General features: G+C 51.0%; 3 protein-coding genes across 7 annotated transcripts; 1 reads left to right on the top strand and 2 right to left on the bottom strand.

The window, feature by feature from the left end:
• Window positions 1-1,597: 1,597 nt before the first annotated feature.
• On the bottom strand, window positions 1,598-15,829 carry ZNF512 (zinc finger protein 512). Of its 3 annotated transcripts, XM_044421078.1 has the most exons (14): window positions 15,473-15,826; window positions 14,692-14,787; window positions 14,288-14,371; window positions 13,946-14,070; window positions 12,892-12,978; window positions 11,426-11,524; window positions 10,969-11,136; window positions 8,736-8,948; window positions 7,811-7,912; window positions 7,365-7,427; window positions 7,045-7,143; window positions 6,582-6,856; window positions 4,580-4,754; window positions 1,598-3,789 (listed from the first exon to the last, which is right to left on the bottom strand). In XM_044421078.1, exons 1-13 carry the CDS (start codon window positions 15,519-15,521, stop codon window positions 4,613-4,615), a joined length of 1,602 nt encoding a protein of 533 aa, XP_044277013.1. In that variant the 5' UTR covers window positions 15,522-15,826; the 3' UTR covers window positions 1,598-3,789; window positions 4,580-4,612. The 3 variants fall into 3 exon arrangements, with proteins under 3 accessions (XP_044277013.1, XP_044277012.1, XP_044277011.1); XM_044421077.1 differs by having other exon boundaries at window positions 1,598-4,754; window positions 15,473-15,825; XM_044421076.1 differs by lacking the exons at window positions 1,598-3,789; window positions 4,580-4,754 and adding an exon at window positions 5,152-5,767 and having other exon boundaries at window positions 15,473-15,829.
• A 173-nt stretch (window positions 15,830-16,002) lies between these two features.
• GPN1 (GPN-loop GTPase 1) lies at window positions 16,003-32,706 on the top strand. 2 transcript variants are annotated; one of them, XM_044421074.1, is made up of 14 exons: window positions 16,004-16,258; window positions 16,399-16,492; window positions 17,264-17,303; window positions 18,691-18,757; window positions 19,031-19,068; window positions 22,082-22,160; window positions 22,258-22,352; window positions 23,480-23,525; window positions 29,098-29,244; window positions 29,894-29,976; window positions 30,462-30,501; window positions 30,735-30,828; window positions 31,258-31,377; window positions 31,960-32,706. In XM_044421074.1, the coding sequence occupies exons 1-14, from the start codon at window positions 16,163-16,165 to the stop codon at window positions 32,043-32,045; spliced, it is 1,125 nt and encodes a 374-aa protein (XP_044277009.1). In that variant the 5' UTR covers window positions 16,004-16,162; the 3' UTR covers window positions 32,046-32,706. The 2 variants fall into 2 exon arrangements, with proteins under 2 accessions (XP_044277010.1, XP_044277009.1); XM_044421075.1 differs by lacking the exon at window positions 16,399-16,492 and having other exon boundaries at window positions 16,003-16,258.
• Window positions 32,707-33,620: 914 nt separating this feature from the next.
• Window positions 33,621-46,515, bottom strand: LOC123018735 (flavin-containing monooxygenase FMO GS-OX-like 2). Of its 2 annotated transcripts, none has more exons than XM_044421073.1 (6): window positions 46,450-46,515; window positions 44,624-44,848; window positions 43,839-43,977; window positions 42,459-42,604; window positions 42,139-42,191; window positions 33,621-35,256 (listed from the first exon to the last, which is right to left on the bottom strand). In XM_044421073.1, exons 2-6 carry the CDS (start codon window positions 44,833-44,835, stop codon window positions 34,511-34,513), a joined length of 1,296 nt encoding a protein of 431 aa, XP_044277008.1. In that variant the 5' UTR covers window positions 44,836-44,848; window positions 46,450-46,515; the 3' UTR covers window positions 33,621-34,510. The 2 variants fall into 2 exon arrangements, with proteins under 2 accessions (XP_044277008.1, XP_044277007.1); XM_044421072.1 differs by lacking the exon at window positions 46,450-46,515 and adding an exon at window positions 45,437-45,450.
• Between the last annotated feature and the right edge of the window lie 10,078 nt (window positions 46,516-56,593).

Raw genomic sequence — 56,593 nt, 5'->3', positions numbered from 1 at the left:
GCGGCCGCCGCTCGCTGCCTGCGGGAGCACAGCCAGGCCGCCCGGCAGCAGGGCCAGGCGCTGCGGCAGGAGCTGCGCGGCCTTGTGCAGCGCGCGGCGCAGCTGCGGGCGCACCGGCAGCGGCTGCAGGAGCGGCTGCGGCGGCTGCACCGGGAGCACGCCCTCCTGCGCGACCTGGCCGGCCTGCGCCAGCGCCGCTGAGCGGCAGCGGGCGGGAGGGCGCCGCGGGGGCACTGGCGCCCTGCTCGCTCCGGCGGACGGGAGCCGCGCCGCTCCCCCTCGCGCTTCCCGGCCGGCCAACGCAGGCGGGTGCTGGCCGCGCCGGGCCTCTGCGGGGCGTTTGCGCGCGGCCGTCGTGCGTGCGCAGCCAGTCACCTGCGGGCGCGTTCCTGCGGGCCGCGCTGGCGCTCGGCTTCCGACGATGAGGCTCCTTTGGGAGCTCCAGCCGTGCTTCAAGGTGCTGAGACGCAACAGGAATTCGCTGCGGGAAGTGCAGCTCCAGGACAGACGGAGCGCCGCCGCCTCGGCCCGCATGGCGGAATCGCGGCCCGAGGGAGGCGGCGTCGGCCTGCGGCGGCTCGCTGATGCAGAACTGGAGCGGCGGACCCGGGCGCTGGCGCTCATCCTTCGAGGGAAGCCTCAGCAGAAGCCCGGCGGTGCAGCCGGGGCTGCGGTGGGCGTCGGGAAAGGAGCGATAGAAGGGGTTCAGGCACCCCACTTTGTGTACGCTCTGAGACCCACATGCAGCAATAAAGACCGACGAGCAAAGAAATGCTGGCTTGGGGGAGAAGCTCGGCTCATGGCTCCCGGCACTGACTCAGCAGAGTCCCCAGAGCGTAGCAGCGCCGAGGGCTCCTTGAGCTGTCTGTGGGGCCCTGGAGGGTTTCATCTAGGGATGGCAGCACATTTCTGCCTTCTGCATAAAATGAGCGACTCCCTCACCGCGCCAGAAACGCTTCTCCACATGCTTCATGAGACTACTTTAAAAATGCCTGCAGTGCCTGGAAGCAGCTGCCTCTGCTACCTTCCACCCCAGACTTTCCCGGGCAGGAGAAGGGAGTGGCCAGATCGACATTTGACATTTGAAGCACCACTGATTTCCCATCGGGTTCTGGACTGCAGTTCCCCAGTAGCAGCAGCAGCAGCTGCGGTGTTCTGTCGCCACCGCCTCTGCCTTCTCTCCTTGGCCCCTTTGTGAGGGAAGGCGGCTCATAGTTCTTCACTTAAAAATGTTAGGCCAGTCTTCGTCCTTCACCAGGGCTGGATTCAAGAGCATGTCCAGAATGAGTCACACAAAACAGCATAATAATAAAACAATAGAACAGAAGCATAACCTTAGTAACATTGAATGACTGCAAAGAGAGACAAGTTTGTATTAATACATCTGGGCAAATAACATTTTAACCCTGTGCCATAAGGACAGCATTGATGATGCCACAAATGTGCCTTTGCTACTGTTGTCAGACGCAGTTTACTTCCTCAAGGAAGGGAAGTACACAGAGAAGAGCTTCCCTGGAGGACCAGAAGACATGGGGGGTGGGCACAAAGGATACTGGGAAAGTGGGGTCCCACAGGTTTCTGCACCAGAATCATAGAATGGTATTTGTTTGTTTGTTTATTTCTATACCATCCTTTAGCAGACACTCTCATAATGGTGTACAAACATTTAAAATGGTGTAAAACACGGAACGATAAGGCTATCCATAATAATTCAAATATAATTACAAGTAATAATAATATAACACCACACATAAACAACTAATCTGCAACAGCCAATTGTGGCATGAATAAAAACTGAACCTTTTATTCAACCAAATAAAAGAATTAAAATGACAGGAAAATAAATGGGTTTAACCTGCTGCTGAAATGTATACAAGGTTGGCATTAGGTGTGCCTTCCTGGGAAGCTGGTTCCACCGCCAGGACACCACAGCCAAAAAGGCTCTTTTCCTTGTGGTCACCTCCCTTTCTTCTTTTAAAGGTGACTCCCAGAGAAGGACCTCCATAAATTATCTTAGGGTCTGGGCAGGTGTATTCAGGAGTTGAACGGTAGAGTTGAAAGAGGCCTGTAAGGCCACTGAGCTTAACTCAAAAGCTTTTCAGCCCATGCATAAATGACCTGGAAGTAGGAGTAAGCAGTGAACAGGCCAAGTTTACTGACACAAAACCATCTAGTGTGGTTAAAACCAAAAGGGAATGTGAGGAACTGCAAAGGGATCCCTCCAGACTGAGAGAATGGGCTCAAATGGCAAATGTGTTCAGTGTAAACAATTGTAGAAACACAGAAACAGGGCGAGTCAGGAGGGGCCTCCCGGGCCATCTAGCCTGACCCCTGGCTCCAGCCAGCTCCGCTCATGACATGCCCACCATGTGCATGTCTAAAGTAAAGTAACGCACATTGGGGGGAAGATCCCAATTTCAGGCATAGGCCGATAGAGCCTGAGCAGCAGTGACTGAAAAAGAAAGGGATCTCGAGGTGGTGGGCGACAGCGCCATGAAATTGTTGGCCCAGTGCAGAGCTGCTGTGAAATAGCAAACTTGGTGCAATTAGGAATGAAATAGAAAACAGACTGTAATGTAATTAGGAATGAAACAGAAAACAGAACTGCCAAGATTGCAGTCTCCCTTATGCAGATCTGCACTCAGAGAGTTGTGTACGGTTCCAGTTGCTGTACCTGAAAAAGAACAGCGAGTGGAAAAGTGCTGAAAGGGGCAATTGAGTATTTAGCTTAGTGTTCGTGTTATAAATTATGCTACTAGCCAAAGCTCTCTGGGCAGTTTTCAACACTGAGTCACCCACCCAAATTTCAACCAGGCCCAGCCTTGCTTCACTGCCGGGATCAGGCACTTCAGGCGGTACAGAAGCTTAATAAAATGGAGAGTGACATGAAGGAGGTATTTAAAATTATGAAGAAAGGGGAGGAGATATTATTCTCCATGTCCCATAATAATAGAACCCGGGGCCACCCCATGACATTAATTGGTGGGAGGTTTAGAACAGATAAATGCAAGTACTTCTGCTACGTGCAACATAATTAAACGGTGGCAGTCACTGCTACAGGAAGTGGCGAAGGCCACTAATCGGGATGGCTTTAAAAAGGGATGGTCAGGTGTGGAGGGAGGCTCTCAGTGGCTACTAGCCTTGCTGCCTGTGGGCTACCTCCATTCCCAGAGGCTACACGCCTACACCTTCAGCCACTGAGGAGCTGGGGCAGGTGGCTTGGGAGATCCTGCAGACAATGGGTCTGCCACTGTGTGAACGGAGTGCTGGGCTGGCCCGATCCCACAGGGCTGTACTTGCATTTTTAGGGAAGGCTTGAAAGGGAGAAAGGGGTCCTTGCCCCTTCCCAGGCTTGCTGCATATCCAAGGTCACTGCCTCATGGAGGAAGCACCTCGCCCGCCTGTCCATAAAGCTGCAGTGCTGCCACATAGGAGGACAACAGCTCCACAGGCAAGTCCTGTCACCTGCCCCATTTCCCCTTTGAAATACAATCCACAACTTGCAGGGGGTGAGGAGTGCATGGGGGATTTTAAAATGAGAAGCTTCATTCAGACATGCTGACGTCCTTCGTGGCTGAAAGCATGTATTTTGTATTCAAGTATCTGCCGTCATGTACAACCAAATTAGACACTAGACCTCTGGGCAGAGGCGGAGGAGTGGTCTCCTGAAGCATGCAGAGGCCTTCGGCCCCCGAGGGCTGCGAGAGCCTGTTCCGTGCACTGCAGCCAATCTTTCGGCGAGGGCTCTTCCGCAGCGGCCGCTGCCAGCAACAGATGAGGAAGTCCCTGCTGGGATTTTTACAGCCATCAAATGATGCAACATGACACAGGCCTCAGGGTGGAGCCGCAGCCTTATTCTGATTTGCAGCAGCGCAGACCAGGCCGCTGACTCCCTCACCCTCCCAAGTAGATCCCACCGCTGGTGCAGCAGTTTCTCACACAAGTGAAATGCAAGGAGCCATTTGCTGTAAGGCTTATCTGTGTGCCTCTGCCGCCTGGGAGGTACTGGGAATCCCACGCATTTTGGGGGACAAGCTTGCCTGCTCAGCCCCTCATCTGTGCAGGGAGGTGTCACTTGCAACACTCCAGCTTGGAAGGGCCCTCCAGCTGCGCTTCTTAGCAGGCTTAAATGATGGGGTGCCAGATTATACTCTTGGTAGAGGGGTGGAAACACACTGGATAGCCAAGCAGGAAGGAAGGGAAACTATTAGTGGGGAATCTTCGGGATGGTGGCAGGTGACGAGTGGGGTCCTCCAGGGCTGTCAATCTGTTCATCGATGACCTGGAGGAACACTTGACTAAACTGTGGTGAAAGCCAGGTGTAAGCAGTTTGTAGTGATTGGGCACAGCAGGAGGAGGTGGGTGCAGGACGTGTTGTTCTGTCTGTGAAATGGTGTTGCTCAAAGAGCTGTAGCCGGATATCTGGATGGGCTGCAGAGCTCGCTGAAGACTCGACAACGGCCACAAACAGGCACAGCAAACCCCTTGTAAGCAGTGCTTGCCTTGCATGCAGTTAAGCTTTAAAGCTTCTAGGACAAGCTCAGTTCTCATGGAAGCAGCAAAGATAAAAGCAGCTCACGTGCAATTACTGCTCTTGGTTGCTTGTATGTTTTCACACTTGTAAAGCACCCAGAAAGCCCTTTGGGTCATTGGGCAGTATATAAGCGCAATAAATAAAAAATAATACAGGACCGAGGATGAAACTGAGGGAACTGAGTCTTTTCAGCCTGGAGGAGATTCGACTCCAAGGGGACCTATGGACGATATACAGGTACATGAGGGGGTGTCACACGGAGGTGGGTCGAGACCTGTTTTCCCCAATGGTGGTGGACAGGACATATTCCGGGGAGCAAAGCTCTGGAAACCAGGTTTCAAGGTGGATGCCAGGAAGCACTTCCTGACAGTCAGAACCCTGAGGGCATGGAATGGGCTTCCATGGGAGGTGGATGAGGTCCCATCAGTGAGGTGTTCAAGGAGAGGCTGGACGTGCACATGGTGGGCATGTCGTGAGTGGAGCTGACTGGAACTAGGGGTCAGGCTAGATGCCCCGGGAGTCCCCTTCCAACTCGCTGTGCTTCCATGTGGACAGAGAACAGAGTAGGACTTCATAGTCATTTCTCACAATGGAAGGACACGACGTTTCAGAGGGCATTCATTCCAAAGACTGCTGCTTTTATGACCCGTGACAAAAACTGCGAGTCCCCGGTCTACCCAAAGGGTCTGAATTACAGCTGTTGCTTCTTCACCTGTTCTTCAGTTATCTTCGGGTAAGCAGAGGGGTGGCCAGGGTTGCTGACAACACGAGGGATATTCCCAGGTGAATGACAGCGTGGTAGAGTTGGAAGGGGCCGGGGGGCCACTGGGTCCAACCACCTGCTCAGGTGCAAGACTCCAAGTTCAACCATCCCTCTCAGGTGGCCATCATGCTGTGCCTTGAATGCCTCTAGTGAGGGGGAGCGCATGGCTTCCCCAAGCCACTGGTTCCACTGCTGCACTGTTCTGACAGTCAGGAAATGCTTCCTGCTGTTCGGCCAGATCCTGGCTTTCTGTAACACTATCCTGTATTTTGTACTTGGGGTGATTGAGCACGGATCCTGGCCCTCTTCTTTGTGACAGCATTTCAAGAACTGGAAGAGTGCTATCGTATCTCCCCTCCACCCTCTTTTTGAGGATAAACATGCCCAGTTCCTTCAATCTCTCCTTCTGGGGTTCTGCTTCCAGTTCTTTGATTGCCCCATTATCATGGACACCAACATGTTGACAATGGCTAAGAATAAAACAAATGGGAATATATTGAGTTCACCAGGAGACTGCTTTGTCTGCACCTCATTATTGCAACACACGATGGACACATTTCCGCTACAGAAAGACGTGTGACGGGCGATGGGAGCCTCGTCATTGCCGGGTGGGTGGATGCTTCAGCTGCGTGGTGCAGGAGGATCTTCCTTGGTGGGAGCCTGCCCAGCCACGTGCCGCTGCCGCCACCCTCTTCTAAAGCCTGCGGGGCTTCCACGTGAAGCCCAACCCATGTCAAGACACAATGGCGGGGGGGAGGCACCTCCTCTTCTCTCGCTCCACTTCCCCACTGCCTGTGACCCAAGGGAGACCTGACCACAGCTGCTGCTCCGCCCTGCAGGGAGGCGTGGAGGGGCTGCTCCTAAAGAAACGCCCACCTCCGCTGCCTCGTACAAGGACCTCAGCGGGCGAGCTGCAGGTGGAGAGCCAGGGAGCCCGCCAGTGCGAGCCCCTGTGCCCCACGGAGCTCAGCAGCCCTCACATCGGAGCAACTGTGCACGGGGTCACAGGCCGGGCCACTTACAGAGTGGTCCAATGCACGCCTGCTCAGAAGCGAGGCTGCCATCCAGATCAGTGGGAACAGAGCTCCCCCTGGATCAGAGAATGGAGGCACCGACACCTGGGGAGCAGGGAGGCACTGGCCGCGTGGGAGCGAAGGGCCGGCTTCAGAGCCCCCTTCCCTCTGCCAAACACCCTTCCTGGACCCCCCAGAAGGAAGTTACACCCTGCCCCATGGGAATGGGGAGGTGGCGGCGGCTACACAGGGCTGCTACTTCTTCACTCGCCTGTGACCGAGCTTCAGAGTGGGGGCCCCCTCCTCTTCACTGCTCCTGCTTTCGCAGTCTGGCGGCTGGGGCCGGGCCACCTTGGCTGCCTGCCTCCGGCTGTGCTCCAGCCCCAGCCTGGGCGCCTTCTTCGGAGAGACCAGCCTTGGCCTCCTCTTGCGGCTCCGGCTGGAGAGGCGTTTCTTGCGCTGCCGTTTGGGCTCTGCTTCCACCTGCTGCAGCTTCACCAGCTTCTCAAAGCTCTTGGTGCTATGCACGCTAACATCAAACCAGTCCTGAGGGAAAGTGATGCAGCACCACTGTGAGAGCACGAGGGGGCACCCCAGCACAGGCCGTCCCAGCAACTGCCATGGCCTGCGCCTCAGGCAAAAAGGCCGGCGCTCGGCCCTGCCCCCCCCCCCCCGCACAGCAGGACAGGAAGGCGCACTGGGAAAGTGCGCCTTCCCCCGGGCCCGCTCCTTACCTCTGCATGTACGGTGTTGATGTGGTACTTGACCCCACTCTCGGACACAAACTCCTTCGCACAAAGCAGGCACTGGTACTTCCCAGCCACAAACTCACCCTGCAGCCCAGGGAGGAGAGGGGAAAGGAGTCAACAGAATCGGCATGTGTTCTTGATGACAACAAACTGCTCTGCCTGGAGTCTCGCCCTTTGCAGGGACAGCTTTTAAGTCCAGAAATGCCAGTGGCGGCAGCAAAGCTAGGCCTGCCTCCTCCAGCCCTGCTTGGTGAAAGCAGGAAGCCAAAGGCCCACCAAGACTCCCCCCTCAGAGCAGTACCTACCGCAGTGCAACTGCCTAGGTGTGACTTGAGGCCCGAGATGCTGCTGTAGACACCCTCACAGCCCTGGAGAGGCAGAAAAGGGAACGGTGACTAGCGGGTGAGCAGCTGGTCCTGCAGAGGGTTGAAGCAGGAGCACCTGCACCTGCCAGGGACTCTCCTTTCTCCCTGCAGAAGAAGCTGAAGCAAAGGTATGGCACCTCCGGAACAGTTTTGAGTGAGGGCAAAGTTGGGCTGGAACTGTGAGAAAGAGACCACAGCAGGTCCACCCCCAAGCCCCTTTCAAAGCTTCCGTGAAGACCCTGCACCCTAATTTGGGAAAGGGAGAAAGCTGCTCAGCAACTGTAGGGAACCCCAAAAGGGAAAGCTGGCTCTGAGTGCAGGCCAGGCACAGCCCGCCCCCACCCCCACCCTTTAGGGTCTGGCATCCCCAGGCCTTCTAGGATTACCTGGTTGGGGCAGTGAACTCGTCTGCACATCTTTATCTCCGACTTCCACCTGCACAGCACCTCGGGGCTGACAGTGGGCTGCCTGGGCCGAGTGTACTTCAGCTGAGAAAGGAGAGCAGAACCGCACGGTGAAGCCGCGGCCAACAGCCACACGTGATCTCGGGGGAACAGTCCTTCCTCAGCACTGGCTGGCCTGCCCAGTCACAAGGACACGCTCCAAGCCCAACGAATGTAGCAGCTGGTTCAGAATGAGCCCTCAGATTCCTCCATGTAAAGAGAAGGCTCCAGGGGGTGGCCGGATTCCAGGAAAGGCTCTTTAGCCCACCCAGGAGAGAGCAGAGGTGCTGCTCTTTTTAACATTTTACTGCTTTAATTGGTCTGTGATTCATGTCGGCTGATTTTTTTGTACATTTCCTTGACTTGCTTGCCCAGGAAAGAGGTACTGAAACATTTCACATTCATAAAAAACCAGATGGAGACCATCTGGGCAGCTCTTGAAAAGAGGACAAATGAATGGGTTCCACCCTGACTGCACAAAGCAGGGAGCACTTGGTGGCAGGGAGGGTCTGCGTGCAGGATGCTACGTCAGACCTAGAGAAGAGGGGCAGGGGCGTCCTCCCCCCGCAGAGAATAGCAAATTCACTGCTCTGAAAGTGGCAGGAATGGCAGCTGCCTCTGAGCATCAAAAGCTACTACGGCCATGCAGCGGGCAAAGCAGGTAGCCAGGGAAGGAGTGCAGCTCCTCTCCACTGGCCGGAAGCCACAGCGTTCCCACGGAGCCATCCAGCTATGTTCCGCCTATGGCCTGGCGCTCTGCTTTCCAGCAGCCACAACATCTGGGTTCGTGAGAGCACTGCTTACAACCCAAGCAGGTGCAGGATGCATCCCTTTCTAAACGCGCCCGCAAGTCATCCCCTCCTCGCACCTTCCGGTCGTCAGGAACAAGATCCTGCAGGACCTTCCTTTTGGGCCACTCCTTGACCAGCTCTTCATTGGCCAACTCATGCAGGTGGTAAGCAGCCACCTTGGCAGACCTCCGCTGAATTCGGCCTCCTTCCGCTGCTGCATCACCACGTGGCTCTGTGTTCGCGTCCTTTACATGAGTTGGCAGCCGGTCTTCTTCGTGAAGGAAGGTGGCCTGAAGGAAGGGGCAACAGAGACATTTTCCAGACACTGCCTGCCTGTGCCGATCTCACAGAAATAGGGAAACTGTCCTTAGGCAGCAAAGGTCTTACCAGAGCCCTTTGCAGCCAGCACAGGTAGGAAGAAGTGCCGTGGCTGAATGTTCTCCCTGCCTTCATTGGTTCGATCTTGGGGCATGGAGAGCGTGTGCGTGAGAGAGAGAGAGCGAGAGAGAGAGAGAGAATGGGAGAGAACAGGAGGGATGGATGGGTGCAGGGGATGTTCACCTCCTGGCCAGAACACTGGCTCAGTAATCAAAGCAACCCAATTAATTCACTCCAATCATCCTTTAAACTTGTAAATCAGCTGAAGCCAAAAGGAGGCACAGTAAAGGGAATGAAATGCCAGAAGATCCTGCAGAAATTCAGTGCTCTTGTGGCCGTGCTGCAGCAGAGCACCCAGGCAGACCCAGCTGCAGAGCCGGGGCACTCAGCCTCTGCCTGCCACTGCTGGCATGCAGCCCAGCTTTCCAGGTGAACAGAGCCGGCAAAATAAAAGGAACTGTGATGCAGGGAGATGGGAGCTATCCCGTGCGGAGCATGCATGTCACACGAACACCAGTCTGGCAGCTGGAGCTGGACAGAAATCACGGGCGCATGCTTGCTGTCATGAGTTCCTGTCTCTCCCTGGCAGCCAAGGCCACACACTTAAGAGAGGCAGAGAGGCCGGAAGACTGAGCATCCCAGCCCCAGAGTGACTGCTCTCATGGAAATTGCTGATCTTGGAGAAAGTGGGGGTCATTCTGGCGAATCACAGAGTAGTAAATTTGGAAGGGGCCAGAGGGCCCAACCCCCTGCTCAGTGCAGGACTCCCAGCTGAACCATCCCTCTCAGGTGGCCGTCCAGCTGCACCTCGAATGCCCCGGTGAGAGAGAACCCACAACCACCCGAGATCACTGCTCCCATTGCCATAGCCAGGAGGTGCCTCCTGATGCTCAGCTGAGGTCTGGCTTCCTGCCACTTGAGCCCATTATGCCATGCGCTGTGCTCTGGGATGACCGAGAAGAGATCCTGGCTTTCCTTTTTGTGACAGCCCTTCCAGTACTTGTAGGGTGCCCACCTATCTCCCCTCAGTCTTCTCCTCTCTAGGCTAAACATGTCCAGTTATTTCACTCTCTCCTTGAAGGGCTGCTTCCAGTCCCAGATCACCCTTGTCGCCTTCCTCTGAACTCCTTCCAGCTTTATCCTTGGAAGGAGAAGTGGCTGATCAAATGTTTGATGGCATTTGATGGAAAAGCAGATCTAGTCCGCAGCTACTGTGAAAAACACAAGATCCTTACTTAGCGTATTTTCTTCCTTTGGGAGCCAGGGAGACCCTTTTCATTTGCCAGACATTTTAATAGATAATTGTAACTTTCAATATTGTTTTTATCATTACAAAGTTGCCGCAAGCCACCTTTATTTGGTTGCTGCAGGATGCTGCTGCTGCTGCTGCATTGGCTTTGATGTCTTATTGTTTTATTGTCTGCATGCTTTTTAACTTTGTAAACCACCCAGAAAGCCTCTGGCTATGAGGCAGTACAGAAATGAAATAAATAAATAAAATCATAAATAACTAGAAAAGGAACTGAGAATAAAATGCTAATATTGTAACAGCTTATACAAAAATATAGGAAGGCCTCATTTCAAACACTGTGTATGGTTTGGCTTTCTTCATCTAAAAAGGGATATTTTATCATCAGAGAATGACCAGTGTAATTAAGCAGCTGCAGCAAAGCCCCTATGGGGACAAGGTACAAGACCCAGGCAAATTCTGTTTAAGGAAATCAAAGAAGGGGAGCCATAACTGAGAGGTGCCCCAAAGGATGCCTGGCGTGGAGAACACAGCAGAAGCACCATGCCTGCTGCCACGGACATCGTCCTGCTCGTGGGGACGCCACTGGAACACCTGGCTGGGCTGCTTGAGAATGGAAGGCGGGCGAGGCCAGCACCCTTCGGGGAGGTGCAGCGGCAGGGCTGTTGGTGCGCCTTGCTTACCTGTCCGTGTTCAGATTTCAAGTGGTACACAAGGCCCGCCTTGGACTGGTACGCTTTACTGCAGTGGGGGCACTTCAGGGCCATCTTCTCCAGCTCAGCGGCTGCTTTCCCACACTTCTGCGTGTGGTAGAGATAACCCACAACGCTGGTGAAGTTGCCTGCACAGCCCTGGAAAGCACAGGTTCACGGTTGAGCCCAAGGAAAAGGAGAGGCCCCCAACCCAACCCTTGGCGATCTGGGGGGCAGCTACCTGCTCAGCGGCATGATGCTCTTTGTGCGGAGAAAGCCAGGGATGCATCCACAAGGGAAGCCGGATAAGGAAGGAGCCAGCAGGCAGGCAGCCAGCGTGCAAGGAAAATGGCTCCAGTCTCCCTTACTAGATATGCGGGTTCCCCGCACCCCCACCCCCACCCCAGCAGCTGAGCACCCAGCGCCTCAGCAGCTGATGACAGCTTACCTCCCTCGTGCACTTGAGCTTTCCCATGCGCTTCAGCACTTTCCGCAAGCGCTCTCGCTCATTTGGCTCGCCCAGCTGGCCTGCCTCCTTTCCAACTGGCTGCATAGAGGGAGGGAGGGGAAGGGCTCAATCAGAGGCGTCTCAGCTCAAGAAGACATGCAAGTCACGGACCCAAGGGTCTATTCATCAGGACAAGACAAACAGAGGCACATCAGGACAGCCAGCAGACTACTGGAAGATGACATGGCTGGAAGGAAGCCTGTGCCTTCTTCCAGCTTCCTAAAAGGGCAGCACCCATCAGCAGCAGCTTTGATTTTCACTGCAGGATATCCGGAGCCAATGATGCTAAAACAAGAGGTGTCTCCCTAGAGGCTCTCAGACCAGTCAAAGCTGGGGGACAGACAGACAAACCGAGGCTTTCAGATGTCTGGTCTTGCCACAAAGGGACTAATGGGGATATTGTGAACGCCATGAAGGGCAATAAAGATTTTATATGAGGTTGAATTATTGCCTCAGCCTCATATAAATTGTGCATTGCTACACAAAATACAACAAATAGTTAATAAGAAGTTTACATTTCTTATACACAGTTTCCCATTTCCTCATTTGCACAAATTAACCGGAAACCGCAAAAAAATAAGTATGAATCCTTCCACAACAGCCCTTTTTACAACAGGCATGTCGGGAAAATTATGACTATTCCAGTAAGGTTTTGGCACATCATCTTAAGTGCTGAAACACCATAAAGCTGAAAACAACAGGCTATACATCTCTACCACAGAAATACACTTGCAAGTTTTAAAGTTTTACTCTAATTTGTACAGCACAGGCAGCAAAGCAGCAGAGCAAAATAAGAATGTTTTCCTCATGTTAATGTTCCATGCATAGTTCTCACAAAGACAGGTTTTTATGGCTCGTTATATAGAGAGCAAATTAAGAAAGAAATTTCCAGCCTGAACAATGGAAAATCAGCAGGTCCAGATGGATTTCAATAAACTTAATACATTTTTTAGCCTCTTAGTTCCAAAGCTTTGGCTTTATAATCACAGAACACTTTCTTCATAGTTAAACAATGTTTATATTGTGGTGATTCTGAAACCTGGCAAGGATCACACTTACAGCACTAATGATTAACCTGTTTTGTAAGTTAATGCAGATATAAAGAATTACATATGGTTACAGCCAATAGATTGCAACATTGTTTGATCAGACCTAACCCCAACCCCAACCCGCAGGGGTCGAGGATGGGTTTGTCACTTTCAAATTTGTGTGCTCTCTCTGAAAGTATCTATCTTTTCAATTGTTTTGTTGAAATGTATAAGAACAGATATTAAAGAGTCCTGGAAGCCACCAGGACTACCTAGTCCAGTCGACTGCAGGGCTAAAAGCAGATTCTAACAGATGTTACAGTTGCAAGCAGTCTAACCAGCTAAGGCCTTCTGCAAAGGGTGCCGCATCCAGCCTACCAAGCTGTTGTGGTCTGCCATGACGTGGTACTTGATTCCTGCCAGAGACCGCAGCTGTTTTCCACAGTGGTGACATGTGAACTTCTCCTAGGAAGACAAGGCAGGGACATATCTGCATGGTTTAGGCTGTCAGAACTTTTCAAAGTTGTCTTTTCTACTCGGTCTTTCTTCTTAATGACTCTCTATGTGTGGGCTTCCTCCTGTCCTCTCAGAGTTCCTCTCTCACCCAAAGACTTGCGTATGCATAACAGAAACTCCTTGGAAATTGACTTGCTAAAGTCTTAATCCAATTGTCAAGAAACAGTACACAGCCTGACAATATGGTTTAAGCAGCTTCATACAAATGTAAAAAAAGAGAAGGATTCTCAGGAGAGAGAGCAGGGAGACACAGTGGTATATAAGAGCAGCTCTTTTGGCTAAGACCAAGGTCCTTTTGCTCCAGTATTCTGTTCACATATGGACCAGGAACAGTTATTGGGATTGTTCACCTTCGAAGAAAGGCAAGCAAGGGGAGCTGTGACAGGAATGCACAGAAGATGCACGATGCACCGTGTGCCTAGGGATACGTTTTTCTCCATCTCTTACCATACTTGAACCCAAAGGAGTCATCCCATGAAACAGATTCGTGAGAAATTCAGGATAAAAGGATTTCAGGGCAGAATTAAACTATGGAATTTATTTCCACAAGAGGTAGCAATGGCCACCAATTTGGGCAATTTTAATAGGGGGCACGACAAACTCACTTTGGAGAAGACAAGCAATAGCTACTTGTCCTCATATACTATCTCCTGTATCAAATACAGTGCACTTATGTACGTTAATTGCTGAGGATTCTGGGGTGCTGTCCTACGATATTGTGCTTGTGGATTTTGTCCAGGGAGCCAGTTGGCCACTGTGTGCATGGAATTATTGGACCCAGCCAGATCCAGCATGGATCATTTCCCGTTCTTAAGCGATTTGGTGAGATCAAGTAAGACTCTTGTGAAGTCATCTTGGGCTGAGTTAAACCACTCTGAGGGTCCAGTGGAAAGAGAGTGGGCTTCCGCCTTCTCACCTGCCGGCAGTTTGCCATGTGCTTTTTCAGTCCTTCCACTGTCTTCCGTGCAACAGCTCTGCAAACTGGGCAGGTGATACGGCCCTTGTCCAGGATCTCCATATGCCACTGCTCTTCCAAGCTTCCTGCCAAAGAAGACAGCAACGACACAACAGCGAGTGATCCCTGGCGGAGACAATACTGGGTGCTTCTTGTCAACAACAGCAACACGATGAAAAAGGGGCAGCCGAATGGTACCTACCTTAAGGGCAAAGTTTTGGGGATTTGTGTTTGTGACAGAATAAGAGGATCATGAAAGTGCACAAAATTATGCACACTTTACAAATCAACTTGTGGACCTACCTGCTTCATATGAAGATGGATTTTTCTTTCTACAACAGCTTTTAGACTTAAGATGAGACAGTTTTTCTGTTTGCTGCCGTTTCCCTAAGAGAAAGACAAACAGCTGTAAAAGCTTGCTTCTGCAACCTGAAACCTTGCACTCCATTAGTAAACAGTCTATAAGGGACACCAACAGGAACCAAAAATGAAGGGAAACCACCCTCAGATGGGACCAAGAAAAGAAGAACTGTTTACAGAGGTACAGTGCTATGTAGGAATGAGGGAGCTTATAGGACAGAATACAACAAAGCAGATATAGCTACATTCTCCCCTTATTAAAGACTTTACTGTGTGTTTGGGTAAAGGGTCTCCAGGCCTGAGCACCAAGGACACATGTGAACCATGGAATCAAAAAATGTGCTCACCAGTACATTTCTGCTTCTTCCTAGGAAGCTCCTTGGAGTCTTCACCATCCTCTTGTTCCTGAAGTCTGTGCTTTGCCTTAGAGAGGGAGTCTCCAGCTGAGGACAGAGCAGGAAGAAAGCAGTTCTGGGAAACCACAGTGCAGCGGGAAAGACAGATGCAGAAACCAACACCACCCCATAGGAGCAGTCCCTGAGAATAAAATTAGTGCAGGAAGCACATACATTTTACAATGGCTTGTCCAGCTCCCTTGGGAAAGAATTCATGCTTTCCACCTTTCTAAAAAAATAGCAAAAGTAAGAACTCAAATTGGTTTGACCAACATGAAAGTTTACCTTGGCACTTAAATAATCATGGCAGAAAAGAGATATTTGTTGGGAAAATTTAAGGAAATGTTTTTACTCCAAACTTCAAAATTAGTTGAATCCATATTGGAACATGTATCTCTGCAAATAACTTCAGACAAAGGTTTCTGGTCCATAGAGAACTAATAGGGTCTTTGCCTCCCAGAATATCATTTAACTCTGTAGTTTGATTACAACATTAAGCAGGAGAACACCTCTTCCACAGAAGGAAGACTGATGGAACACGCCAGTGATCACATGGGGGTCATGATATTCTTGCACATGAGTTGGCCCTTTCGGTAGGAAGCTGCAGCTTTCTCAAGTTTTAGGCAATGAGATCGCATATTCCAATAGTGTACACCGAAGTCTTTCTCCATAAAAGGAGCCAGCCTCTTTCAGGGGCCCAGCCTGTACCTTTGCCCATGGGCCCACCCTGTACCTTTCTCCACCTCTGCAGTTTTGCTTGGGGTAGGCTTGATTCCCCTCATCTCCAGTCAGCAGGTTGGGCTGCAAACGGCTGCGCGGTGCCCGAGGTCTGGAGATTAGTTTGCTAGGGCCTCGGAGGAGGAGGAAGAGTGGCCGAGGAATCGCTCGCCTTTAGCTCTGGCCTCGGGAGGCGTGGAGCTGCTGCAGCATCCATCGGCCGGGCCCCGCGGAAGAGGCGAGCGAGACGGGGCCGCATCCAGAGCAAGGCGGGCGGCGCACTGCGGAGTGCCTTGCTTCGGAGCAGCTCCGCTCCGGGCTCCAGCCCAGCCCTCCCTCCGGGCCCCACGGCCCGTCTGGCTCCGGCTGCCCCCCGCCGGGCGGGCGCCAGGAGAGCACCGGAAGCGCAGGGAGCGCCCAGCGCCCGGCCCGCCCGCGAGCTCCCCTCTGCCGCCCCCTCCCGGCCGCCCAGGGCCAGGGCGGCGCCCGCAGAGCCGTCACTTCCGCCGCCGCAGCCAGCGCCCCCTCCCACCCCGGGCATTTCCGGGCAGGAGGCGGCGGGGTCTCCCGCAGCGCCAGGCTGCTCTAGGCCGCGACACCTCCGTAGCTGCCGGCGGAAGTTAGGTCGGCCGGTCCGTGCCTCCCCGAGAAAGAGAAAGCCGCCTCCACGCCGGAAGCGGAAGCAAGGGAGCCAAACGTCGGAAAGATGGCGGCGAGCGGCGAGGCCCGTGCCGGCCCGGGGTCGACCGTGTGCGTCCTGGTGCTGGGCATGGCCGGCTCCGGCAAGACCGCCCTCGTGCAGGTAAGCGGCGGCGCTGGGGCGCTGGGCTGCCCCGGGCGCGCCCGAAGGGCTCGGTGCCGCCCGGCGCCGGACGCTGCGCGAGCCCGCTCTCGAGGGGCGCCCCCCGGTGCTCGCGCTGACGCACCCCGCTTCCCCTGCAGAGGCTCGCCGCGCACCTGCATGGGCGGCACGCTGCTCCGTACATCATCAACCTGGACCCGGCTGTGCACGAGCTGCCTTTCCCGGCCAACATTGGTGAGTTGGGTCCGACCGCTGCCAGACGGAGGCTCCTTTGCCCCAGCCTCCCGCAGCTGGAACAGATACGGCGAAGTTGCCATGCCTTTGCTCAGGAAAAGGACTACTGACGGAAAAGAACTTGGCTCCTCCGGTGCTGGAGCAGGGGGCTGGAGATGGCGTATTCCTCCTTCGTTTGTAGGCAAGGAAGGGCCCTGCGTTTCTTGATACTGTAATGTGTTTTCTTTTTTATCTTTGTTTTATTTTACCGTTTATTGCTTAGGCTGCCCTGAAAGCTTTGGTTGCAAAGTGACACATACATGGAATGAATAATAATAAGAGATTAGTTTGATTGCGTTGCCGAAGTGTCTTTTCCAGTAGTAGAAAAAGAGGGATGAGGTGGCCCCATTCCATATTCCAATGGCTTGACCCTTTCTTGGTGGTTTCCAGGGGTTTGATTGGGACTCCCCTTGTTGAGCTTGAGGGGGTGTTGGTAAATGTTAGACTTTTTCTTTTTGAGTTCAGATGATATGAAAGTAGTTAAATGTATTTGTGAAATAGAAGGGAAGGTTGAGGAGATATTCGCAGAAATGCATAAAGAAGCATATGGAAAGACCAAGGGAATGGAATGTGGCATCGAACTGGCAGTTTTTGCTAAGAGAAGTGACCTATTTATTATAATGTCTCTACATCTGTTCTGAGCCAGGCTGTTATATGATAGCTGTGATAGTGGTGCTGGATGACTGGATGGGGATAAACAGTAACTTCTTTTTTCATTTTTTGTTTTTCAAGATATTCGGGACACGGTGAAGTACAAAGAAGTCATGAAGCAGTATCCTTGGTTCAGTGGGCTGTTTTTGAAGAACTATATTGACCATACAAGGCCATCATGGGTGGTGGGGTGGGATTGTGGAGTGGCTGGGAATAGAGGAGCAAACGCATTTGTGGGATAAATTACAAATGACATTAGAAAGGGCTCTGACTCATGGCTGACTATCCTGTTTCTTTCCTGTTGTTTAAAGTTTAGGAGGAAGTTGTTATCATTGGCACAAAGGACACTTTTCTTTTATCTCTAGTCAGAAACTCTAGCCAGTACCAACTGCTTTTGGTTCCTGATTGCCAGGCATGTGCTAGATGCTACTCTAAATGGTATCCTGTTAACCAAGAGTTTCTGATCACTGTCAGGTCTGAAGAAAGTGTCTATCTCTTTTTAAAAGTTATATTAACTACTTTATTGCCAGAAACATAATCTGATGAGTCTGTTGGGCTTTTCTACTGTCTAGACAAAAACATCCTTGGATAAGAAATGTTCTGTTTTGTCCTGGTGCTCACCTGGGCTTTCTTTAGCCACAAGAGAGTGCAGCGTGATGGTCTGGACATGAAGTGGCAGCAGAGCATCAGAAGAGCCCCACTGGGAAAGACCAAAAGGCTGTTTTAATCTAGCATCCTGTTTCTCACGGTGGCAAGGCAGATAGAGTGGAACATAAGGGCATTGGCTCTATCCTGCCGTTGTTCCACATCAGTTCCTACTGAGAGGCACAATGGAAGTAACGTACAGCTATCGTGACATAACTAGTGATATAAACCTATGTCTACTCCCCTTTTAAAGCCTTCCAAAGTGGTAGCCTTCACCACATTCTGTGAAAGCAGACTCAGCATTTGCACCGTGTGTTGTGTGAACAGCTGCTGCTTTTTGTCTGTCTGGCATCTTTTGCAAGTCAGTGTTATTGGATATTTTTCAGTTCTAATATTATGGTTAAAGGAGAAAAACTGTCCACTTTCTCCACACTGTGAATCATTATATAGAATTCTAACATCTTTCTCTTTATAGTTGTTTTTCTAAATTAAATATTTTGAAATGCTGTGACCATTTTTAGAAGAGTTGCTTCAGGCTGATGACACTTTTTTGTGGAGCCCAAATAATTTATACTGGTAACTTCTGCACACTGCATGGCAGTACAAGTGCAGCCCAACAAGTGCAGCTTTTGTTGCAGCATTTGAGCCTTTGCTGGAACCAGTTGTTGAGATAAACGTCTTAGTGAATACACAGTATTTCAATGCTAGCCGTCTGGCTATTTTGAGTGGACTGCTCCTGTTCTAAAGAGAAACTTTTCAAGTAGTTCTTAAATATGGCTTCCTGCTCTTATGGGAAAGGGCTGGGAAGAAATACTCAGGCACTACTGAAAGATCTATTCCAACCTTTCCTGAACACACTCCAGGTATGGGCTAGGCCCAAATGGTAGCATTGTGACCTCCCTCAATCTTTTTGCCACAAGATTTGATCAGGTACATGATTGCTTAGTTGAATTCCCTGCACTTTGCTATGTGTCGTTTGGCTTTGTAGCTGCTGAATATTCTTTGATTGTCTAGGGATGTGTGCTTGGTGTGTGCTCATCCTATTGCTGTTGCAGGTTTCTATGTTTTTCCACTGAAAAGTTTAAATGTACCAGCATAATTCTGTAGAGCTGTGGATCCCTGGCTTTGTTAAAACAGATGCTTTGCGAACTCCAGCTATCATTTCTAATATTAAACCATCTTTTTCTCTCTCATTCTTGTCAGGTGATGAAGTTTATTGAAAAACGACAGACTGCATCCCAGTGAGTTGTTGAGAAAGTTTGATACTATTCTAGGGTGGGGATGGAAGATGGGAGCATTCAGGTGCTAGGATTGTGCATATATACTTCACTTTGTACTGAGCTACCTTATTTCAGTGATGCATATCAAACATGAAACACAAACTAAATGATAGGAAAAAATAGCTGATAATACCTCCCAAATTGAAAGTTGAGGACAAAATAAGAGTTTCTGTTCAAATCCCTAACAGGCCAATGGGATCAGGGAACAAAGGAAGTTTCAGGGCATGGCATTTCAGAGCCTTGCCCAGCAAAGGAACTGTCCTGTATTCCGGCCAAATGAACCTCAAGATACTGATAGGTGAGGCTATTGGCGGGCCAGTGGGCCTGTCCCAGTGATATCAGGGACTGGGCAGGGGTGCATGTATTCCAGGTACCCTGTTTTAAGCCTTTGAAGCCTGGCCTTAAGACTTTAAAGCAGTAAAGTAAATTGGACTAAGAAGCAGACCATCAGATGCTAAATATGATATAAGAATGTTTCGTTCCTTTCATAGAGCATCTGCAAAGACTGAATGATGCCATCCCCATTCCAAAATCATGCTGAAAACCAGAATGACATTGAGATAGATGATTGTCATGTTCCAGAAACCCTGGAGTTGAGCCACCACCATGGACTCAAGCATCTTTCCTGCAGTGGGATTTTGGAGACCTTAGGGTCTTCTCTTGGGTGGACTGATGAATTACTGGGATAGAGCAGATTCTCAAGCAGCCACCTCCTGAGGCAGGCACAGTACTCTTTGGCAGTCTTAGTCAGTGTCTGATGACATGGGTTTTCCAGAAAAAGTCGAGAAGTAGCATTTTTCAATGCCCTTACTAATGTTATCTGATTTAGCATATTAGTTTCACGAAGCCGGGAAAGAACTTCCTGATAATTAGAATAGCACAACAATGGAACCAATTCCCTAAGGAGACTGTGGGCTCTTCTACACTTGAGACATTCAAGATGCAGCTGGGATCCTTTGACTTGGAGTCCTATACTGATCAAAGGCTTGGACCCAATGGCTCTCTGGTCTCTTCCAACTCTAATATTCTACGCTTTACTCATTTTTATTCCCCAATATACATTATACTTGAGTAAGCACATAAACAAACAGAAACAGAGCGAGTCAGGAGGGACCTCCTGGGCCATCTAGTCTGACCCCCGGCACCAGCCGGCTTCACTCACGACATGCCCACCATGTGCACGTCCAGCCTATCCTTGAACACCCGCACCGATGGGACCTCAACGACCTCTCGTGGAAGCCCATTCATACCTTTGGGGTTCTAACTGTCAGGAAGCACTTCCTGGCATCCAAATTGAACCTTGATAAAATATTTCCTATTGAGTTACCCGAACTAAAATTTAATGTCATTTTTAAGTGCAGCATAAATAAATCAGACATACTCCAATGGCTACAACATATTTGAGTTAAATTTTTTGTTTAGGGAGAAAATAAATGTACTATATGATATTGCATACATGATGTATTTAATCATATTGAAAGCTTATTATGGAAATCGTTTCATCAGAACAGGCACTAGCATATATTTTCTTATGATGTTAGCTTGTGTTAAAAAAGCTACTCTTGACATAACATGTTTTTAGGATATATAGCCAAGGAAAGCCGACAATGTCTATATCAAAGCTGAATTTTCTTTTGTTAGAGGTAATTGCAGCACCTTCAGCAAGTGCCATGTGAGGATTCTGGAGTGAGGGTGGGAATCTGTCAGACTTTCTCCCAGCTTGGTTGCCTGAACTCAGCCCTGCTTTCTCTCTGCTCTGGGCTTGACTTGCATCTGGCAGAAGGCAAGTCCCGCTGCTGCATACGTAGAATCGTAGAACGGTAGAGTTGGAAGGGGCCAGAAAGGTTATTAGGGCCAAGCCCCTGCCGCCGCAGGTCACCATCCCACTCGGATGACTGTCCGGTTAGTGAGGCCAGCTTGTGTGCACGCCATCCATGTGCCTGCTGTGCAAGCAGAGTTCTGCTTCCACACGCGTGACTTTGTCTGCTTTGCACAAGGGCATTTCCGCACAAGGAAAAGGCTGCCTGGGATTCCTGAGCATTTGCGGGCTTGACTTCAGCCTGGCTTACTTCCTAGCCAGGAACGGGCATAGGAAAGAAATCCTGTGAGTGCAGGAAAGCCAGGTCCCTGCTGAATCTTTGCATCGCTCCCTTCAGCTTCACTGTCACACCGCACTGTTAATTGGTTCCAAGTCAGCTTGAGAATATCCAGTGGGGTCAGACTAGATGGCCCCTTCTGACTCGCTCTGTTTCTGTTTTAAAGGGTAGATGATGGTCTGAGCACAAGCTGAGGAAATTGGGCAGGAGGGCGCTGCTGCCCTCGGGTCATCTTGCGGAATTGCATGGGCAATTGATTGAGCACTGCGTGGAGAGACTGCTGGCTAGATGGACATTTGGTCCCGTTTTCTCCCGTGAAACAAGTCATTGCGGCCTTTGTTGTGACTTTCCTTCACCTTTGTGTTGAACGGTGTTAACAATAGAGGCAAATACACTGTATATAAGAATGCTGCTTCCGACTTAGCCAGGACCCCAGTGCACCATGTGCAGGAAAGGTGGTCACATCTTGTTTTCAGTTCTCCTGTAGGTAACTGAGCCCTAGGCATTGTCAGTACTTGCTTTACAATAATAACTTATAGATGTTCATAAACTTACTGAGCTTGATGCATTACTGCACAACAGCCCAGCCACCTGTGGATAAGCACCGACCTATATGGAATGGGAAGTTTTCCAAGGAAAAACATAGCATTGGCCAATTTTCCATCCTATATCTATGTCAGTGACTGGATTGATGAGGGAAGAGGCTGGGCAAGAACTTGCTTTCTTCTAAGGAGAGACAGCCATGATGGGACCCAGCTTCGTGTTCTGCAGGCTGTGGCCCACATTTAATTTTGGAGGCTCAGCATGTGGCGGGGTTGTGCAACGCCTGTCATCACTGTTTGTTGTGTGTGGGACAGAGCAAGTCCTTTCTCTTGCAGATACGTACTGATTGACACCCCAGGACAAATTGAGGTTTTCACCTGGTCTGCCTCAGGTACCATCATCACTGAAGCTCTGGTGAGTGCCGTCTGCGCAGCCTGCTTCTATAGGGAAGGGCACCTGGGGGAGGATAGCCCAGGTTTCCTCATGCTTATTCTGGGATGCGCCCATTTAGGCATCCTGCTACCCATCTGTGGTGGTTTATGTGATGGACACATCTCGCAGCACCAGCCCTGTCACCTTCATGTCCAACATGCTGTATGCCTGCAGGTAAGAGACCTCTGCTTGCCTGTTTGTTTTTCCTCTCTCCCTGTCTTTCTGAGAAGCTATTGCTTTCTTTCAGTCATTTTTAATTACGTAGAGTAGCTGAATTCTCAACGTGGCATTCATTTGTTACCCATTTTATTAGCTATATTATGGCTCTCCAAAAACCTGTCTCTGGTAGCTTATTAAAATGAACTTCCCTATTGTATGACAATTAAAACTAAAATGTAACATTGGCAGGAATATAAATCCACATAAAACTCCAATAAATCTAGAGGATTTATAGAAAATAAGCACAAAAAATATAAGCATCCTGAGTTAAAAGCCTTGGCAAATGAGATATTCCAGTGCCAGGCTTACAGAATTGTCTGATCATGATTTCATCCCAGCAGACAGGAGAAAACCAGAAAAGACCCTGACAGGTAAATAGAAGGTATAGGCAAGCTTATAGAGGATTGTCAAAACCTACATAGCCAAAATAAGCACCTTGCTCTTGGAATGTACAAGAAGCCAGACAGAAGTCCTTTCCGCACAGACGAACCGTTCCGAGCCACCCACGGTCCTCGGGTGCATTTGGTGCCCTGCAATCAGTCCCGGTGCTGGGGCAGTCCTTGGGAGTCCATCTGGTCCCTCCTCAAGCTTGGACCAAAGCGCTCATCTTCCCTGAGTATGGGTCTTGCTGGTAGGGGCTGCTGGAACTGGAGGGTACCAGGTTGGGGATGGCTGAGCAAGTCCTGCCTGAGCTCAGTGCAGGCTCTGCACGGCAGGCTGTCGCGCTGGCAGCTGGCCACCCAGCCTCTGCCTCATGACTTCTGGGGAAGGGGCGCCCACCACACCCAAAGCAGGCCACTGTTCCACTGCTAAAGGGCTCTTGCTTAGGGCCTTTCTTCTGATGGCTGGCTGAAATCTGCTTTCCTACAACTTCGGCCAGCATCTGCCTGGCAGAAACTGCGCATGGTTGTGCACCAACTTCTGCGCTACAGCCTCTCATATATTTGAAGACTGCAATTATGCTGCGGGAGCTAATGGCCATTGTGGGATGGTGGCATCTGGATGTTCATGTCATTTGCTGACTTCGGGAGATGTAGGTTTTCCTGTGTGAGGCTTTCCTTACCCTTCTCTCTTCTTTTTAGTATCCTGTACAAAACAAAGCTTCCATTTATTGTGGCCATGAACAAGGTGAGTTGATCTCTGATCCCGGTGTGTTTACCCTTTTCCAAGTTCCATTTTTAATTCCAAGTGAAAACGCGTTTCCAGGTTGTGTGTTTCAGTCTCCTTTTCCTGCGTCCTCTGTCTGTGTTTTCCTATGCTCACCATTTTTCTTCTTGCTTGTTAAAAAGCCGTCTACAAAATCAGAGGGGGGAGGGTCATCTGAGCTGCCATTGGACACCTGGTGGGTTCACCTGGAAAACAAACTGAGGTGCTGACAGAGAGTGCTGGCATAGGAGTGGTGCTCATTGGCCTTTGCCACTGCAGCAGCGGAAGGCGGCAAGCAAAGATGCAGGGAGCTCTGTGCAGAGGAGGATGTGGCCTGGGCCCCGGGCCCATTGAAGGCTGTGCGGAAAGAGGCCTCAGCAAGAGGAGGAGGAGACGTCACAAGACCGTGCTTGGGCACTTGGCTGGGTGCTGGCAGATGCACTTCCAGTGTGTACACTGAGACAATTACTTTGGCCCACTGCACCTTGGTGATCGCTCTTGGATCATGCTTGCCTTCCTGTGCTGGGGCTTCAGGGCCTTTCCATTTGTTTTCCAGACTCGTTGCATTGGCTGTGAGTGCCGCACTTTGCTCTGCTCTGTTTCCCTGCAAAATAGCAGCGGCCACGTCCGTTGCTGTGCTTCCTTCTTTGTCCCACGAGTCCTTGGCTCAGTTCTTAGCTCTGGTCTTTGCCTCCCTCCTGGCACTTCCAAAATTAGTTCCGGGAGAGGCTGAAGCCTCCTCTCTGACTTGAACCAGGAGATCCTTTCAAATTAAAGAACTTGCCACAAATAAGTGCCAACAAGAAACTTTATTTCTTGCATGGTTTATTTATTTATTTAAAGTTTTTATATGCCGTCCCCTTGCTACATAGCCTTGCGACGGCTCACAATCCATTAACACCATTTAAACCGTTAATACCATTTGGATGTAGGAGCAAGACAACAATTGGTTTTGGCAACTTTCCTTATCCCAGCTGGTTAATTTGTTTAATTCCTGGTAACACAAAGAGATTTACATTTGCTTTCGGGAGTTGTTACTCACATTATCAACAAGCAAACTTCCTGATAATCTTTCCTGTCTTTTGGGACATAGAATCACAAAGCTAGTGGAGGCGACAGTATTCCAGCTGAGCTATTCAAAATCTTAAAGGACGATGCAGTAAAAGTGCTACACTCAATATGCCATCAAATCTGGAAAACTCAACAGTGGCCACAGGATTGGAAAAGGTCAGTTTGCATTCCGATCCCAAAGAAGGGCAATGCCAAAGAATGTTCAAACTACTGCACCATTGCACTCATTTCACATGCTCAAAATCCTACAAGCTAGGCTCCAGCAGTATGTGGACCGAGAACTACCAGAAGTACAGGCAGGATTTCAAAGAGGGAGAGGAACTAGAGATCAAATTGCCAACTTATGCTGGATCATGGAGAAAGCTAGGAAGTTCCAGAAAAACATCTGCTTCATTGACTATGCTAAAGCCTTTGATTGTGTGGATCACAACAAATTGTGGCAAGTTCTTAAAGAGATGGGAGTACCAGACCATCTTATTTGTCTCTTGAGAAACCTGTTTGCGGGTCAAGAAGCAACAGTGAGAACTGGACATGGAACCACTGATTGGTTCAAAATTGAGAAAGGAGTTTGGCAAGGCTGTACACTGTCGCCTTGCCTATTTAACTTATATACAGAGCACATCGTGAGAAAGGCGGGGCTAGATGAATCACCAGTTGGAAGTAAAATTGCCTGGAGAAATATCAACAACCTCAGATTCAAAGATGATACCACTCTCATGGCAGAAAGTGAAGAGGAACTAAAGAGCCTCTTGATGCGGGTGAAGGAGGAGAATGCAAAAGTTGGTTTGAAACTCAACATTAAGAAAACTAAGATCATGGCATCCGGTCCTCTCACTTCCTGACAAATAGATGGGGAAGAAATGGAAGTAGTGACAGATTTTATTTTCCTGGGCTCCAAGATCACCGCAGATGGGGACTGCAGCCAAGAAATTAAAAGACGCTCCTGTGGAGGAAAGCTATAGCAAATCTAGACAGCATACTAAAAAGCAGAGACATCACCCTGCCAACAAAAGTGCATATAGTCAAGGTTATGGTTTTCCCAGTTGCAATATATGGCTGTGAAAGTTGGACCATAAGGAAGCGCCGAAGAATTGAGGCCTTTGAATTGTGGTGCTGGAGGAGACTCCTGCGAGTCCCCTGGACCGCAAGGTGATCAAACCGGTCAGTCCTAGAGGAGATCAACCCTGACTGCTCTTTAGAAGGCCAGCTACTGAAGCTGAAGCTCAAATACTTTGGCCACCTAATGAGAAGGAAGGAGTCCCTGGAGAAGAGCCTAATGCTGGGAACAATAGATGGCAAAAGGAGAAGGGGACAGCAGAGGATGAGGTGGCTGGATGGAGTTACTGGGGCAGTGGGGCTGAGCTTAGGTGGCCTCCGGGGGATGGAGGACAGGAAGGCCTGGAGGAATGTTGTCCATGGGGTCATGATGGGTCGGATACGACTTTGCCACTAACAACAAGAAGGCCATCATGTCCAACCCCTTGTTGCAGGACACTAAGTTAGAGCATTCAGCAAGGGAGAGCCCACAGCTTCCCAGTTAATAGCGTCCATTGTTGTATGGCTCTGGCAGTGAGGAAATTCTTCTTGGTGTCTAGTCTGAATCTGGTTATTTTAACTTGAATCCATTATTCAGTGTCCTGCACTCTGGAATGAATGAGAAGAGATCTTGCCCTTCCCCTTTGTGGCAGCCTTTCAGGTGCTTGCAGAGTTCTCACCTCAGTCGTCTTCTGAGGCTGAACATGCCCAGTTCTCAGTCTTTCCTCTTAGGGCTCTGCCTCCAGGCCCTGAATCATCCTTGCCGCCCTCCTCTGCACCCTTTCTAGCTTTTCTTTATCTCTAGGTGCCCAGAGCTGAACGCAGCACTCCAGGTGAGGCCTGACTAGTGCCGAGTGCAGGGGAGCTCGTACTTCACATGTTTTGGAAGCAATGTTTCTGTTAATGCATCCCAAAATAGTGTTTGCCCTTTTTGCAGCTGGATCACATGGTTGACTCACACACAGCTTGTGATCTACAGCAGCCCCAAGAGCCTTCTTTTTCAGTATTGTTGAGTCAACTATTTCCATCTGATTTGATTCCTTGTTCCTAAGAAGAGGTCTTGGCATTTGTCCCTATTGGATTTCATTCTGCTGCTCTCTGCCCAGCATTCTAACCTATCGAGATCAGTCTGTATCATATCTCTGTCTTCCAGGGTATTTGCTGTTCCACCCTGCTTTGTTGTTGTCATCTGCAAATTCAATTATCTTTCCTCACACTTCTTCTAAATCATTACTAAAAATGTACTGGCCCCAGGACACAACCCTGGACCCCCCGGCTTGTCGCCTCTCCCCAGTTTGAGAATATGCCTTTAATAAGTACTCTTTGCGTCCAATTTTGCAGCCAGTTGTGGATCCACCTAATGGTTGTACTTTCTAGCCTGCCTTTTGCTATTTTGGTAATGTAGCTGCCTGTTCCCCAAATTAAAGCCTGGGTCTCTGGCTCCTAAAAATGTAAGTCTTAGAATCATAGACGAGTAGAGCTGGAAAGGGCCAGGAAGGCCCTTGGGACCAAGCCCCTGCTGGTGGAGGACACCAATTGCTAGGCCTAGGTGAACAGTGGGTGGCCTGTCTGTTTTAATTAATATGCAGCACCTTAGTGACCTCTTCCTGGCCCCTCCTGAGTGCCTTCTCAATGGGTGGGCATCCTCTTGGCCTGTTAGGATGGGTCAAAGAGTGACCACCCTTACGTCCTAGGACCCACCCCTTATCAGCCCTGCTAATGCCCTTCTGTCCTCACATAGCAGCAGTTGGAGCTTATGCTTTGTTGGCTGCTCTCCCCAGTACACTTTGCCGCCTGATCTCTGTCGGCTGTGCTGCTGGAAAAAGGTGCTCAATATAAGTGGGTCATTTCCCTTGTCTGGAGTGCTTGAGGAGGCTCCGCCGACCTGTCCATTCCAGCTGATGGAAGTACAGAAATGAAATTGCCAGGATTTGTTCTTGAGGAGCCCGTGTTGGCTTCTAGGAATTACTGTATTGTCTTCAAGGTGTTTGCAGACTGTTTTATAATTTGCTCTAGAATTTTTCCAGGGATTGATGCCAGACTGATTAGTCCGTAGTTCCCAGGTTTATCTTTTTTTCCCTTTCTTGTAGATAGGAACAACAGAAGCCCTTCTCCAGTCATCTGGCCTTCCTTGTGTCTTTCATGAATTCTCAAAGAAGATAGTGGTTCTGAGAATTCTTTCTCTAACTGTTTTATGACTCTGGGTTGAAGTTCATCGGACCCTGGAGATGTGAACTCATTTAGCCCAATTAGAAGATCCTTGACCATTTGCCCGTCAGCCTGGGCTGCCATCCTGCCCCTTCAGCATCTACTTCACCTTTGTCAGAAGGGCTGTAGTTCTTCCTTTGGGAGAAGACTGAGCCAAAGTAGGTGCTGAGTATTTCTCAGTTCTTCTGCCTTTACTTTGCCATCTGTTCCTGTTGTTCCATCCACAGGAAGTACTTGAACTCCCTTCTCTTTTGTCTGTCTTTTACTTTGGATGTATTTGAAGAAGGCTCTCTTGTTTAGCCTTCCTGACAGCATCCCTGCACTTCCTTGCTACTTGCTGATGTTCTTCCTTTGTAATCTGACTTTCCTTCCTCTTCCTATACAAGCCTAAACTTTCTTGTTAACCTTTCCCTCAACATCTCTGATTGATCCTTTCCTCATCCCTTCCAAGCAGGGTTCAGTTTCAAGCCCTCCTGGCAAGGGCACGAGATTCCTTGGAACATTCCAGTCCTCATTAAGGGTGCCTAGTCCCCTGCCAGGAGTCCTTCAGTTTGGACTGTGGACTGTGGCCCCCTACTGAACTTCTCCTAGTGACTCCTAGCTTCTGCGTTGCCAGTTTCCCGCTTTCCCTGCCAGTGCCTTGACCTTCGATGGGCAGGAGCATTGCCCAGGCAGGCGTTGGGGCTGAAAAATGTGCTGGCCCTTGGATGGCAGGAGGGCTGGCTGTGCAGGTCTGTTCGCAGGAGGGGTTGCTGGGCAGCCTGACCTGCTTTCTCCCACTCTGAGCTGAGGGGGGTGGTTCTTTTCTGGGACCCTTTTGGGCAAGTTGTTTGCTCAAAGAGAAGTTTGGGTGTAGGTGTGGGAGCTAGGCAGCAGTCGGTCTGGTCTCCCTCCTTCCCTTTTGTCAAGGGCACTCTTTTACTTGCTTGTTTCCAGGGGAGAGTCAGATATCTGAATTGGACACCAATTTTTTCTTTTAATCAGGGGATATCACAAACCTGGCTGAGCGAAAAGCTTCCAACTATTTAGCCTGCCTTTGAGTGAGAAGATGGGTCAGCTGTCAGTCAGCCCTGACACCTCTAGGGAGAACCGAGAGCCAGGCAGCGCAGCAGGGCCAGTGGTCCTCGCCTGGGGCTATCAGGGCATGAGGTGGGAATGCCAGCTACTGCCAAGCTGCGGAGAGAGGCTCTGTCCCTGAGGTGAGACTAGCCATCTTGCCTTCTCTTCTGTCTTGCTTCAGACAGACATCATTGACCATAGCTTTGCTGTGGAATGGATGCAAGACTTTGAAGCTTTTCAGGATGCCCTTAATCAGGAAGCCACCTATGTCAGTAACCTGACTCGCTCCATGAGCCTGGTTCTGGATGAATTCTACAGTTCACTCAAGGTGGGTGCTTTTCTTGTCCTTCCTGGGTGGCCAGTGGGTTTACCTTTTTTTTTTTTAAATAGTTGGAGATTTCTAACCAATACGGTGTTCCAGTGCTTGTGGAGATGTGATCACCACTTTTCAGCATGCATGTCCACACACACGTTGGTACAATCTCATCCATGTAGTCTATGAGGCCGCTTGAGCTACCTTCTTTCCACCTTCCTAGCCTTAAATCCTAAATGTCATTCATATATGCATTTATTTAAAATATTTAGACGCTGACTTCCTGAACCAGATTCACTCAGGGAAAACATGGAAAATCATTTTAAATTACAACTTTTAATGTATGTATCTTTTGCACTTTAAATATTAATACCAATACAAAGCTATTTTCAAGCTGTGGCAAAACGTTTTTCCAGCACACACTTCAACTACAATCCATTGTAAACAGATGAGTTTTTAAAATGCCTTTAAGAGAGGGTGACTACAGGGTGTTTGGCAGAGTTCTGCCCACTATATCCTGAGCGTGTGATGTGTTGCTAGATACGGGGGAAAGAAGGGACGGGTGTGTTCAGAAGCCCCACTCTCCTTTCGGAGGCAGCCTTCATCTTGCCCTCAGTTTCCACTCGCACATTCCCTGCTGAAAGTGAGGGACTTTCTCTTGCAGGTGGTAGGTGTCTCTGCTGTCCAGGGAACAGGGCTGGATGAATTTTTTGAACATGTGTCCAAAGCTGTGGATGAATATGAACGGTGAGTCCTCGGGCAGCTACTGTCCAGGTGTAGCCTGAACAGGGGGCTGTCTGGCGCCCCTGGCTGGTAGTTCCTCTGGTTGCTTGTGGGGAGCTCACATCAGTTGTCCGGCATAGCCGTGATTTAGAAGCCTCTTCTTCATGTTGGCCTGAGGCCTGGGGCTGTTTGTTCGCCCCATATGGTGCCCCATATGGCCCTGGCACTGCTTGTCTGCCCCATCCAGTGAGTCCTCTTGGGCAGGGCAGGGGCCTTTGGTGAGACCGGTGCGCATCCCTTGCCGTTTGTGCCGCTATGGGGCCCGCCGGAGGAGCTCCTTTCCCATGGCGGGTGCCGGTCAGCTCCTGCTCGTGATGCTTGTTTCCCTGCAGTGCTGCTGGCCACACAAGGAGCACCCCTGGGTCCCAAAGCTGCTGGCTGGTGGCCAGAGCCTGAGTCAGGTTGCCCACAGTGACGTGCATGGAGCTCACTCCTTTCCCTCCCTGCAGAGAGTACCGCCCGGAGTATGAGCGCCTCAGGAAGAAGCGGGTGAGTCTTGCGCTGCCCTCTGTGAGGTGTGGGTCTTTATTGCCAGCTCCTTCTGGCAGGCCCAAGCGTGTTGCGTCGGCCTCACCTCCCACTTGTCCTTGCAGCCATGGTAAGGCTCAGGGGGGCCCCCTGGCTTCTCGCGAACAATGGGGGTGTTGCTTGGACAGAGGCAGAGGTGAGGTGGCCCCTTGCTGAGCCAAGCAGGCAGAAAGGCGGCATTTCTTTGATTGCAGGAAAAAGTTCAAAGCCAGCGGCAGCGGGAGCAGCTGGTGCGTCTGCAGCATGACATGGGGCCCCTGGCCATGGATGGCAGCCCAGCAGCGTCCGGTATGAAAGAGCTATGGCTGTGTGGTTTGGCGGCATCCTTGAGAAACGGGTGGCAGCACCTAGAGAGGCGGAGGCAGCTGGCGATCTGGCTTCCTCGGCCATCGCTGCTTTTCAGCTACTGTGTAGCAAATGCCAGGGAGAGAGCTGGCCCCAAGGGCAGCTGGGCCTTCATGGGGAAGGGAGGGGTGCTGGCAGAGCAGGTGGGCGCCAGTGGAGTGGGAGGGCCTCGTACGGTGCCTTGGGGTGGACGTGGTTCCTGCTGCAGCAGCGTCGCCCTGCATGCCGTGCTTGCCAGCCCCCCACGGTGTGCCTGTGCCAGAGCCGTGCCCGCAAAGGTCCCCCGCAGTGTGCAGAGCTGGAGGCCCCCAGGAGGCTGAGGGGTCACCATGGGCAAGACGGGATTGGCAGCCACCTGGCTCTCGTTCCTAGGCTCGACAGCGGAGTCTTCACTGGGCCCCTCAGCACTGATTCTGACACGAGGCACTTTGGAGGAGGAAGAGGGGCAGGATGGGGGCCAAGAGAGCGATGCTGATGACATCGACCATGACGGTAGGGGAGGCTCAAAGCCCAGGAGCAGCTTATGAATGGTTGCGGGCGGGGAGCTGTGCTCATTCACAACTGGGATGAAGAGCTGCTGGGCCAGTGGTCAGCCTGGCCTGCCAGCTGGCCCACTGAACCTCCCCAGGGGATGCTCCGTGAGCCAGCTCTGCTCTTCCCGCTGGTCAGTGACTGGCGATAACGGAGAGCATTCTTAATGCCTGCTAGCTCATGTGCCCCACACCATCCTCAAGGGGTACATGAAGTCACCCTTGCCAAGGCACCAGTTCAAGGGCTGCTGCTTCCAGCTTAGAAACCCAGCTTTGTTGTGTGGGCTTCTCCCAGCTGGGGAAGAGGTGTTACGGATGGAGTGATCCCGCTTCTTCGGAACTGTTCCCTGCCCCAATATGCAGGTTATTGAGTCGTGCCCATTTACGGGGATCTTGGCAGATCTGCGGTAGAGTTGATGCTAATACTTAACAGAATTAGAAGAGTGGGCGGGCTGGGGAGGTCTGCTACGAGAAGGCATTCTGGGCCCCAGAGGTTTTCGTGGGCCCCAGTTTGCCAGGAGGTCTCTTGTGTGTCCTGCTGTAGTGACTGAGAAGAGCCATGAAGAACCTGCTTTCCAGAGCTTTTTACAGGAGGCTAAGCTGCGGTATCCAGCCAGGAGCAACCACTAGGAGAGGGCAGCAGCAGCTGCAGTGGGTGTGTGCGTGCAGGAGGCAGAGGAGGCCTGGCCAAGCCCCTTCTCCGGGCCTGCGGGACTCTGGTCTCCCCATGGCAGTTGGCCTTGGGAACACGGCTGAATCACCGTATGGGAGCTTTCCTGACTGGCAGGCACTGCCACTTCTGCAGATGGAAGTGACGTGGCTCCTTGGGAGCGTGTGTGAACTGTGAAGAGAGGCATCCTGTCAATTCCAGGCCACGTGTTGTGAATCCCACCTGCAGTGTTGACCACTTTCTATAACTTATGTGAAAAGGCCTATTTTGCTATAAATTGCTGGTGCAGCTCATTCTTTCTAGCTCAGCTCAAGGCACTCCATTCCCTCTACTACCTGTGATGAGCCAAGAGCAGAGCTGGTTAAGTTTTGCTTTCAGAACTATTAGGAATTGTGGGCTCAGATGAGGCTGCATTTCCCTGGCCCACCCTGAAAGGGCCTGAGGGGCTGTGGAGGGGGTGCAACGGCGGAGACAAAGCCTTCCATCAGAGGCCCCTGAATAAGCTGACGTGGGAGGACAGGCCGACTCCTGCTGTGTGCGCCCAGAACAAGAAGCAGAAGCAAGGTATAAGCTGGCGCTCTGCACGTAACAGCACATGTAAACATTGTGACAATCCCTGAAGAGGTGTGCCTCGTGTGCCTGCTTTTGTGTCATGGTAGTCATAGCAAGGGGGGGGGGTGTGCACACGTGTGTGTGTGTGTTTACTGTCTGCACAATGCAGTGGTTTCAGTTTGATGGGAACCAGGAAAGAGACCCAACTCCACGTGAAAATCACTTGCATTCAAGTCGGTCCTTGGGGTGCGTGACTTGCAAACCAGAGTCGTCGCCCTGCCTGTGCTGGATCCCGATGGGATTTTGCCACAGGTTTTCCAGTGCTCGATCCTCCTGCAGCCACACTGAAAGAAGCAGAGCTGCTTGGCCAGCCTCGCCAGCACAGCACTGCCTGCTTCCGCTATGCCCTTGTGCATGAACAACCCAGTCTCAAAATGGGAAGGCCCTGGGGGAGGCCTTTGTGATCTGGATTGGTGGTACAGCTGCACCTCATTTTAGGGGTCTGTGAGGGGTCCTGGGAGTCAGCTGGGAAAGACTGCAGGGGCAAGAGGAAGGCTGCACCTGAGTGACCTCAAACAATTCTCTGGCTGCCCTTGGTTAAGTGGGGCTGCAAAGCCTCCCCCCCCCCCCTTGGACTGTGTCCAGCTTGCTTCCTTTGTTGCCAAGTCAGCCTTCAGACCCTTTCACCAGGGCCACTAAGTGAGAGCCCTTTGGTTCCCAAGCCTGCAAGAACAGCCTTCCAGGAGGCCAGACCACTTTTGCCTGCCCAGGAGCCTGGGTGACCTGGAAGCACGTGGAGCCTAGGAAGATGGAGCTGAGTCCATGGAGGCCGTGGCTCAGGGCCATGCAGCTCTGGGATCCGCACTAACTTGCCTGTGGCAAGCCCTTGATCAAATACCCTGGAGATTCTAGGCAGCAGCAATCTGTCTCGGGAGCAAGGAGTGGATTAAAACGGGAACAGATGCAGTTGCAAGACGACCACATATTGTTGCGCTTTTATTTCTATGGCAGAACATTTCTAGCAGCAGGCTTTGAAGACCATGGTGGAGGCACTGTCCTGATGCGTGGGATGTGAAGCCAGATCCCCACCAACACAGAGGGCCAGCGAGACATTCATGGCACCTGGGCCCCATGGCTGCCCCTCTCCTTGAGCAGCACACTGAGCAAAGAACAGGAGTTCAGGGACACAGACACGTCTCCCTCCCACTAAATGCTAAAATTCAAGCAGGGTGACCCAGTGAAACCGACTGGCAGCAGGTGCACATCAAAAGGGGCCTCTCCTTCCCACCGTGCATTGGAGCTAGCTGCTGCAAGATGTGGCTAAGGTGGTGCTTTCGAGCAGAGCAACCACCCTGGGAAGAAGCCAGGAAGCCTCCACACGGCTGAACAGCAGTTCCTGGGGAGCAAACGGGGCAGGCTAGAGCAGGCTTGCTGTGTCTGAGCAGGGCCTGTGTGCACCTGGGTGACTGCTCTGCGTTAGCAATTCCTCCCGGCTTGCGGGATGGACTGGGGCATGACACTGGGGCGGAGCGCTGTGCTTGTGAGAAGGCACTGCTTCAGGACTGGGGGGGTCCTGGTCAGAATCCCCCCCCCCCGCAAGCAGCTTGCTGCAGTGCCCTGGGCCTGCCTGCCTCTCAGCCTTTAGTGAAAAAGGGTCTCCACACCCACTTCAGGGGCTGCCTCAAATCCTCGCCCAGAGAAGCACTTTGATCAAGTGTCTCCAGGAAGACTGCTGTGTTTTCTCGGCCAGCAGCCATGCTGCCGCCACTGCCACAAATGACCCTGGTTCTCAGAGGAACCCCACAAAAGGGGAGCCACTGCTCTGGGGGGATGAAGGCCTCACTCCACCCTCGGCCCAGCCCCTGCCAGACCCTTACACCAGCTCCCAGGCACTGGCTCCCAGCAGCTTATAGTTCTGGCTGCGGTAAGTGGCCAGGTCACGGGCCCGGCTGGCACATACAGCTTCGTAGATCCCTCTGACAGCAGGTGGCAGAGGGGGGAATCCTGCCTTCTGAGCCAGCTCATCTGCATAGCTCCACTGCTGGTCCTTGAGCCACAGGAAGTGCCGGGCCAGCCCACCGCTCCTCAAGTGCTGCTCCAGCTGCGCCTGGGCATCCGCCTCCATGGCAGCTGCAGAGGGAAGGGGGCAACGTCCAGCCAGCACGGCCACGGCAAAGCGCGCCTGGCAGTGGAAGTGGGGGAAGGGGCAGATACGCTGGCAGAGGCCAAGGAAGAGCAGCGAAGGGTGCTGTGGAGGCAGCAAGTGCAGGTACAGGGGGCCCACCCCGTAGTCTGTCTCCTGCAAGCCTAGCTGGGCCAAGTCCAGGAAGGGGAAGTGGTACCGGTAGCCGGTGCACAGGATCAAGGTGTCTGCCTGCAGCACTGAGCCATCGCTGCACACCACCGCCTTCTGGGCCACTTGGGAGAGCAGAGGCACCTGCTGCACGTCTTCAGGCAGCCCGGACACGGGAGGCCCGTGATGGCTCAGCATGACGCGGGCAGCCAGGGGAAGCAGCTCCAGGGCGAGGTCAACCCCTGACGAGCCAGCACCCACCAGCACCACCGACTGGCCAGCAAAGGGCTCAGGGTGGCGGTAGCTGTGGCTATGCAGGAGGTGGCCTGGAGAGGGGAGAAGACAGGGAGTCAGCAAGTGGCAGCTGGGGGGTGGCGGTGCCCCCCCACTCCCGCTGCGCCAGGCGTGCCTGCTGAGTAAAGCACCTCCCAACCCAGCTGCTGCCCTGATTGACCCTTGACCAGCTCGCAACACTCAGCAGGCGTTCCAGCTCATCGGAGGACCTGCCATGGTCCCTGCATGTGGGGCACAGAAGCTCCAGGGCAGACCCTCAGTGGGACCCCACTAGGGAAGGCAGAAAGAGAAAACCCAGCAGCCAGCCAGGAAGGCTTCCAAGCTCATCCAGACTGCTGCAGGCCCCCAGACCCTCCCACAAAGGCCAACCTATGCGTGAAACCCCATGGGACAGCACAGCTGCTAGGAAAAGGCTGCCTTGTCATGATCATGGGGACCAAGGAACTGCCCTGTGATGAGCCTGCTCTGCCTTGGTCCATTGTTGGTTCTGCCTGGTGGCGGCAGCCCCACAGCGTCTCAGCCCATTTCCCCAGCCCTGTCTGGAGACACTGCTGGGGGTCAAGTGAGGGCCTTCTGCGTGGCAAGCAGGAGCTGTGTCCCGTGGCCAAGCCTCAGAAGAGGAAGCCAGCTCGGCTGAAGCTCCCTTCAAGGGGGTGCCTCCATGGTTGCTTGCAAGGAAGTTCAGAGAACCACATTTATCAATGTCATCTCCTGTTTAGCCCTCTTTTTAGAGTCCATGTGTGGGGAGAAGAGACAAAGGGGGCACCAGAAGAGCCTGGAAACAGGGCCACAGAACTCCAGGGGGATGCAGGGAGCAGAGGAAAGTGATTTAGTTGTGAGTTAGCAAACTGGGAATGCGGGGGGGGGGGGGGGTACCAGCTGCTCATGTGATTTGGTGGCAGGGAAGCATTTTCTTTCTTTGCTTAATTTGGAGTCTGGATAGAGATTTTGGGCTCCTGGGACCACTCTTGAGTCCCAAGAAATCCTGCACTCTCCTGGATGGAGCTGACATGACAATGGTCCTTAAAACCAGGCTGTCTCTCTTTCCAAAGTCTTTCTCATACATAGCAGTACAGCTGGGAGAGTCACCAACAGAACCGACCAAATTTCTAAATGTGTTGTGGATAACTTCCTCCAACAGAAAGGGGAGGAAGGAACAAGAGGAATGACAATCCTTGACTAGACCTAATTGGGAAAGTGGCAGCTACAGGAACTGTGGAGGAAAGTGACCATGCCATAATTGAATTCTTGATTCTAAAGGAAGCAAAAGCCACATGTAGCCAAATATGTATCCTGCATTTCCAGAAAGCCCATTTTAATAAACTCAGAACAATGGTAAGTAAAGTCCCATGGCAAGTGGCTCTAATGAGAAAAGGAGTCTCAGAAGGCTGGAATTTTTTAAAAAGGAAATTCCAAAGGCACAATGACAAACAATTCCAGCAAGGAAAAAGATTAGAAGACAAACAGAAGAAGCTCATTTAGCTTCACAAAAAGCTTAAAGATGATCTGCAAACAAAAAGGACATGTAAAGGAAGTGGAAGAAAGGTCAGGCTACAAAGGAAGAATATAGAGTAAAGAAATTGGGGTTCAGCTACTCAATGCGGAGGGCAAAATGATAAGAGATGACAAAAGGTAGAAGTGCTCAATTCCTACTTTGGCTCAGTCTATTCCCAAAAGAGGAAACAAAAACAGCGCGAGTTAGAAGGGGCCTCCCTGGCCATCTATACTGACTCCCAGCTCCAGCCGGCTCCGCTCACGACATGCCCACCATGTGCACGTCCAGCCTATCCTTGAACACCCACACCGAAGGGACCTCAACGACCTCTCATGGAAGCCCAATCCACACCCTCAGGGTCCTGACTGTCAGGAAGTGCTTCCTGGCATCCAAATGGAGCCTTGGCTCCCTGAGCTTTGCTCCATTGGAGCGTGTCCTGCCTTCCTCTGCAGGGGAGAACAGGTCTCTACTCATCTCCATGTGACATCCCCTCACATACCTGTATGTCGCCAACATATCCCCTCTGAGTCTCCTCCAGGCTGAAGAGACCCAGTTCCCTCAGTCTTGCCTCATACGGCATCCCCTGCAAACCGGCCACCAACCTTGTGGCCCTACACTGCACTGACTCCAACCTGGCTATATCCTTTCTGTAATGAGGGGCCCAAAACCGAACACAATACTCCAGTTGTGAGCATACCAGAGTCTATATATAGAGTGGTAGTAATACCTCTCTTGATCTAGAAGCCACACTTGTGGCTATGCAACCAAGGGTGGCGTTCACTCAACCACCATATCACACTGCTGACTCATGTTTAGCCTTCAGGCAACCAGTACCCTGAGGTCCCTTTCACAAGTGCTGCTCTCCAGCCACTTGTCACCTAACCTGTACTTATGACAACTATTCCTATGCCCCAAGTGCAAGACCTTGCACTTCTCCACACTGAACGCCATCCTGTTGTCTCCTGCCCACTTCCATAGTCTGTCCAGATCCTTTTGGATCTGGAGTACCTGCTCCTCAGTTGTGGCCACTGCTCCAGTTTTAGTGTCGTCTGCGAATTTGATCAGCAGACTGTTCATCTCTTCTTCCATGTCATTGATGAAAAGATTAAACAGGATCAGCCCCAGGACAGAACCCTGGGGGACCCCACTTGTCACTGGCCGCCATCCCAATGATTCCTCACTAATAGTTACCCTGTACTTTCGGTCAGTCAACCATGCCCTAATCCATCGGACAGTGCTTTGGTCTATCCCAAAACTCCTGTTTCTCAACCAGGATATACACCAGCATGGAATAGTCAATTTATCTATTTTATTCTGATTTATGTTGTAAGCTGTCCAGAGACGCAAGTAATGGATGGCATACAATTTTTATAAATAAATAGATAAATAAAACATCATCGGCACTTTGCCAAAGGCCTTGCTGAAATCCAGGTAAACCACATCCACTGCATCCCCTCCATCTAGCCACCTTGAAACCTTGTCATAGACTTCCACAAGGGCTGCCTGGCAGGACCTGTTATTGTGGAACCAGTGTTGTGTGGCCGCCGGCCTCCCTTCCCTATCTAGCATCCCTAGATCTCTTGCTATTATGAGCCTTTCCATTGTTTTTCCTACAATGGACACAAGGCTAACTGATCTGTAATTCCCCATGTCCCTTCTACTACCCTTTTTGAACATTGGGACCACTGACGCCACCCTCCAGTCCTCTGGAACTTCACCTGTTCTCCATGAAGCCTCAAAAATGGAGGCCAGTGGGCATGAGGGAACCCCTGCCAACTCTTGAAGTACTCTCGCCATCAGGGTCTGGCGCCTTTGTAACATCCAATGCCCTGAGGAGCTCCTCGACTTCTAGGGAGGTGATGCTAATCTGTGCCCCTAAGTCCCCAGCCTCATCTAATCTCCCTTGCAGATCTCCCCTGTCCTGCTCTGGGGAGAACACAGAGGCAAAATAGTCATCTAGCATCTGTGCTTCTTCCCTCATATCAGCCACTGGATCTCCTTCCTCATTATTTAGTGTTCCCACCACTTGTCTCCCCTTCCTCTTCCTATTTACATGCTGAAAGAAGCCCTTTTTGTTGCTCTTGATATTCTTTGCAAGTCTCAGCTCGTAATCAACCTTAGCCTTGCAAAGAATCCTTCTGCAACGGGCCTCCTCCCCCCGGTATAACCTTTTGTCTATTTGCCCCAGTACCCATTTCCTACAGAGGTTCCTCTTGTGTCTAAACCCTCTAACCACCTCCTTTCGCATCCATGGCGGCACTCTCCTTTGACTCCCCACCTTACTAACTAGAGGTATCTTCAAGGCTTGCGCCTCCAAAACCTCCCTTTTGAGTGCCATCCACCCCTCCTCAACTTGCTTGCCTTCCAGTAACCTATCCCAGGAGACTTTCCCCAGTCTGGCCTTCAGTTGGCCCTCTTGAAGTCCCAGTTTCTAGTGCTCAACCTGCTGCACGTCCCCAGTCCCCTGATCTCAAAGCAAAGGATGGAGTGATCACTCGCATCCAGAGCTCCCCTAATCTGTACCTCATCTATCAGCTTCTCCCTGTTGGCCAAGTCCAAGTCAAGGATGTCCCCCCCTTGTCGCCTCTCAGACCCTCTGTGTGAAAAACCCTCCCTCTATAGCTTCTAGGAAATGACGTGACCTGGCTGTCACCGCCAAGTGAGTCTCCCAACTAATATCCGGGAGATTGAAATCTCCCATAATTACTGTGTCTCTCCCACGAGATATCCTTAGAATCTGACCTGTCAGGACATCATTCAGGGTCTCAAGTTGACCTGGAGGGCGATAACATACCCCCACTGTCAGGTCTCTTTCAGTGTCAAAACCCCTAAGTTTCATCCAGACTGCCTCTACCGAATCCCCATCTGTGCTGCATTCTATCTTACTGCATCCTATCCCTTCCCTGACGTATAAAGCCACGCCCCCACCTCTCTTTCCCTTCCTGTCCTTTCTAAACAGGTGATACCCCTCTGTGTTTACATTCCAGTCTTGCCTTTCATCCCACCAAGTTTCTGTGATTCCCACCAGGTCATACCCTCCTATTCCCAGGGGAGCTTCAAGCTCTTCCTGCTTATTACCCATGCTCCTAGCATTGGTGCACATGCACCTCCTTCCTCCCATCTTCCCTGATACCTGGGCTCTCTCTGTAAAAGTCCTGTCAGCCCCTGCAGTACCTCTAAAACCCTGCTCCCAGAGCCCTGATCCTCCCCCCACACTTGTCCAGTGCAGACATGTTACTGGGGGGCCTGAACCCCCCTCCCCCACTCAGTTTAAAGTCTTCCGGACGAAGCTCGCTAGAGCATCTCCAAAGGACCTTTTCCCTATCCTCGTGAGGTGCAAACCGTCCCTTGCCAGAAGTCTACTGGCAAGAAACCAGGTGCTGTGGTTGAGGAACCTGAAGTGTTCCTTCTGGCACAACACCCTGAGCCAGTCGTTCACCTCGGAGACCCTCCTGTCCCTGCCTGGCCCAAATCCCTGGACCGGCAAGATGGATGAGAAGGCCACTTGGGCCTTCAGGTCCCTGTGTTTCTTCCCCAAGGCCTTGAAGTCCCCGGTGGTCCCGCCCACACCCTGCCTGGCTATGTCATTTGTGCCTGCATGCATCACCAGAAAGATCTATGGCCTTCCTGAAGAAGGGGATGTACAAGCTGATGTACCAGGATGGCAGCTCAAGATTGATAAGCAAATGATCGTTGATTATCTAATTGGGTTAAATAAGTTCAACTCTCCAGGGCTCAATGAACTTCATGCTAATGCTGGCGGAAGAACTCTGAGAATCACTGTCTATTATCTTTGCAAAATCATGCAGGACATGAGAAGTGCCAGAGGACTGGAGAAGGGCTAATATTGCCCGTCTTCAAGAGAGAAGAACTTGGAAACTACAAACAAGTCAGTCTGACACCAATCCCTGGGAAAATTCTGGAGGAAATTATAAAGCAAACACCTTGAAAACCATGCAGGGATTACTAGAAGCCAACATGCATTTATAATGAATGCATTATAATGCATTCTGCTGACTGAATGAATCCTGCTGACTGCATACCTAATGAACCTGATTTCATTTTTTGACTGGGGAGCCTCCCTGATGGACTGTGGGAATGTTGTGACCATAATTTATCTTGAATTTAGCAAAGCTCCTGATTAGCAGCTGGCTATAGAAAGGCTCAAAGAATGCTCATCACTGACACCTTCTCAAACTGGGGAGAGGTAGCAAGTGGGGTACTAGTGCTCTTCAACGTTGTCATCAATATTTGGGATGAGGAAGTGCAGGACACAATGATCAATTCTGCAGGTGACATAAATCTTAGTGGGATAGCAAATACCCTGGAAGACAGAAAGAAGATTCAAGGTGATCTTGATAGGTTGGAGTGCTGGGCTGAAAACAAGAGAATGGAATTCAGTAGGGACAAGAGCCAAGTTCTGCACCTAGGAAAAAGAAACCAAATGCACCATTACAAGATGGGGAATACCTGGCTCAACAATACTGCCAGTGAGAAGGATCTTGGAATTCTTGTAGATCACAAGCTGAAGATGAGTCGACAATGTGATGTGGCTGCAAAGGGGGCAAATGCTTTCTTAGGCTGCATTGACAGAAGTATTGCTTCCCAAGTACTAGTTCCTCTTTACTCAGCACTGGTGAGGCCTCACCTGTCCAGTTCAGGCACCCCAATTTAGCAAAGATGCAGTCAAGCTGGAAAGGGCCCAGAGGAGGGCGGCAAGGACAATCCAGGGTCTGGAAACAAGGCCCTATGCGAAGAGATGGAAGGAACTGGGCATATTTAGCCTGGAGAAGACTGCTATGACAAGCACCTTGCAGGTACTGGGAAGGCTGCCACACAGAGGAAGGTCAGGGGCCTCCTTTCGATCCTCCCAGAGTGCCGGACATGGAATAATGGTCTCAAGTTACAGAAAGGCAGATTCTGACTAGATACCAGGAAACATTGCCTGAGTGCTAGAGCAGTATGACAATGGAACCAGTGGCCTAGGTAGGTTGTGGGTTAGAGACATTTCAGATGCAACTGGACAGCCATCTGAGAGGGATGGTTAAACTGAGAGTCCTGTACTGAGAGGGGGTTGGACTCATTGGCTTTCTGGCCCCTTCTGATTCACTGTTCTATGAAAATGGATTGGCTTAAGATTCAGGTCAGAGAAATGCAAGTTCTTCACACATGAAGGAGTCAATGGCTGCAGTGGTGACTTCCAGTTTCCAATTGGGTTGGAATAAGCATGAAGGACAGAGGTCTGACAATGGCTCGTAGCATGACGGAGAGCCTCCCACTGGCCTTTTGGTGTGGCAGCCACCCTGGGAACATCCATGGGGTGGTGGGGGGGGTAAGGAGATGGCCCTCCTGGGACTGACTGGCCATGGTGGGAACATGGCCCCCCTTTCTTTCTTGGTGGCTGGGATCCAGCCCTTACCTTGGAAACTGTCCAGGCCAGGGATGGCAGGGAGAAACGGGCTGGCATAGTGCCTGCAGAAACAGGGCAGTCAAGGCATCAGCTGGAGGGCAAGAACAGGCCCAGCATCACAGCCTACGTCCTCCTCACCCACCCACGCTGCAGTGGCATCAAGGAATATACCAGCCTTCCCTTCCTGGCTATGGGGGATGGCGTGGCAGCATCCTCGGACGGCCATTGCTTTCCCCCCATCCCTCCTGGGCCTGGAACTTCACAAAGCAAAGAGCAAGGACTATGGTGCCAGAGCTGCTCTCCCTCCCGCCAGGTCAAGCAGGACTCACCCAGTGCAAACCAGGACCGCATCGAAGTGTTCTGTGACTCGCTGGGCTGAATCTGGAGCCCGCAGGACGGCTGTGACATCCCAGCCACAAGGGCTGCCAGTCTGGCCTTTCTGCCCCGGCCTGACCTCTTCTACCTGCCAGTGGAACTTGAGGGGGAGGCAGGGAGAAGAACAGGTGAGCTGGCGGAGCCGCGCAGGCACGGCAGGCACTCAGTGCTGACCCCGCAGTAGGCAAGTGCACTGGGGCAGATAACCAGGGGGCCTGTGATGAGGGGTTAGCGTCCACTGTGCACAGTGGCCAGTGCAGACCCTTGGGTAGGCTGAAGTGTTGGACTGGGGACCTGGGAGACCTTGATTCTGGTCCCCACTCAGCCACGAAGCCCTTTGGGTGCCACTTACTCTCAGCCCAGCCTACCTCACAGAGCTGTTGTTGTGAGGGTGAAGTGGATCCCTGCAAGCTGCTCTGGGCTCCTCACAAGAGGGAAAAGACACGATATAGATGCAGTGTAATAACAATAGGAGAAACAACAAATATGTGCGAAGTTTAGCTGCTGTGTGAAGCTTGCAGGCTAATGAGGGCACCGATTTCCTTTCCTCATCCTTGGTATAAGGATGTCGACACACCTGTCTGCTTAAATTAACTAGGGCAGCCTAGCCTCCCTCTTCTCCCTGGCTGGCAGCTCCTAGAATTTCAGGAGAGAGCTAGAACATTTTTACCTTGTTAAGAATTGCTGCCTCGTGGCTTCTTCTGGGGCAAGGCACATGCAAGGGTCGGTGCAGCCAGCCACGTGCCCCGGGAGCCACATCCGTTGCTCCCGGGTCTTTCAACCACAGGGGCGCTTGTGCACTTTTCCTTGACTTATTTATTGATAAGCTGCTTCCAAATGTCAACACTAATCAATAAACTATACATTATCTTTCACTCAAGTGGTTTTATTTCTTCCTGTCCTGGAATCTGAAGTGCCTTGGCTGAATCAGGCCCCTGGATTCATACAACAGAGAACCCTTTCTGTGTGGAGAAGTCCTGGGCCTGCTGATACCCAGCAGATCTACAGCTCTGAAAGGTCACAACTTCAAGGAGTCTGCCATGTTCCTCTTTATTATGAGTAAAGCTATTCAAACTCTTAAAGAGCAACTCTCTGTTTCTAAATTAAGTTGGTAGGCAACCCCTGCTTGGAAGCCCATCTCCCTGCAGCCCTGGATGTACAGATGCCAAGTGTGGTTATTCCAGGGCAAAAGAAAAAGAAGCCACTCTTTCTCTCATGCGCTCAGGTACTATTGACTTTTCATCGAAAGCAGACGCGTCCCAGCAGCCAAAGGGGTGGGTGCATGGCCTCATCCTCCCCCACGTCCTGTTCCCAAGCCCCACCCTGCCTCTCACCCGGATGTTGTCCTGGATGCCAAAGTGCTCTGCGTAGCTCTCCAAGTAGCTCAGCACATCCGAGTGGTGCAGGAACGATGGCAGTGAAGGGTCGAAGGGGAAATCAGGAAAGGCCATCACTTCCTTGGGCAGGTTAGTCCTAGGAGCAAGGGCAGTGGGGAGGAATGCCTGGATTCCTGAAGGAACGCCTGCTTCCATATTTGCCCTCCCGCCCCTTGAGGTTGGCAGCAGAGGCCCTCCTCCGGGAGCCCTCCGTGAAAGACATCAGGAGGCAAAGTACCCGGAGGAGGGCCTTCTCTGCGGTGGCACCCCATCAATGGAATGCGCTCCCCAGAGAGGTCCGCCTGGCACCATCTTTGTTTTTCAGCGCCAGGTTAAGACCTTTTTATTCCAGCTATATTTTAATAAGTTTTAATATTGTCTTTTCTATGTTTTTAACTGCAGCCAGTGTGGGTCAGGAATTTATTTATGTTATATTTTATACTGTAAGCCATCCTGAGGCTTTTTGCGAATAGGTCGACATAAAAATATTTTAAATAAATAAATAAATAAATAAATAAATAAATAAAGCCTCATTGAGCCCCTGAGCCCTGCCCCTCCTCTCCCTGCTCAATAGGGAGCCCCCAGGCAGACAGGGATGGTGGCACAAGCACAATTCCTCTCAGGGGGAGGAGCAGCCATGGGTCATGAAAGGCACAACGCTCCATGTTTTTATGAATTGCTGTGAACTGTGCAGAGCTGCAGCTATAAGGTGGTCTAGAAGTGGAATGGGCTGCAGTGCCTACCTGAGGTCATGGTACATGCTGGAGTGGATGGTCCATCCCCAAGCGTCCTCCCCAGTCTCCTCCGTGTAAACCCAGGTGCCCCCGAGACGGCTGGAGCCCTCAAACACCACAGGAGGGGCGAAAGTGTCAGGGGAGGCAAGTAGGTGCCGGGCAGCACAGAGTCCAGCAGCCCCTGCCCCAATCACGGCCACACGCAGCTTTGTTGATGCCATCCTGCACGGGGGTCTAGTGGCAGGGAGTAAGGAGACAAGGAATAGGACTGACAAACACCAGTAAGCTGGCGATCCCCCCATTCCACCCCCAAGAGGCGGCAGCTGCTGCCATATAACCCCCCCCCACTTCCCTTTGGCCTCAGGTTGCCAAGGAGAAGAGGCACTATACCCAAACTCCTTAAGCAGGTAACAAGGATGCTTTTAATGTTCTATTTCATAAAGAACTGAGCAGACAAGAGGGGTGTTGGTGTGTACAGAGCAGGTGGAGACCAAGCTGTGGGATGAGATAAGGGCCCAATCGGAGGAGGTCCTGCACACAGCCATGCTCCAGTTGCAAGGCCAGTGGCAAGCTTGTATCATTCAAATTTAAATAGGGACTAGAAACATCTCTCATGTAACAGACAAGCTGAGATACTCCAAAGCCACATGCCTACCCCACAAGCAAAGTTCAGTACCCAGTGGTGCACACAGGGACCTGGAACCGGCAATAGCAAAGCAGCGGTACCTGAGAGGTTTCCCTGCTTTTTACAAGCCCCACATGGAAGGAATGTACAAGTCCTTGGAGCAATGTCATGTAGGGATCACACTGCTTGTTTCTAACCTCTTCCAACACAAACACAATAGAGGTGATTAAAAGCAAAAAGCTAAGAGAGAGAGAGAGAGAGGGAAAGAGGGAGGGAGGGACATTTTGTAAGGCCGAGGAATCCTCTGCAACAGGTGAGAACAGGGAGGCCTTGCACTCAGGTGAGCAATTAGGGATTCCCCCCTGGCAAGCCCTGTGTCCTCTGGACCCGATGTCTGAAAGAGACACACCAGCACGGACCATTAAATTTTAACCTGGTTGCCCTGTGCTTCCTTCTCTGGACTAGTCTGAAGGTCAGCAAAAGAATGCGGAGCTCCCATCTCCCCTCCACGCCTCCCAAGCGTCCACTTCGCCCAGTTCTAGGCAGTAAAAGGCCCATCCAGCTACTTTACAGGCCTCCCAAATTGCTGAGGTGCCGAAACCCTCCGCAGAAACTAGCTTTCCCTATAACGAAGTTGGGACACCGCCGGACGGTCGATGCTCTGGCGTAACGAGCAGGGCGCCTGAACAGCACTACGGGCCCCGGCAACTCCTGCTAATTTGGGAAGTTTTCCACTGTCCAAGGGTTAACACCCGCAGATTAGTGTGGGGCCCCGGGCAAGCGCCCATCCGGCCCACGCCTTAAGGCGGCCCTGCCCGCAGGCCCCGCGCGGACGGGGACCGGCGGACGGGGCGCCCCTCGCGCCTGCGGCCCCGCCGCGCCGATGGCCCCGGGCTCGGCCCTGCGGCGGCGCTAGGGGCCTCCCGTCCGGCGGCCGGCTGCGCCAGCCCGGAGCGGCCCGCAGCAGAGACGCGGGGCTGCGAGGCGCCGGGGCAGCCTCGGCCGCCCCGCCGGGAGACAGCGGGCCTCGGCGGGGCGCTCCCCGCCCCGTGGCCCGAGGCCTCGGAAGCGGGCGCCGGCGCCAGAGACGGGCCGGGCAGCTGCGCGGCCGAGAGGGGCGCCGGAGACGCGAGGCGAGGCGAGGCGAGGCGAGGCGGCCTTTCTCCGCCCGGGCCGTGCGGGGGGAGGGGAGCCGCTGCCGGGAGCTCACCTGCCCGCCGCCGCCGCTCGACTCTCCGGGCCGCTTCCCCGTCGGGCTCGCCCTTTAAGAGTCCCGCGTGGGGCGAGGCGGGGCCGGAGGCGGGGATCGAGGGCTGTTCTCGCTGATGCCGGGCGCAGGATGATGGGCTCGCGCGTCAGGAAGCGGTTTGCGGACGGGCTTCGGGAACCGAGCACCCGGCCTGGGTGGGGTTTGGGCTCTCGCACAGAGCGGCGAGCTGGGCCTTGGCCGCCTCGCCCCCTGCCATCTCCGCTCTTCCCCGATTTTATTTATTTAGTTCAAGTTTTTCTATGCCGTCCCCTTGCTATATAGCCTCCATTCTAGGAGCGTGTGCGCTGTCCAAGCAGGGCGGTTCTGTTTGCGCAACACATGCTAATCCGTGATGAACCCCAGTAATGGGGAATAAGGAACTGGGGTTGCACCCTCCCCTATAAGCTTTGGACCACCCCAGATCATGTTTTTTCATACCCTGGAATGTATCCTCTATAGGACATGTCTTCCCAGACTTCTCACAAATGGATGTTCCACCCAGGTAAAATCTACACCCACACCCTACTGAAAGTGAAAGAAGACAGTGCAAGTGCTGAACTGCAGCAGAATGTTAAGTTTTAATGTTACTTAAATGTACAATTAATATTAAAGCCAAAATAATAGAAACAGAGCAAGTCAGAAGGGGCCTCCTGGACCATCTTATGTGACCCTCTGGCTCCAGCTGGCTCTGCTCATGACTTGCCTACCATATGCCTGTCCATCCTATCCTTGAACACCTTCACGGATGGGGCTTCAGCCACCTCCCGTGGAAGCCCATTCCATGCCCTCCTCCACAGGGGAAAACAGGTCTTGACCCACCTCCACCTGACATCCCCTCAGGTACCTACATGTTGCCAGAAGGTCCCCTCAGAGCCTCCTCTTTCTATGGCTACATGGAATCTCTTCCATCATGACTACAGAAGCATTACAGCACTTTACTGTCAACAGTTAAGAAACTGGCATTGTGAAAGTGTTTGCACACCTTGTTTCAATCATTAATTCAAAGGGAGACTTTGCCAAGACATTTGAAGGAGACTGAGACTTGGAAATAAGCAGAGAAGGACCTAGAAAAGATCAAGCGTGAGGATGTTTCACTGGAAACCACAGCCAACAGCGCTGCATTCCTGAGCACTATGTCTGGGTGTGAGAACTGAAGAAAGCTGACAGGGAAAAAAGATGATACATTCAAAAGTTGGTGCTGGAGGAGAGCTTTGTGAACCCTGGACAGGTTTCTATACCTTGGACATAGCAGGAGTAGGTGAGACTCACTGGAGAAGACAATCATGCTAGGGAAAGTTGAAGGCAGAAGCAGCAAAGGAGGACCAAATATGAGATGGAGTGACTCCAGAGAAACACAGAAACAAAGTGAATCAGAAGGGGCCTCATGTGTCATCTAGTCTGACCCCCAGCTCTGGCCAGCTCTGCTCATGTGATGTCCAACGTGGTTGTCCAATGTTTCCATAAACACCCTCACTGATGGTGCCTCTAGCACCTCCCTTGGAAGCCCATCCCATATCCTAGGGGTCCTAACCGTCAGGAAGAACTTCCCAACATCCCACCTGAAGCCTGGTTCCTTGAGCTTCGCCCCATTGCAACATATCCTGCCCTCCACTGCAAGAGGAACAGGTCACAACCCTCCTCTGCATGTCATCCCCTCACATACTGATACGTCACTAAAAGTCCCCCTCCGAGTCTCCTCCAGGCTGAAGAGACCCAGTTCTCTCAATCTCTCCTCATCCTCCCAACCTGGCTACCATTCTTGTGACACTGTGCTGAACCAATGTTAAGCTAGTTGTGTTTCTCCTCTAATGTGGAGCCCAGAAGTGGACGCAGTGCAGTGAGCCTTTCATTTATAGGATTGCCAGAAGTCGGCAATAATTTGATGGCGCATAAGGACAGCAACATCACACACAAGGCAAAATAGCTTATTCTCAGGTGGCTTGATGCCTTCTTACGTATAGGGCAAAGTGTTGCGTATGTTGGGGTGTGGTTTGTAGTGGGCCAGAGCTGACTGTGTGATGTACTGATCGCTTCTAACAGCTTGCTGTGGGTGTGGTTGCACCAAATTGTGAGTGGTCTATGCAAACAGACATTGCACTGGAAAGGTCTCTGTGCCACTTCATAGAGAACGCTCTTTATAAACACAATATAAATAATCAACAACAATCTTAATGTTTACAAAGAAAAAAGTTAAGTTTTCACTTGAGCACTATGGGAAGGATAGTGTGTACTGTGTGTCTTTATTGCTCTTAGCCACAGGCCGCTACAAATTTGAAAAAGAGAATAAGATGCAGACCAATTTCCAGTACAAAAGTTATAAAACATGAAGAACCATAAAATTCTAGTAGAATTATAATAATTGCACAACCTAAGTAAACTCACACAGCCATTCCTGGGAACAAATAAAATAATCCTTATCCATAAAATTAATATCAAACTGCAGGGTGCTGCCTAGCCCTTATTTTTCTAGCAGCTTACTTTGCAACTTGGTTCAGAATGCATGCATAATTGCCTTGTTACCCAACAAAGGTCTATTTAATAGAGAATTGATGATACAATGGTGGAATCTATACCTTGGATCAGCATATAGTGGGCAGTGAAGTAGGTAGTGTTCCATGTCCTCAACTTCACCCAAGTCACAGGTACAGCATCGTTGGTGAATCTGGATATTGTGATATCTCCCATCCAGGTACACAGAGGGCATACACTGGAATCAGAAGGCTAGAAAAGATATTCTTAAAGGGGCAACAGTAAGAACTGAACAGTAAAACTCCAGCTCAAATGTTATTTTGCATAATGGATACCAAATTGAGAATGGCATTCGAGTAGTGTAAAACAAGTCATGGCACTGAAAAAATAGATGGATCCTTTGTTTAAGCAGTAGTTTAACACTGTTTGAACAAATAGAGGGTAAAGTATTTATATTGATCCTATAGGCATACAGAATATAACTTGTAGAATTTACAGAGGAGCTTTGGGCTGTTTGCAGTTGTTCTAATATTTTTTTTCTGGCATTCCTGAGTCCTTCCTAGATGATAGCTTCAGCCAATATAGGGCACAAGCAGTATGAATACATGCTTCTATCCGGACTATTCCTGTTTCTGTCCATAGAAAAAGGGCAGGTGTACCTCATGGGACAACTAACAAAGATCTCAAAAAGATCCAGAAAAAGATCCAAAGAAGAAAAAATTCTGGTTCCTGACCTCTTGCGTAGGAGAGCAGATTAGAGCAAGCTGCCCCAGCTGGTCTGTGGCCCCTAGGATACAAACAGCCGAGTGTCCAGGGAGCAAACAAGGAGAGAAAACAGTTTGGAGGCAGTTGCGTGGAAGAGGCAAAGCAGAACCAGGCTTGCGCTGGTGCAGCAAGCAGCCTTTTGTTTTCTAAAATGGAACTGAGGGGAAGTTCCAAGTTAGCCGATTGCTGATTCACTGAAGGGGGGTGGCCTGATCAGCCGGCAGCAGTTGTGGGTGCAGGGGGACTCATTCTGGTTTCTGACTCCCAGCAGGGCAGAGGGAGCGGAGCAGGCCCTGGTCTGGGGTCTCTGGGATGCAAGCAGCAGAGCTCCAGGGAAAGCAAACAGGAATTTGCTGGTGGGGTTCAGCGAGGGAGGTCTCTGATCTCTCCCCTCTTCTTTTCTCTTCTGCCTTTCCCCTTAGTTTCCCCCACACTTGTTTTCCTCTCTGTAACACACTCCCATTTACTAGCAGGACTGTGTTGTTAACCATTAGTGGAAACAGGAGAAAGCACCAGTTGTCACAACTGTTCCCCAAGACACAGTCACAAAACTAGCATGAACAGTGGCTCTAGAAGTCTCCACAGTTGTGGTGACCTGCAGCATCTGTGAGATGTTTGTTTTCTTATCTGAGAGTAACATGCTCTGCACATGCAACAAGTGCCACCGAGTTGCCTTGCCAGAAGAAAAGGCACGAGCACCAGAACAGAGAGTGACCCCCTCAAGATGAGAAAGAAAGGCGAAGAGCAGTGGAGACGCAACTGCTGTGTGAAGAAGTCCTTCCTTCGATCTTCCACAACCTGCCACCTGTCAGCTTCATGGGGTGATGCTGGGTTTGAGTGTTATGGGAGAGGGAGAAAAATGCCTCCTTCTCCACACCATGCATTATTTTGAACATCTCTGTCAAAATACACCTCCCCTTACTTGCCTTTTTTTCTAAGCTGAATAGTCCAAGTGGAACTGCATTTGCAATTTTGTCACTCATCCTCCCAGTTTGGAGAGATCCCTTTGGAATGCCTCAGAATTCCTTGTGGATCTAACCCCAACCCTAAATAGTTTGGTGGCATCCGCAACCTGCCCACTTCATGCTTATGCCTAATACTAGATCATTTATGAATTGGTTGAAAAGTATTGGTCCTAATACAGAGTCCTGTATGACTCCCCTGATGACATCTCTCTGCTGGGAGAAGTTGCCATTTATTCCCACCCTCTGTCTTCTGTTCATTAACATAGAAACATAGAAACAGAGCTAGTCAGAAGGTGAGCCAGGCCATCTAGTCTGACCCCCGGCTCCAGCCAGCTCCGCTTATGCCATGTCCACCACGTGCATGTCCAGCCTATCCTTAAACACCCTGGGTTGGGGTCTCAACCACCTCTCGTGGAAGCCCATTCCACCCCCTCGGGGTCCTGTCAGGAAGTGCTTCCTGGCATCTAAATGGAACCTGGGTTCCCTGAGCTTTGCTCTGTTGGAACCAAGGTTCCAGTTAGTGGTCCATAAGAGGACACCCCCCCCCCCATTCCATGACTGCTTGGTTTGCTCTAAAGCCTTTTGGAAGTCCAAGTAAACCGTGTCTATTGGATTGCCCCTGTTCTCATGCTTATTGACACTCTCAAAGAATTTCAAGACTAGTCATAGAATAGTAGCGTTGGATGGGGCCACGAAAGCCAGTGGGTCCAACCCCTGCTACTGAGACAAGGCTTCTCCTAGTGGAAGCCATATTGAATTTCTTTTCATCGTGCTTGTCCCTCTAAGTGTTCAGTGATTTTATCTTTAATAATGTTTTCACGGTTTACCCAGAACAGATTTTAAGCTACTGGCCTGTAGTTCTTTGCATCCCCCGGATTCCTTTTTAAAAATGTGTGTTACATTGGCCATTCTTCAATCCTCTGGCACAAGGGATAATTTTAGGAGCATGTTTAATATTTTAGTAAGAAGGCCAGCAATTTCATGCTTGAGTTCTCGGATAGGGGCACCACGAAAGGGTGAGGGTTACAAAAATGAGGTGTGTTGGCATGATTTTGATGCTTGGAATGTGGTTAGAATGGGCAAAAATGAAGAGCTGTGCAGAAAAAGCTACTCAACGAATGCCTGTTCAAAATCGCCCTCTTCTCAATTGAACTTTATCCATATATTAGGATTAGGGGTGTGTACTAGGGTAGGGTTAGGGTAACAAAAACGAGGTGTCCTGGTAAGATTTTGATGGTCAGAATGTGTTTCCAATGGGCAGAAATGATGAGCTGTGCAGAAAAATGCACTGAATGCAGGCTTTTTCATCTTGTTTTCAAGTGACTCAGGGGAGGATGGGTTCCCGGGTGCACCTTCTGAAGCTGCCCCCACTCCTTACTTGCACCATGTCTCAGCTTATGGAAGGGGGTCACCCCTCCAAATACAGAACCAGCAATGCCAGAATCCCCTAGGTTACTTTGGGTGCTGCCACATGCATGTGCATTCAGGAAAAAGGTGCAGCACTCCCACGACCCCCCAGCGAGCAGGGGCATTGTGGCTCAATGTGTGTAGGCAGATTGATTTGCTTCCCCTGCTCAACTACTGTCCAGCCTGTGATTTTGATTAACCTGTCCTAATGACTACTGGAGAATACTAACCACCCCTCCTATGTTTTGACCTTTCAGGGAGATGCTGGCGGTTCCATCGTTTGTGGGGCCAATGACAGGACGGAACTGCATGGGACCATAAGCTGGTCTGCTGGCTGTGCTGAGAAGGAGAAACCCGGAGTCTACACGAGGGTTGCCAAGTACCTCCATGGATCAAATTGCACGTGAACGGAGCGCGTTTCAAAAGTCACTGCCTTCCTAAATGAACACAGGGAGTTGGAGTTTGTTTCCAGTTCAAGGATAGGCTGGACGTGCACATGGTGGGCATGTCATGAACGGAGCCGGCTGGTGCTGGAGGTCAGACTAGATGGCCCAGGAGGCCCCTTCTGACTCGCTCTGTTTCTATGTTTCTATGTACCGGCAGGCTCATGGAAAATGAGCTGAATAATGTCATGCTTTGGAGATGATTTTTCCTCAGTGGGTATTTTTCAGCTTCTCATTGAGATTAATTGTGTAACAAATGTTATTTTGTGTGAGGTAGTAATCATCAACCCATCACTGGGAACTAAACTTGGCCCACTGAAAAACAGGACAACAGCTAGCATTTTAATAAGAAATGCTTTGCCAGTCCATACGATCTGTGTGCCACAGTATCTCTAGAAATTGGCATTCAGTCATGCTGCTAGGTTACCTGGTTAGTTTTAAAATTAGCTATTAACATGCTAATACTTGGAGCCACCCAGAAAAAACACAGTTGTCCTGTTGTACCCAGTGGGACTTAAAGATGTTGCTGTGTTACCCTGGTCCTCTGATGCCCCCTTCTGGTTCAGTGCCTGAAATGATGCTCTCCCCCTGCTGCTCCTTCAGCTCCGGCCAGTCCATTTTTCTCGCTGGCCCAGTGGCTCCTGGACACAGCTTTAGCAAGTGTTCATAAGTCTCTCTTTGAGGAGCCTCTCCTGCCAGCATCTGCTTTTCACAGTGTGCCCTTGGACATAACTGTCTTTCTACGGGCACCCAAGGCATCGATACCTTCAACTTGTAAATCTGGTGATAAAACCGCCAACGGATGTCCCACAGGCTATAGGGAATCCTCCTGTCTGTGAAATACGTTATCGGAAACTCCTGCTTTTTCAGGTAGTCCAAGAAGGCTACCTTTGTCAGGTTTTTTTCCCTCTGCGGTCTGTAGCAATTGATGTCCAAAAGCTGCCCGTACACATTTCTCTTTAAACATCTAACAGGCCCAGTGATGTCCCGGAGCCATTCGGCTTGGACTTTGTACCGCTTAATCTGGGCATACAAGTCCCAACAGAAGTCTGGTCCCGTCAGCTTTGTCACCGTCGTGACGGCGCGCGGGGTGAAACCCTCCCTCCACCACTGGCGGAACCAATCGTGCCTATCCCAGTGACGGGCAAATAACAGGGTCCAGACCGGGCAGCCCGAGCTCATCACTTGCACTTCAGTTTTCCTGTAGGCCCCAAAGTTAAAACTGAGAAACCCTGCAAGAAACTTGAGGGTGACAGATGGAAAGTCCAGTCCCCCTTCCTTGACAGGTCTGTGAGCCACAGCTCTGGCGAGAGGGAAAGTAGCCGTCCCCCATAAGAATTTAAACAAGAGAGTCTCGGCTTCTTTCATCACGGTGATCGGTGGCGGATAAACCACAGAGATATTGGCGGCCACCGGGATGACATAGGTCTTAACATAAATGGCCTTTTGGTACACGTTTAGGTGCCATCTTTGCCATAAAGTTATTTTCTCCTTCAGTTTTTCCAACCATTGGGACCAGTTAGTTTTTCCCGCCCCACTCTCTTTAGTAAACCAGAGACCCAATAGCTTCACTCGTTGTACCCTTTCTGTGTCATCCCCTCCTATCCCTTCAGAGAACCCTACCCTCGATACAATGAGATGATCTTCTTTCCCGCCCAGGTCGATAACACAACTTTTCTGATAATTTATCCGTGCTCCAGATACTCTCCCATAATGTTCAAATATGAGCTTGGCCCGTCTCATTTCCTCTTCGTCATTCACCAAGAGGGAAACGTCATCGGCGTGCACTACAAACTTGACCACGGCTCCTACGGACTGGGGGATCTCCCGACCCAGTCCCGAGAGCCCCTCTTCTAACAGCAATCTGCATAAGACAGTATCTATAACCAAGACGTACAAAAGTGGGCTGAGGGGGCAACCCTGCCTGACCCCCGATTCCAGCGCAATCCGATTTCCTCTGTGACCATTGACCTGTGGGGTCACCGAGGCCTCCTTATACAGCAGTTTGACATACTGCACGAACCTGTGGGGCAACCCTTTCCACTCCAGAGTAGCCCACAGGAATTCGTGATGAACACAATCGAAGGCCTTGGTTTGGTCCAGCTGCATGATCTTCCCCTTCCACTTTTTCTCCCTGGCCAGCTCAAACAGCTCTCTGAACAAACATAAAGAATCTAACATGCTCCGACCCGGTACCGCACTGGTCTGACCGGGTACCACAATTTTCGGAGCTAGGCGAGCTAGTCTTCCGTTCAAGATTTTTGCCAAAATACGATAGTCTACATTGGTTAAGGCGATCGGCCTCCAATTTTTTACCAAAGTGAGATCCCCTTGTTTTGCGAAAAAAATGAGAGTACTTTGATAAAAAGATTGAGAAAGTTTGGGTTGCTGCAGCAAAAAATTAAAAACTTTAGTTAGGGCAGGACCTATCCATGTCTTAAAAAGCTTGTAAAAATTCCAGCCCAGGCCATCCGGACCAGGTGCCGATCCGCTCTTTCCTTGCGTGATGGCCATCTCGACCTCTTCCTGGGTGATGGGTTTCTCTAATTCTCTCAGGTCTTCGTCCGCCAGTCCCGGGTGTATCAAATTTAAGTCCTTTTGGGGGAGGCTGTCGAAAAAGTTCCGTATCTCCTCCCCCCGGATGGGCTTCTCTCGATAGATCTGAGTATAATAACGTTCCACGACATCCAGCATCTCCTCGGGACGGAGGGAAACCGTGTCATCCTCGGAGAGTCTCAGGCCCTTCATACTTTCAAAGGGTGCTTGGGTTCTGGCTCTCACCCATTCATCCTTGTCCACCAGGGCCCCTTTAGTCCTATAAAGTTTGGCATTTCTCTTCTTTTGCCTCTGCTTCATCTGGAAAGCCGCGATCACTTCCCTGGAACGCCGTAACAGCCGTTTGTCATACGGGAGCCCACGATTGACCCTGCCGTGACACTTGACGAACTGGTAAACCGCCTCTTGGTATGTTTTCACCTCTTTGCTGTTGATCCGGACGTCTAGGCTCCAGCACCTCTTCCTGACGATCCGCTTGCATCTCTCCCACCAGGCCGCCAGATCATCTTCATACAAGTCACAAAGGGTGAGCATGTTAGCTAAGGTGGAGGCTAACATTTCCTTGCAAGAGATATTATTCAGTTGTTTTGTCGTGAGCCTCCACAACGGTTTTCCTCTAGGATAAACTTGTCCCGTGCTGAAGTCGCAGCTCAACATAAGATGGTCAGACCAAGGTGTCACGATCAATCTGCAGCGGCCCGTCTTGAGCTCTTTCGAGGCTCGTATTCTATCCAGCCTGCTGGCTCCCCTCGTGTGGTAAAAGGTGTATCTGGCACCATCCATGGGAGAATACCTGTAGATGAAGGCACGCCTGCAAGTAACCGGAAAGAAATCCAAAACGTTGTTGGCTTCTGTCGCTTTATCGGACAATCCGTTCTCGATGAAGAAGCGCTCCAGCTCTCTCTCCTCCACCGTTAAAGGTCGCGCCGCAGATCGTTCCGTCGTTCGATCTTCATCGACGTAGGTCATCCTGTCCGACACGATGACCCTGTTGTTAAAGTCTCCGGCTACGATGACGTGCCTGCGAGTATTGCAATAGGCTTTCAAGTGCTCCCACAAGTCTCTCCGTTCATTGGCTTTAATCAGAGCATAGAGTCCACACAACCAGAAAGGGAGTTTGTTTTCGCCGCCATCCTCTCTCAGAGCACGAATCGTAAAGTCCACCACGACCAGCCTCCCGGGGATCGCTTCTAGCACGAAGTCCACCATTAAACTTCCGGTAGCTCTAAATAATATCCCGACGCCGGCTTGATATTCTTCACCGTATGACCATAAGGAAGGGCCTCGTGTCCATAACCTTTGTGCTGAGCTGCGATCTTTTTCAGTGCAAAAATGGGTCTCCTGGAGAACGTATATATCCCTATCCAATCCTTTCAGGCTAGTCAGTATTTCTTCACGACGTGCGACGTGCCTCATGCCATTCACGTTCCAAGTTAATATTTTTAAAGTGGCCATAGTAAATTTAAGAGAATTGAAACTTAAATAATCGATAAGGAAAAA

The sequence above is a fragment of the Varanus komodoensis genome, unplaced genomic scaffold (assembly GCF_004798865.1).
Source record: "Varanus komodoensis strain SLA01 unplaced genomic scaffold, ASM479886v1 scaffold114, whole genome shotgun sequence".
Lineage (NCBI taxonomy): Eukaryota > Metazoa > Chordata > Lepidosauria > Squamata > Varanidae > Varanus > Varanus komodoensis.
Note: the sequence above shows the minus strand (reverse complement) of the source record. Positions and strands in the feature narration are given on the sequence as shown.

Excerpts from the sequence above, each read along its gene's own strand:
- ZNF512 (XM_044421076.1), bottom strand. The coding sequence starts at position 15,521 with ATGAGGGGAATCAAGCCTACCCCAAGCAAAACTGCAGAGGTGGAGAAA. Across the intron at positions 11,525-12,891 it reads TGGCAGACCACAACAGCTTG|CCAGTTGGAAAGGAGGCAGG; the intron begins GTAGGCTGGATG and ends CCCTCTATGCAG. Across the intron at positions 7,913-8,735 it reads TTGTTCCTGACGACCGGAAG|CTGAAGTACACTCGGCCCAG; the intron begins GTGCGAGGAGGG and ends CTCCTTTCTCAG.
- GPN1 (XM_044421074.1), top strand. The coding sequence starts at position 16,163 with ATGGCGGCGAGCGGCGAGGCCCGTGCCGGCCCGGGGTCGACCGTGTGC. Across the intron at positions 16,493-17,263 it reads GCCTTTCCCGGCCAACATTG|ATATTCGGGACACGGTGAAG; the intron begins GTGAGTTGGGTC and ends TTGTTTTTCAAG. Across the intron at positions 22,161-22,257 it reads CCATCATCACTGAAGCTCTG|GCATCCTGCTACCCATCTGT; the intron begins GTGAGTGCCGTC and ends GCGCCCATTTAG.
- LOC123018735 (XM_044421073.1), bottom strand. The coding sequence starts at position 44,835 with ATGGCATCAACAAAGCTGCGTGTGGCCGTGATTGGGGCAGGGGCTGCT. Across the intron at positions 43,978-44,623 it reads AGCATGTACCATGACCTCAG|GACTAACCTGCCCAAGGAAG; the intron begins GTAGGCACTGCA and ends CCTTGCTCCTAG. Across the intron at positions 42,192-42,458 it reads GCGGTCCTGGTTTGCACTGG|GCACTATGCCAGCCCGTTTC; the intron begins GTGAGTCCTGCT and ends CTGTTTCTGCAG.